Source organism: Euphorbia lathyris, chromosome 10 (assembly GCF_963576675.1).
Source record: "Euphorbia lathyris chromosome 10, ddEupLath1.1, whole genome shotgun sequence".
Classification (NCBI taxonomy): domain Eukaryota; kingdom Viridiplantae; phylum Streptophyta; class Magnoliopsida; order Malpighiales; family Euphorbiaceae; genus Euphorbia; species Euphorbia lathyris.
Genome location: NC_088919.1, coordinates 5,453,886 through 5,525,257, shown reverse-complemented (window position 1 = coordinate 5,525,257; position 71,372 = coordinate 5,453,886). Strand labels below are relative to the sequence as shown.

Genomic DNA, 71,372 nt, shown 5'->3' with positions numbered 1-71,372 from the left:
GGTTTCATATGACAAACGAATAATTATCAATTAGTTTAATTTTTTTATTGTCTAAGGATAAAATTGAACTTGCTTAATAATATTAAGGGTAACACAATTTCATATGTTAGGGGTAGATCTACACTTCTCCAAACACACATTAGGTGCAAAATTGGATTTTATCCTTTCTTATATCAACAAATTATTTTATTATAAAATTCTCAATTGCATTTTGATTTGTTTTTCATGGTCAAGTCAGATTGATTAGATTTATAGACATGTCTATGGGACGGGTTTAACGGGCATTAATATAGAGATTCATCTCAAGCTCAATCCAATCCACTTTTAATTTAGGTGGGTTTGGGCCAAGCTGGGTTTAGGCTTAAAACTCAAATCTCAAACTCAACCCATATAAATTCACCTAAAAAGATATACATAATTTTTAGAGTAATTAATTTATTAGTCTCTATATTTTGATAAAACACACTGTTTAGTCTCTATATTTTTAAAAACACATGGTAAGGTCCCTCAGCTTTTTCTCGATGAACTGTTTAGTCCTTATCGTTTTTCTCGGTGAACTGTTTAGTCCCTGTCGTTAGACTCTTATGAAGATTCTGTTAGTCAATTTGGATTAGCAGAAACATCTTTCGTCATCACTGAAGCAGTTGGCGGTAAACATGAGTTGAGAACATGGAGGAAATTAAACTCACCATTGAGAGTAAGAAGATTTTCACCTTCAATTCTAACAGGAAGCGTAAGCGAGAGAGTTTTGAGTCGATTCGACCTTCAATTCAAACAGGAAGAGTGAGCATGAGTAATTCGATTATGGGTTAGGGATTCAATCTTTTCTCCATTTTTTTGTGAGCGCGGGTTGTGAGAGAAAGACATAGATGTGTGAATTGCTTTTGATTGAAAAATAGTAAATGGTAATTTAGTCATTTCCGAATTCATAAATGGTAATAAATCTAACAAACAGACGGAAGGACTAAACAGTACGCTGAGAAAAAGGTTAGGGACCTTACCGTGTGTTTTTGAAAATATAGAGACTAAACAGTGTGTTTTGTCAAAATATAAGGACTAATAAATTAATTACCCTAATTTTTAATTATAAAAAATAAAATTTATACTTAAACATAAATATTTATTTCTAAATATAAAAATCTCCTAATTAATTTTAATAAGGCTACCAGTTCGTGCTATTTTTATCAATCTCAAGTCCGCCCAAAAAATAGACAGGCTTTAGTAAAGTCTGGGCCGGGCCTAAAATCAATTTTCATTATCCAAACCCGGCCCAAGGGGTACGGGCTTCGGCGGACTGAATAGGTACCCGGATTTGTGGACATGTCTAATTAGATCTAGACTTATATGGATAACAGTCACATGTCCTCAATTTTTTTTTTTTTTTTAATGAAATTGCATTTTATTGGATAAGAAAAGTGCTAATACATTAAGAAAAGTAAAAAATAAAAAATAAAACTTTATATAAGTACAAGTTCCATCTAATATATGATCCATGTAAGTAGATCTGTCCATAGACCGGATTCGACAAGGCTCGCACCGACCTACCGAGTTTTCATGTCCAAATGTTCAGTCCAAACCCAATCCAGTCTACTATTAATTTAGGCGACTCGGGACGGATTGGATTCGGGCTTAAAAATCAAATTCCAAACTCAACCCATATAAACTCATCTAAAAATATATACATAATTTTTAATTATAAAAATAAAATTTATATTTAAAATTAAATATTTAATATATAAATTAATAATTAATATTAATAGGCGGGTCGGCCCATGCTATTTTTATTAATCTCAATCCCGCCCAAAAAAAATGCGTGGGCTTTAATGGGCTTGGCCTATGATCAATTTTGATTGTCCAAGTTCGATCCAAGAAACATGAGCCCACGAACAAGTCTTCACGTAAGTAACAAAAAATTACAAAGAGTAAAACAAGTCATTAAAGATACAACTAACATAAACAACAGATAAAACATATATTTCTTAAAACTTTAAATTCGCAGAGAAGCACCTTAAACCAATCTTCATTATTTAAATCCTTTCGAACTTTTGGATCCGAATCATTTTTTTTTACAACTGCATAGATCTAATGATTTACAAATAAGATCTACTATTTTTGCTCTTACAGTAAGAAAATGGAGCAAGTCGTCTATTTTTTAACAGCAATACTATATTGGTTTGGAGAGATCGAGCGGTGAATTTAGGGAATTAAGATCGAATTATTTAATTTACCAACGACTTGGGGGTAAGAAATAATTCAATAACATTGTTAAAAAATAAAAATATAAATAGTTCAATAGCATAAAAGGCCCTTTGACGTTTTTCTGAAAGCTATGGAAACAAAAACCGTTTTTATTTTATGGGTGTTGCTATTTACCACCCCAAATTGCTAGTTACCGTCCCCTGTTGAACAATTTTGCACTCTCTCCCGATCAAAACTAAAATTATAAAAATAATTGATACGTAACAATCTGAGAACTTTGAAAATGAAAAATATACGTTTTTTTATTGAAGAAATTACGAAAAATTGCATGGCAATAGGCCAGGCAGTCACGGAAACCGCCTGGCCTATCGCCATGTATTTTTTCATAATTTCTTCAATATAAAACGTAAATTTTTCGAAATTGGTACCTCACCCAATGTTTCTGACTCGTAATCATCAAACCGCTTTGTCTATTGCCATGTATTTTTTTCATAATTTCTTCGATAAAAAAACGTAAATTTTTCGAAATTGATACCTCGTCCAATGTTTCTGACTCGTAATCATGCATTTCCGAAGTTCTCGGGTTGTCACGCATCAATTATTTTTATAATTTCAGTTTTGATTGGAAGAGAAAACCAATTAACAGTTTTTGAAAGAAAAATATGACAAGAGCAAAAATGTTAATACGAGGATAGTAACAAATGATTTGGGGGCGATAAATAGCAATCCATTATGTATTAAAAGCTATTTCTAGAAGTAGATGAAGATCATGAAAATGTCTTAGAACATTCTTTAGACTTGGTAGTTTAAATAGTTTGAACCCGTTGAACTTTTTTTTGCTCTTGATGAGAGCCTTCCCTTCCAAGTAAGGGTTTAGGGTTTTTCTTCTTGATTTTTCGCCGGCTAGGGTTTGCGCCTGCGATTGCTTTGATAATGGCGGGAGCGGAGGATCACCACAACATCGAAGAGGATGGATTCGAATTCCATGAGGATGGATTCCATCAGGGAGCGGATAACTTTGAACTATGCTTGGTCGGCTCTCTTATTACAGATAGGTCATATAATTTCAATGTCTTCAAGAACCGTATGGCAGGAATCTGGCGTCCAGGGAGAGGTTTGACGATATCGGATCTTGGAGGGAAGCTTATACTATTTAGGTTCTATCATCCACATGACCTCCACTGGGTGGTAGAAGGAAGTCCGTGGACGTTCGATAAGCACTTACTTGCACTGCAAACAATCGGACCAGGCATTGATCCTAGTAATGTTCCGCTGCACAATCAGTGGCGGATGTAGGGGGTCAAAGGGGGCATTTTCCCCCCCTTCATCCCATAAAAAAAAAATTTAAGTCCAAAAAAAAGGTTAAGTTGCAAAAATACCCCTAATGTTTTGGGTCAGGAGCAATTTTACCACTAACGTCTAAAATAGTATAATTTTATCCCTAATGTTGGAAACCAATAGCAGTTTTACCCCTAACGTTGATAAATTGGGTCAATTTGAGAAATAATTCATCAAACTGTCTTCTCGGTCATGAATCTTGTCATCTACACTTCACACCATGCGTTATTTTATCAGTAACAAATCACAAATATATATTGGGATGTGAAAAAAAATAAGAAAAAATATTAAAAATATACTGTCTTTTGTACGAATTAGACAAAAAAAATTTCAAAAAATTCACCGAATTTATAAATATTAATCTCCAATTTTATTATTAAATTACAAAAAACATTATATCCTTTTTTAGAATTGCTCTTGGCTACAAACATTAGGGGTAAAATTATACAATTTTAGATGTTAGTGGTAAAATTGCTCATAACCCAAAACGTTAGGGATATTTGATGCGTAGCAACACGAGAATCCCGGAAATGGATGATTACGAGTCGGAAACATTAAAATTTATGTTTTTTTATCAAAGAAATCATGAAAATAATGCATGATAATTGAACGATTTTGCATTTTTCGTCACCAAAAATTGAACAATTTTGCATTTTTTGTCTAAATTTTTTTTACGTAGAGTTTTGCCCCCCCTCCCTCAAATCCTGGATCCGCCACTATGCACAATGTCAACTTCTGGATCCAAGTGCACGGATTAACGCCTACCTTCCACACGGAAGCTGTCGGACAATCGCTGGGGAACTTTATCGATTCTTTTGTATCTCTGGATAATAGGAGGAAGGGTTTGGTGTAATCAACATATTTACGCATCCGTGTCTGTGTGGACATCAGGAAACCATTGAAAACGGGTAAGAAGGTTAGGAAAACAGGCAGGGAGTGGATGCTGGGAGCCTTTAAGTACGAGAAACTACCTGTCTTTTATTTCATCTGTGGCTTGATAGGTCACATCGATCGACATTGTATCAAATTTTTTGAACAACCTATGGGGGAGGTGGTAAGGATCTGGGATGCAAGCATAAGGGCCCCGAATAGACGAACTAATTTGTTGGGAGGGGAGTGATGGCTTAGAGAGGAGACGGAGGAGTCTGACTCGTGGGTTGCGAAGAAGAGCAACATGAGAACAGGTCCGTCGAATCTAATCTTTCTAATGAGGAATCTGGGAGTCACAGGGGGTGGAGGCCTCGACAACTCGAAGGCGGATGAAGAAGAGGAGACGGAAGATATAGAGGTAGAGCCGGAGGTGAGAAAGCGTCGTAGAGAGGACGGGGACGCAAGGAGATTGGTAGAAGAACCGGGAATGGTTCAGGAGGGTGTGAGCGCAATGATTTGAGATATTATAACAGTAGGAGAGGGGAAGGAACAAGAAGGCACACAGAATGGAACAGACTCATCAGAATAAAAAAACGGATAACAAGCAGTCCCGGAGAGCGGGGTCTGCCCACCATCATGAAAATCTTAAGTTGGAACTGGTGTGGATTGGGAAGCGCCAGTGCAGTTCCTGTTTTGTGTGAACTCGTGCGAGTTCATGCACCAGATATCATCTTCCTGTTTGAAACATTAGTAAATAAGACGCGTGTGGATTTTCTAAAAAACAAATTACAGTTTGATAGTTGTTTCAATGTTGATTGCATAGGACACAGTGGTGGTTTGTGTGTCTTTTGGAAAGAAGCTCAGACCTGTTAATTATTATCTTATTTGAACAATCACATCGACGTAGAGGTGGCTGATCAGAATAAGGGGAACTGGAGAATTACCGGATTCTATGGGATTCCTAAGAGGGCAAGACGAAGGGAGTCATGGGAGCTAATCCGCTCAATTGCCAACGCATCGACTCTACCATGGACAATTGTGGGAGACTTTAGCGACCTTCTGTCGCCCAACGAAAAGCAGGGTCTTCATAACCACCCAAACTGGTGCATCAGAGGCTTTAGAGAAGTTATAAATGATTGCGGATTATTCGAACTCTCGATGTTGGGATATCAGTTTACGTGGATCAGACATAGAGGAAAGGAGAATGAAGTAAAGGAGAAATTGGACAGGGCCTTTTCCAACTCTAATTGGCAACAGCTATTTCCGCAAGCAGTATCAGTGAATACCATGGCCCCTTTGTCGGATCATAGTCTGATTTTGATTCGAACTGAGCAGGAGCTATCGACCCGCCCCTCAAGAAGATTTGCGTTTGAAAACAAGTGGTTAAGGGAAGAGGCTCTAAAGGATAAAGTGGAGGAAGGCTGGAATGAGTCACGTTTTATGCCTTTTCTGGATAGGCTTACGAAGATTGCGGATACTTTGGAGGTCTGGGGAAAGGAGCTGATCAGAACGGAAAAAGAGGAAATTAAAACTTGCTCGGCACGGCTGGAGTAGTTAAGGGCAACGAGTTTCGAGGGGGAAATTACGGAGTTTGAATCGGTCAGGAGGAAACTAATTGACGGATTACTGAAAGCTGAGGATCACTGGAAACAAAGGGCCAAAATACAATGGCTAAAGGATGGAGACTCGAACACTAAACTATTTCACGTGGTGGCTAACAGGCGAAGGAAGAGAAACAAAATCATTAAGCTACAATGTGACGACGGGTCATGGGCCACTAACGCGGACGAGCTTTGCAACACAATGAAGGATTACTTCCTTAAGCTGTTTGCAGCAGACACAAATGAAGTAGAGGGGGTAATAGATTTAATCAAACCAAAAGTTACAAACAGGGACAATGACGCTCTGATGGCTCCGTTCACGCTAGGGGAATTCCGAGCCGCCCTGTTCGAGATGCACCCAGACAAAGCTCCTGGGCCCGACGGTTTCGGCCCTAGCTTCTTTCGACGTTTTTGGCCACTGCTGGGGATGGAAATCTTACGAGCAGGTCAGCTCTAGCTTGAGACAGGTACATTTCCTACTGGTATCAATGATTCAATTATTGCACTAATACCCAAATGTGACCAGCCTGTCACAATGAGAGACCTCAGACCGATCGCCCTCTGTAATGTTATCTATAAAATAATATCGAAGGTATTAGCCAGTCGCTTGATGAAGATATTGCCAAAATTAGTATCAGAGAATCAATCTGCTTTCATCAAGGGCATGTCAATACATGATAATGTGCTTATAGCCTTTGAGGTGATTCACAGCATGAGGAAAAATTCAAACCGTAAGAAATGGGAAGTGGCGCTCAAGATAGACATCAGTAAGGCCTACGACAGAGTCAATTGGGACTATCTAGAAGCTATATTAAGAAAATTGGGTTTTGTAGAGACATGGATCAAATATATCATGATGTGCGTTACCTCCGTGAGATACTCAATCAAGGTAAATGATAAACTGGTTGGTCCTTTCTCACCACAGCGAGGTTTGAGGCAGGGAAACCCCCTATCTCCGTATTTGTTTCTTTTGTGTGTCGAGGGCTTGTCAGCACTTATTAATGAGGCGGAGGCTAGAGGGCGGCTACATGGAGTAAGAGTGAGCAGAAGAGCGCCGCCGGTTTCACATCTCCTGTTTGCAGATGACTCTTTCCTGTTCTTCCATGCTAGTATCGAGGAAAGCAGGGAGATGAAGAGGGTACTTAAAGTCTATGAACAGGCATCTGGCCAGGCCGTCAACTTTTCAAAGTCCAGGATCTTGTGTAGTAATAATATCGACACCATGCTTGCGGAAGGGATCTCTAATATTTTGGGAGTGTTCTAACCAATCAACACTGGTCGGTATCTGGGGCTACCGTCGTTAGTTGGGAGAAAGAAGAAAGCCATATTCGCCCATTTAAAAGACAGGCTGTGGCAGAAATTACAAGCTTGGAGAGCCAAACCACTATCAAAAGCCGGTAGAGCAGTTTTAATCAAAGCAGCAGGTCAGGCATTGCCTATATACTTCATGAGTGTCTTTATGCTACCCATATCTACGGCTGAAGAACTTCAGAGGATGCTTAATTCATTTTGGTGGGGGAATAAGAGAGACGGCTCAAGAGGAATCAACTGGTTATCGTGGGACAAGTTATGTGTTCAAAGGGATGGAGGGGGCCTGGGTTTTAGGGATTTCATGGCCTTTAATTTAGCAATGCTGGGAAAACAAGGGTGGCGTTTACAGTCATCTCCTGATTCGCTGGTCAGTAAGATCTTCAAAGAAAAATACTATCCGGAGGGGGATTTTTTAAGTGCAAAACTGGGCCACTCACCCAGTTATATTTAGCACAACATTTGGGGTTCTCAGTTATTGCTAAATAAAGGTGGCAGGTGGAAAATCGGTAACGGAACAACAATTAACGTCTGGAAAGACCCTTGGATTCGTGATCCGCACATACAAAGAATCACAATGCCTATGACCGAGGGTCTAAAGGACCTAAGAGTCTGCGATTTGTTCATTCCGAACTCGGTGGATTGGGATGTTGAATTGCTTCAGGAAATCTTCTCAGAATCTGACATAGCAGCTATTATCAGTTCGGCGGCATGTAATGGGGGCGGACAAGACCAGCTCATTTGGAATGGAACCCGGAATGGGTGCTATTCGGTTAGAAGTGCTAACCGCTTGGCGACTGAGATCCTCACTGATAATAATGAATTGAGGGATGAGGGGAACTGGGAAGCAGTTTGGGAGGCAGAAATCCCGTTTAAAGCAAGATACTTTTGTTGGCGCTTAATTAGAAATTGTGCACCAACTCGGTTCCGTCTCAGACAAAGGGGAGTGGAAATGGAGACTTGCTGTGTAATGTGCAATTCTGACATGGAGAACATATGGCACCTATTCGTGCTTTGCCCAAAGGCGAAAGAAGTGTGGCAGGAGGTGGGGCTTACGGCTCAGATATCTAGAAATGGGGATGATAACCCGCGAAGTTCGTGGGCTGTAAAGCGGCAGATGTGACAGATAGGCAGCTGAAGGAGATCAAACAGAGAAACTATAATTCCCTAAGGGAATTTGTTGTCGCCTTTAACGATATCCTGGTGCGATTGCAGAACCCAGATATCGTGAGTATTCGCAACATCATGGCGGATGGAACCACAGATTGGAGCATGCGGGAAGAAATCATCCGTAACAAACCACGCACTGTAGCCGAGCTCATGAAGATAGCAAAGGAATTCATGGAAGTGGATGATGTCAATAGGGAACATAGGGCCCAAACTCGGCGAGAAAGAGATGCCGCTAGAACCACTTCGGACATTCGGCGTCAGACCCAGTCCAAAAGTAATTTTGTTCGAAGAGGCGATCGTCCCTTTCAAGGTGGAGGATATCACACACCACTAAACACGACTCGCCAAGAGGTGTTACTTTGGATCGAAAAGAGCCCCTTGAAGAAGGATGTGCGGTTCCCCGAGGTCAAAGGCCGAACCAGTTTGGGGCGCTATCCCAGTAAGTATTGCAGGTTCCACAGGTTGAATGGCCATGACACAGATGATTACTACGAACTGAAGAAGGAAATAGAAAAACTGATCGAGAGAGGCAAGCTGAGTCAATTTGTAAGAAAAGAAACAGCTGATGAGAAAACAATGCTCCCGCATGAGGGAGAAACACGGCCAGAAAAGAAGCAGAAGAAAGGGGTGATAAACGTGATAGCAGGCGGAATCTACGAGCCTCCAACAAAAAGAACTCGCCGTGAACGGCGAAAGAGCAACACACATAGGGGGGATGCCCTCAATTACTCATTTGCGAGAATCACGGAGCCACATGCGGATGCCCTGGTGATCACGATGGCCGTTGAAGGATGGGACGTCAAGCGGGTCCTTATCGACACAGGCAGTTCTTGCAACGTCATTACCCGGACAGCATTCAACAAGTTGGGAATCAACGACGAGTGGGTGGAACACACCTTCATGGATGTAATTGGTTTTGGGGGTCAATCCTCCCAAACAAGTGGACAGGTGGTGTTGGAGGCAGAAATGGGCGATAAGAATCTAAAATGGCGAGGTGATTTAGAATTCGCAATTGTTGATCTCCCACTGGCCTACAACATAATTCTGGGACGGCCATTCCTGTCGGAGACGGAGTCGCTCATCTCAATGAAGCATTTAACGTTACATTTTCCAACACACCAAGGGCGAGTCATAGTTGAAGGTGATCAACTTGTATCTCAACAGGCCTATACATTATCACTTGAACCAAAACCGGAAGAGGAGGATAAAGTCGAAGAGAAGCTGCCGGCGGAAGCATTGGGAGAAACGGAACTATTCGCCATCTCGAATGACAAGAACGTGCGAATAGCGGCTGGACTCTCAGAAGAAACAAAGAAAGCCATTACCGAGGTATTGATCCAATGTGAGTCGGCATTTGCCGCCCCAAATGAAGTGCTAAAAGGAATAAGCCCAGACGTAGCAACCCATCGGTTGAATGTAGACAAAGGGGCAACCCCAGTGCGGCAAAAGAAGAGGGGACATGCTCCTGAGCGGCAAAAGGCGATTGAAAAAGCAGTGGCGGACTTGCTAAGGTCGGATGCGATTCGAGAAGTCACCTATCCGGAATGGCTAGCCAATGTGGTGCTAGTCAAAAAGCCGAATGGAACGTACAGAATGTGCGTCGACTTCAAAGACTTGAACAAGGCATGTCCGAAAGATATGTATCCACTTCCTAACATTGATATATTGGTAGATGGAACTGCAGGATATGAAGCTTTATCATTCACCGACGTGAAATCCAGTTACCATCAGATACCCATGGAGAAGGCGGATGAAATCAAAACATCATTCATAACTCACCAGGCGACTTATTGCTTTAAGGTGATGCCCTTTGGATTGAAAAACGCGGGAGCAACATACCAGAGGATGATGAACAAAATATTTTCAGACAAATCCGGTGAGAACTTCTCGATCTATGTTGATGACATGATCATCAAAAGCAAGAAAATGCAAGACCACCCGCAGGATATCAAAGAAATCCTGGAAGTGCTAATCAAATATGGCCTCAAATTGAACCCAGAGAAATGCACATTCGGAGCAAGAGCGGGAAAGTTCCTGGGTTTCATTGTTAGCGGCAAGGGAGTTGAGGCGAATCCCGAGAAGGTTAAAGCAGTAATAGAGATGAAAACGCCGAGGAGCATAAGAGAAGTACAGAGACTAAATGGGCGGTTGGTGGCATTAGGGCGATTCATATCATGCTCAGCTAGGAGATGTCTACCTTTCTACAATGCCATCAAAAAATCCAAGTCCTTTGAATGGACGCCGGATTGTCAAGAAGCATTCGAGGGGATAAAGCGATTACTGTGTTATCCGCCCTTAATGAGTAGGCCGGAGGATGGAGAAGATTTATTTCTCTACGTATCCGTCACCAATATGGCGATATGTACTGTGATGGTGCGAGAAGAAGAAGGGCAACAATATCCAGTGTACTACGTGAGCAAAGTCCTGAAGGATGCAGAACTCCGGTATTCGAAGTTGGACAAAATGGCCCTCGCAGTGATAACCACGGCGGCTAGATTGAAACCATACTTTCAGGCGCATACTATCATTGTGAGAACTGGCATCCCAATGCGAAAGGTATTACAGAAACCTGACGCATCCGGCCGGTTGATGGAATGGTCAATTCGCTTGGGAGAATTCGATATTCGCTATGAAGGGAGACCAGCGCTAAAGAGCCAAGTGCTCGCTGACTTCGTGAACGAATTCACCTGGGATGATGATGAATGTCCAAAGGCACAAAAAGAAGAGTGGAGCATGTACACAGATGGGGCCTTATCTGCAGACGGAGCTGGGCTAGGAATCGTCATCAAAGGTCCGGAGGTTATCCGCCTGTACTATGCAGCAAAATTAACTTTCAAAACTACCAATAATGCCGCAGAATACGAGGCTATGATATGTGGATTGAGGTTGCTCAATGAACTCACCCCAGAAAGAGTGGTAATCTACAGCGATTCCAAACTCATGATAAACCAGATCACAAAAAATTATCTGGTGAAACAGGAGAAGCTAGTAAAATACCATCAGGTGGTCAGCCGATTGACACAAGAGTTAACGCACAAGGGAGTCGTTTGGGAGATGGTGCATGTTCCACGAGGCCAAAATGCAAAAGCTGACGAATTGGCAAAAGCAGCGGCAAGTAGAGAACCATGGAGTCAAAAAGCATGCAGCTTGGAAATAAAATCGGCACTAGCATTCGAGGTTGATCAGATTATTATCATCGAGGAACTGGAAGACGATGAAGATTGGCGGATGCCAATCCGTCAATATCTGGAGCAGTCGGCACGATACTCAATGCGGGATGGAACTTTGTATCGGAAATCGTACACATGTCCATGGTTGAAATGCGTTAGTCGCAATGAAGGAGACTATGTGCTGCGAGAACTACACGAAGGAATTTGTGGCGCGCACGAAGCTTCGGCGGCATTGGCAAGAAAGGTCAAACTGATGGGATACTACTGGCCCAAGGTGGTGGAAGATTCCCAGAAGATGGTTGCGGAATGTCACAACTGTCAAATCCATGCGAATGAAAAGCATGTTCCCGGAGCTGAACAAATCACTATAACGACGGCGTGGCCATTCGCAACATGGGGAATTGATATAGTGGGTCCATTCCCAGAAACAACAAAGAAAAGGAAGTATTTGATAGTCGCAGTGGACCACTTCAGCAAATGGGTAGAAGCGGAGGCAGTAACCGCACAAACACCTGAGCGAATGATCGAGTTCTTACGAGAGAACATTATCATGCGATTTGGGATCCCGCAGAAGCTTATAACCGACAATGGCACCCAGTTCAACTGTGCCAAGTTCAAAACATACTGCGAAAGCATGGGAATCAAGAATCATTTTTCTTCTGTAAACCATCCCCAATCAAATGGTATGACGGAGGTTACCAACAAGGCTATGGTTCAAGGCATCAAGAAGCGGCTAGGTGACAAAAAAACAGGTTAGGCGGATGAGATACCCCATATGTTGTGGGCATACAGAACCTCTGTAAAGGCAGCAACAGGCGAAACACCTTTCTCGCTAGTTTATGGAGCCGAAGCAGTCCTACCTGTTGAAATCAAGTCGCCCACAGACCGGACAATTTATTATTGCGACACACAAAATCCTATCAACATCAGAGATGCTTTGGATTCTGTGGAGGAACGAAGAGAAAAAGCTTACATACGAATGGCAATGTACCGCAATAGAATCAAGAAATACCATGACAGAAGAGTGCGAAAAGTAATGATCAACGAAAACGACTTGGTCTTGAAAAAAGCAGATAAAATACAGTCTAGAGATGGCAAAGGCAAGCTGGGCGTCAACTGGATCGGGCCATACAAAGTATCCAAGAAGATGGGACAGGCCACTTTCGAAATAGAAGAAATGAGTGGAAAGAAGCTCCCGCGCACCTGGAATCTAGAGAATCTACGCCTATATAGAAAGGCCGAGTAGTTCGAGGAAATGACGAGTACTCTTTTTCCTTTTATGAGTTTTTCCCACTGGGTTTTCTGATAAAAGGTTTTAATGAGGCTTCGATCCCGCACAACTGGTGTACATATGTAATAAACTTTTTCTCGTCATCAATAAAAGTTATTACATTCACTCAGTATGTTACAACAAAATGCGTATTCTTTACAAAAACACATAAATGTGTTGCCTCTTAAAGAAAGGCGGATGCATGATTACGCATCACTCGCAAAAAAACCTTAGGGTTAAAATAAAAAACACATAAATGTGTTGCCTGTTAAAGAAAGGCGGATGCTTGATTACGCATCACTTGCAAAAAACCTTAGGGTTAAAATCAAAAACACATAAATGTGTTGCCTGTTAAAGAAAGGCGGATTCATGATTACACATCACTCGCAAAACCTTATGATCAAAACTTATGATTATTTTCGAAAGAAGAATTATAAGTTAAGGCATAAAATTAAGCGAATAAACGAGTACTCAAAATTGCAAAAAGGGTCTGGCCACCCTAGCTATGAAGAAACACAAATATGGAGTCGGCAAAAGGACAAAGGGCACATATAAAGGGCAAAAAAAGTGACAATCACACACATATGAAAAGCAACAACCGAAAGAAAATATATATATCAGAGCGGTTTGTTACATGGTTTTTACATACAAAAGTCCAAATATAAGTTAAGCTATGCTACAGCTTCCTCTCCTTCGCCCCTAATGCCCTCCTGGACTGCGGCGACTCCCTCATCTCCTCTGGTAGGAGGATCTACTTCAAGCGAATCCTCAACCCTTGAATCGGTAACCGCTTCAGTAACCTCTTCGGCGAGAGGTACCTCTTGCACAGGTTGAGAAACAGCTTGGGGTGCCTCTCCTTCCGCGGGCTGAATAGGGATCTCGCAGCTAATCGGAGGATCCTGAAGACTCTTCCAATCTAAGAAGAGTACCTCATCCATATCAGCATCCTCGGCTTCCAGCTTATCCCACTCCCCAGTTAAATCCTTTTCAGGGATGGGAACTTTGGGGCGGTTAAGTACTAGACCCTGATGCCCGTGCTCATAAGCGGCATGAATCCGCTCCCCATACCAGTAGATGCGGGCGCCATCTTCAGCCAAAATCTCCTTAACCCTCTTCTTTTGGGCCTCCTTGAAAGCAGCTAGGTCGTCGAGGGCTTTTTGCAGTTCATCGGACTTGGCCTGAAGGGATTTAAGGGCCTCCTCCTTCTCGCCCACGGCCTTCTGACAGGTGCCCTCTAGGACCTTCACCTTCCCTTGGACATCATCATAAAGCGACTTCTGAGTCGCCAATTCCGTACCAAGACTTTCCAACTCCTTGGATCGCTCTGCATCCCTTCAGAGAATGCCCTCAGCGAAATTGATAATCTGCATATAACACGTCTCACAAATAAAAATGGGCGAATAGAAATATGCGGTTACAATGAACACAAGATATTTGAAAGCGAAGGACAAAGCAATAATATACCTCTACAGAACGCTTCTCGATCCCTTCCACAGCAGTAGGGAGCGGTACTTGCTCGCGCACACGGGAGGCAGAGGGAAGTCGCCCAAGGACATTGCATATGGAAGATACAATATCCTTGCAAGAGAAGTTCACGGCCAGGCCGAAAGTCCTAGTCCACCATCCGCTAATATCGGGGATTGGCTGCAAAAGCATAAAGAAAAATATCAAGAGAACGGCAGATAGCTCATGAGGAAAAAGTAGCAATACGAGAGGGAGTAGATCAAGATACCTCGTGAATGGGGGTACTGCTCTTTCCTTTAGACGAGGCGGATACAGGTGCGCCGCCAACAGTAAGGGACACAGAAGTGTTCTTCTTTTTAGAACGAGAAGACTCTGTATCCGCACTTATCTTCCGCTTCCTGGTTAAAGGAAGATCCTCGGAGGCAGAAGCGGGACCTTGTGAAGCGGAAGCCCTAACCGGGGAAGCCGCCCCAATAGAAGGAATCGTCCCTCCAGAAGGATCCGCCCCTACAACGGAAGCGGTTTCCGTCATCCGCTTCTTTCTTCTCGCCAGGGCTTTAGCCTCCCGATCTGCAGCGATTTGAGATAAAGGATCACCCCTGCAAAGGGTTAAAAGAAACCATCAACTTGGAAATAAAAAGTACATTTCATAAAAACGCGATAAGGAATATAGACAACGCGATCCCCCTCGCGGTACGCAATCGCTACTCGGCTCCTTAGCATATGAAAGGCCTGATCGTATGTCCATATAAAAGGAGGAGTACTCTTCAAGAACTTGATAACGGCGGATTCTTCCTTGCTGGGATACCCGAAGTTCAAACTCTTTACGTTGGGTCGGCTCCAGCAACGAAGGAAGTTCAGGTTTTCCTCATTAAACTTGATAAAAAAAGTAAGATCGATCCCACTCGCGGATCTTGTTCAGCTTCTCGTCAAAACCATAGTATCCGCTCTGGCGAATGAAAGTGAAATACCCCACCGAGCTTTTGAAATGGTGGAGCTTGGAGAAGATTTTGGGCGAAAAGGGAACCTCGAAACAATCCGCCAAGAATTTGTCCAGAGTCAAATCGGCCCAGCCGTTAGGATGCAATTGCCCGAGCGCGATTCCGTAACCGCCTAGGACGGAAGCAATCTCATCCGCCAGCGGATAAGTGAAGCCGCAGATAATCTGGGCCACGAAAATAGTGAAGTACCCCTTTGGGTAATCGCCCGGTCCCCTATCCTCCCCAGGAATGATAGTCTCGAGACCTCGGAGCCAGGGATAATGCTTCCGCAAATCATCGATTGTCTCTTGACAAACCAGACTTCCCGACCTGTCCTTCTTTGGTAACAAACGAGGGGTTGGGACAGGTGGCGGAATCAACTTTTTGGGATCAAAACCTAAACCCTCGTCGGTTGTATTCGCCAGATGAAGGAAGTCGGCGGGATGAGAATTACACCCAGGAGAGCTGGTTGAAGCTTCCTCAACCATCTCTTCGACCTCGTTAGAGACCTCGCGGACATAATCGTCGTCAAACGGCACGAAGTCGAGGTCTGACATGATCGATAAAAGGAAAACAGAAGCAAAAAGCCGAACAAGGAACAAATGTGAAAAGAAAAAACTTACATGAAAAAGACAACACAGTGAAGTGACGGGATTAAGAGGTCAACGCCGGAAAAGAAGTAACGGAATTAAAAGGTCGACGCCGGAGAAAACGAAAGAGGAGAAATGCACAAATTCAAAACTTTGAAATAATCGAACAAAGACGAAGCGTCCCCTATAAAAAGACCCTAAAAGGGCTCTTGCTAGACCAAGGGGGAGGCATGTGATAACCCGCGAAGCCCAAAACGGGTTATATTCATTTCGCAAGCCCAGCCCATATTAAAGCCCCATGGGCTAAGATTGGACGGGACCCGAATGAAGGAAGCGGGCGCAGCGAGTAAACCGCCCCGAATTCCTAAACGGAGCGTCAAGACTCCCACTCAGAACCACGTTCGTTGCCATGAAAGCCACGAAAGGGACATGGCCTAAAAAGGGGTAACCGCCCTCAGAACGTGGCCCACTAAGGAGTAACCGCCCTCGGCGGTTACCCAAAAAACACCTATAAAAGGCCTTAAGAATAAGGGGGGAGGTACGTTCACATTTTTTCCCACAAAGCTATTGCTAAATTATAGACTCATTTCTACAAAAACTGACTTGATCGTCGGAGAGTTTTCCCGGAGATCCTGTCTCCGGTTTTGTTTTGCAGGTAACTCCGGCAAAGAATATCTAAGCGGATCCAGCAAGTTATCAGGGGAGGATGCGGCTAATTTCGCGGATTTCTTCTTTAAAATGTGAAGGATCAGAGACAAGAGGCAATTAGAGCTGTTTATGATGATACTTTGGAATTGGTGGCATGCCCGGAATGAGAAATTTTGGCGACAACTGAATAAAACTCCATCGATGATTATACGTGACAGCAGGAGTGTTTTGGAGGAGTGGAAAATTACAAGAAAACGAAGAAATGAAGGAGGCGAGAATGGTACCTTGTCGGATTGCGAGAGGAAGTGGCACCGTCCACCGTCTGGTTCGTTGTCTTGCTGCTCCGATGCTAGTTTCTTCACCGTGCTTGGGGTAACGGGCAGCGGAGCGGTAATCCGGAATTTTGAGGGGGATTTTCTGCACGCCAGAATCGCAAGGACTGAAAGAGTGATGGCAACCAGAGAAGGGGAAGCTTGGGCTTTGCTAAGTGCTGTCAAATGGGTTAGCGATTTGAGGTTTAATAATGTGATATTTGAGACTGACTCGCTAGAAACCGTCAATGCCATCCATCTAGGAGGGAGGATTTTTCTGAGTTTGGAGACATTATAACACAATGTCGGTCCGCCTTGTTACTGAACAACATTTTTTCTATCCGCTTTATTAGAAGACAAGCAAACAGCTTTGCCCATGCCTTGGCTCGGGCGGCTAACCATTATTCTAGTCTTACCTATTTTTGATGTTTTTTGTACTGAATTTTTACCATTCCATGGCTCATTAATGAAATTTATCTAAAAAAAAAAAAAAAAAACTATTTCTAGAAAATAAACTTGGGATGGATTGGTAGTCAGCCTTTTGGGCTTGATTTGATTGGCTTGAAGCCCCATTTGAGTCGATCGGAGAAATTTTCCCCTTCACCCGCCACAAGAAAACAAACTCAAACTCAAACTCAAACTCGGTAATGACCAAAATTTGTAGTCTGTCGGCATCAAATTCATTCGGGTTTGAATGCTTCACAGCTCTTTGCATCAAATTCGACTCTTATTTTCACGGAACTGATAAACAGAAGGATTGTTCCAAAGGCCAGGTGAGCAGTGATTGATGATTCTTTTGAACTTTCTATTGCTACTTTTTGATAAATTCATTTTTCTCAGTTGAGTTGAATATTGAATCGGGAAGAAATGTATGTTTCCATGAAGCTTAATTTTAATTAGACTGTTTATAGCCATAATCTGACTGATTAATTGGAACTTCAAGGTTAAATTATTATTAATAAATATTTTATTTTGTCAACGTTTAAGCTTCCATTGACGATTGACCGTATCTTTTTCCATTGGAAATCATTCGTAGCTTTCACCTAATTCTACAAATCTCTTATTCTCCTCCTTTTCAGTATTCTCTGCCTCTTTCTTCTTCATTCATCCATTGGATCAGCTTAATTTTGCTGAGTATTCTACAAGCAGAAGGTGAAAGTCAACAAGGCCACAGATATTTCTAGGTGAAATCCTAAATCCTAAATCCTAATTTGATTGATTATCACTGGGAAGTTAATTATTAGTACTTAATCAGTTTATTTTCTTTCTCTTTTTCATTCTCTGCTTTTTTGTTCTAGATTTAGCCACTATATTGAAGGTTTGACACTGTATGTTGATTATTAGAAGTGGAAGCTGAACTAGAAATCAAACTTCTAGGTAAATTGATACTGTAATTTTGATTGATTTATTGGAAATTCATTTTCAATATGTAGTTGGTTAGTTTATAAGTATAACTTTTGACAGCCAGTTTTGCTGCCATCCGAATTTGCATCAAATGGAAAGACAGATTACAGATGAACATGGTGGCTTATCTATTGCAATTGCTTCTGCTACCAACAAATTGAAAAACAAGTTAAAGTTAATTTGGTTACGAATGGAGTTAAAATCAAATGATTTGGCATGTAGCTCAGATTGCATACCTCTACATAGGTACAAGTCTAAATTTCTACCAACAGAGGCAGAGGTATGTCTTTTGATCTGTAGCATCTTTCCTGATGATTATAGAATACAAGTAGAAGATTTGGTCATATATGGGATGGGCTTAGAGTTGTTTGAAGATGTTCATGATATGTTTGCAGCAAGATGTAGAGTCCATGACATCATTTCAATGATTAATGATAAAAGATACCTCCGTAAAAAAGTTGGGGGCATAATTAGGCTTGCTAATGAGAAAGATGAACCCTGCAATCAGTATGTAAAAATGCTAGATGGGGGACGTGATTTAGCAAGGTCGATTCCCTCAAGGATTCGATTGGTATTTCACAGAGAGATTATAATAGAAAAGTGGTCAAAGTCAGTTTCATATAAAGATTGCTATGGACTTTCACTTGTACTTAAAAAAGTCAATGAGCACCCTGTTGATTTGAAGTGGCCAAAGCTTACTCTGCTACAACTTCAATATAGAGAAGATTCACAAAGCATTCCAGTTGACTTCTTTGAAGGAATGAAAGAGCTTCGTGTTCTATCATTGGACGTCCCATCACTACCACAATCTCTTAATGTGCTGAGGAATCTTAGAACATTGCGTCTGAAAGCACTTAAGGTTGAAGATATGTCTTGGATCGGTGGTTTGATAAATTTGGAATTTCTTTCAATTTTTGTCTTACGTTTGACGGATATTCCTAGGGAGATGGGACAACTAGAGAATCTGAGGTTGCTCGACTTAAGGAAAATGAACATTGCATACATTCCAGCAGGTGTATTGTCAAGATTGTTCAAACTAGAAGAGTTGTATTTTCCATTAAGCTTCAAAGGGTGGGGATGTAAGCCAAAACAATATGATGAATATGATGAATGGGAATCAGGGATAGAAGATAATTCTGATGATGAAGAGAGAATCAATGCGAACATTAGTGGGATACATGATGGGGAGAGAATCAATGCAAGTCTGACTGAGATAGTATCTCTTTCACTAAATGCATTACAAATCAGTGTACCAAAAGCTTCAATTTTTCCTAAAAAGTCACCGGTATTCGAAAAAATTCGAGAGTTTAAAATTATTGTGCCAAATAATCTTAAATATCAACCATTTGGCAAAGGTTCAATAAATGAGCTGCAACTCACAGGTGAAGCAGGTGATATCAAAGAAAGTGGTATTTGTAATTTGATGAGTAGAACTCAGGACTTGAGTTTGATAAGAGTGAGAAATCTGAAGAATGTTATCTACCAGCTAGAACAGAATGACTTTTCGCAATTAAGGAAGATGATTATTTCTGAATGTGATGAACTTGAGTACGTAGTTGATACAAAAAAAATGCAAATCATGTCCGAAGGTGATTGTTTGTTTAGGAAGTTGGAGTGTCTCTATTTATCAATGTTACCTAATTTGAAAGAAATATGTCATGGAAGATGGACAACTTTTCCATGGTTGAGTCACATAAGCATAAGGTTCTGTCATAAATTGAAATATGTATTTCCTTTATCAATTGTTAGAGGATTGATGCTAAAAAGCATAGAGATACTTGATTGTAAAGAAATAGAGGAAATTATCTTTGACGATGAGGAGGACAACATCCCCTATAAACTTTGCTCTATTGAAAATCTAGATTTGCATTCACTTCCAATGCTGATTAGTTTTCTGGTACAGAAGGATAATATGATTAATGGAGTTCACGATGACATCAATGAATCCTTGACAACTAATAAGGTAAAAACACAAGATCTTTCACAGTCATTACTTGTTTATTCTTGTTAGCTTTTTCTACAAAAATAAAATATGAATCATTGACATTATTTGAATTGGAGTTGTGATTTTCTCATTGATAGATTGTATCAAATTATGCGAAGGGATCAATTAGTACATGTGATGGATATTCCAAGCCTTCTCCAACAAGTAAAAGCACATTAATATTCAATGAGAGTTGCAATGATGATGAGGAACTCATTTGTGCACCATCTACCTCAACAAGCGGAGCAAAACTACAAAAAAGTGATACCCAACAACTTAATTCCCACAAACAGGTATACCCAACAACTTACCCTCCCCGAACCCTCGCTTAGCGGGGACGTGTAATGCACCGGGCCGCCCTTCTTTTTTTATTGGAGAGTAAAATTAAATATAACTTGGGAATTAAAATCTCTTATATTAATTGAAAATCACTTAATGATTAAAAATTAAAGTGAATATAGTCTTTATTATTAATTTAAAAGGCTATGCAATACTATTATATGATTTAAGATCATTTAATAACTAAAAGATTTAAGATCTGATGGGAGAACTCTTTTTAAACAGAATAGTCTCATTGTGTGTGTGTTTCATTTTATTAATAATTTTCATTTTATGTTTCTTTTGTTTGGAAGGTTTCAGTTATAGAGAACAAGGATGTAATTGACCATATGAAGATGTACACTGCATTTACATCCAAATTGGCGGAAAAATGGTTGCGAAATTTGAAAAGACTCAAAATAGCTTTTTGTGATGCAGTAAAAGTTGTATTTTGGTTTGAAGAAAACTATGCTATTTCTAGAGCCTTTGATTCTTTGAAAGAGTTAGAGTTGTATGGTCTGCGAAACTTAGTTCATATATGGTTTCACATTCTACCAAAAATTACTGCCTTTCAGAACTTGCAACTTCTTGTTTTATCAGAATGTTCCAATTTATATCTTTTCTCGTCTCGAGTAGCCAAACTTTTGGTTCAACTACAAAAGTTATATATCAGTCGTTGTGAGAAGATGGAAGAAATAGTTGTAAAAGATGATGAAGATGAGATAAAAGACAAAATTGTATTCCCACAACTGAAGCTTTTGGAACTTCAACGTATACCCAACCTTATGATTTTCATGGTTGGGATTGATGAGATTGAGTTGCCTTCATTGGAATGTTTGAAACTTAATCAATGCAATAAGATGAAATCTTTCTCTTATGGATTGTTGAGGACGCCTAAACTGGAGAAATTAGAAATAAATGGAAGGTTATATTCATTAATGGGAGATATTAATACAACTATCATGAGGTAAACTTTCTTTTCTTATGCTTTTAATTGCATTTATGATACTTGATATCGCTTTCTTTCCAAATTCGTACTAGGGCTCTGTTTGTCAAATAGTTGTTAGCTGATTACCTATTTGGTTAGTTGATTAAACTTGTCTGTTAAAACTTAGCTGATTGCTAATAGTGGTTTCTATAAAATGACAAATAAGGACATGGTAAAGCCTTTATTTGTAGTTAAATAGTAGTAATTAGGGGTAAAAATGTCCTTCAAAAGGAATGGAGCAATAAGCTAATTGAACAAGCTCCTAAACCAACTTTTTCCAAATTAGCTTTTTGGACTCAATAAGAGCATTTCCAAGAGACTCTTAGTGCACACTCTACAAATAATATAAATAATTGACTCTTTAGAGATTTAAGAGTGACTAAAATATATCATCTCCAACAATACTCTTTATATCCACTCCTTATTTATATTTTATCATTAAAATTATTAATTATTGTTCTATCTACTAATAATGAAAGAGAGAGACTCTTCAATAATAAATTATTAATAAAAGGCCTAATACACAAATAACCCCTGAACTTGTCCAAATGTTGCAACTTCCCCCTCCAACTTTCAATTGTAACAACTTACCCCTTAAACTTGTCCAATTGTAAAACATAACCCCATATTGGGAATTTTTGTATCTCGTACTTGAAGCAACCGTAAAAATATTTCCCCGGATTCGTATCACGCCAAAGATCTGATTATCACACTCCACGAGCATTGCAGCTTTTGTATTTCACATGTTTCTTCAGTTGCAGTTGGGTTATATTTTACAATTGGACAAGTTTGAAGGGTAAGTTATTACAATTGAAAGTTTGGGGGGCAGTTGCAACATTTGGACAAGTTCAGGGGGGTTATTTGTGTATTAGGCCTTAATAAAAAATGAAGTTGCGAGACACTAAGAGGTGGAGAGAGATTCTCTATTAATAGAGAGGATGAAGTGGCTCTTAGTGATTTGAGGAGCCACTAAGAGGCTGTTGAAACTGATTTTTAACCCTCACTCAAATTAATTTTACCCCAAAAAACTATTTGTCAAACAGGGTCTAGATATGACTCAAAATAGATAATTTTACTACTGTAATTTTTTCTTCTTCTAAATTTATTATATCTTCATAGCCCAGTCATCAATATAGCACTTCAAATTCATATTGTATTATTGATTCTTTTGCTAGTTGTAAGGGGTATCTGCATTGTCAATGTTTCTCCTTTGCTGATTTGAAGATTGCTACAAAGAATTTTAGACCAGATGATTTGTTGGGTGAAGGAGGTTCTGGTAAATTTTATAAAGGCTGGATAGATGAAAATACTTTTGCACCCTTCGAAACCAGCATTGGAATTCCAGTTGCAATCAAGATATTGAACTCAGAAAGTCTGCAAATGGTCACAAAGTGGCGGGTATTCATTCTTACATCGGTTATATTATATAATTTTGTATAATTTACAACTAAATTTATAATGTAGAATGTCTATGATCCTTGACATTATGCTAATTGTATTCAGTTTTTAATTTGATAATGCAGTCGGAGGTTATCTTTCTTGGAACCCTGTCACATCCAAACTTGGTTAAACTTCTAGGATATTGTTTGGAGGATAGAAAATTACTTCTTGTGTATGAATTTATGCAGAGGGGAAGCTTGGAAAATAATCTGTTCACAGGTAAGGATTACTAAGAAAAGAGTTATTCACAGAGGTTAAGAAAAGAATTAATAGGCTTGGATTGGACAATAATTTTTTTAACAAGTTAAAAAAAACTTGAGAATATACATGGGCTCAGCTTAATCCTGGTAGCTTCTTTGATTATTGGATTGTTCTATGTTCAGATAATTCTTTGTCTTGGGACATGCGGATCAAGATAGCGATTGGAGCAGCTCGAGGTCTTGATTTTCTTCATAGAGAGAAAAAAATTATTCACAGATTTATCAAGCCTTCACATATTCTGCTTGATGGCGTAAGTTCTCGTTCTGAAGCTAAAAGAAAAGAAAATTAATTGGAGAAAGGTTCCAGAAATCTTACTGTGAATAGTACTTTTATAGTTCTGTATACCAATTATTCTTATTATTATTATTTCTGTTGTTTACAGAATTACAATGCAAAAATATCAAATTTTAGGTTGGCAATACCGGGGCCTTCAGATGGAGATTCATATGTGACAACCATGTTTTTCGGAACGTATGGTTATGCTGCTCCGGAGTATGTTGCAACAGGTAATAAGATATATATGTAGTAAAGCTTGAATCTTTGAATATATTTGTCAACAAAATTTGTGTCATTTTGTAATTAAGGTCAAAACTCACTAAATGACAAGATAGTGGATGCCAGGTTTAGGGCCCACTTATTTCAGCTATTCCTGTTTGCTGTTGTTGTTAGTTGATAGGTAGTAGATATTAGTTGTTGTTTCAGAATTTTACCAAACACTTTCTATCTCATCTTTAGTATTGAAAGGCAAAAAGCAGTTTGAATCTTTGAATATATTTGTCAACAACATTAATTTGTGTCATTTTGTAATTAAGGTCAAAGCTCTGATACTAAATGACAAGATAGTGGATGTCAGGATTAGGCCCCGTTTGTTTCAGCGGTTTCTTGTTTGCTGTTGTTATTAGCTATTTGCTGATAGGTAGTAGATATTAGTTGTTTTTTCTGCAAACATCAGTTGTTTTGTTTTGGAATTTTACCAAACACTTTCTATCTCCTGTTTAGTATTGAAAGGCAAAAAAAAGTTCCGAAAAATGGAAATAAATGGGCACTTAATTAACCTTTTCCATGCATAGCATGACAAGACACGAATTGGAGATGTAAAATGCTGCTATACTGTACCTGTATAGTTTAGAACATATATGTAGAGGCATATCATATGAATCAACTGACATAGTGTTTTGCCATCATAATCAGGTCATTTATATGTGAAAAGCGACGTATATAGCTTCGGCGTGGTGCTGCTGCAATTGATAACAGGATTAAGGTTGTTAGATCGAAAGCGTCCAAGGGGGCAGCAAAACCTGGTTGATTGGTTGAAGCCAATTCTCCCACTGAAGAGAATGTTGAGAACTATTATAGACGTAAGGATAGAAGGGCAATATTCATCGGAAGCTATGTTACTAGCAGTAGAACTTTGCTTAAAATGTTTAGAATCCGAGACTAAAAGCCGCCCGTCTATGAAAGAAGCTGTGGATACACTACAACAAATTGAAGTAATGAGGAAAAACAAGTAGAACAAATAGAAGCAGTTGAGGAAAAACTCAAAGGACGCCAGCAGGAGAATCGATAGAGAAGGTAAGACCATTTTTCCTCAATTACTTTGTAGCAGGAGAATCGATAGAGTTATAAATAGAGTAGATGATTGGAGAAGTTTTACTGAAACAACTCTATAGTTGAAGATAGTGTATGAAAAAATGAAGTTAAATGGAGTAGATGGTTGGAGATGGCCTAACTAAGTTTATTTTATCTGAAAAATTCAATGCTCAGGCGGAATTATTAACGGGATTGGGTTTTTTATTTCTTTGAACTGGTGATTAAATGAGGGTTATTTTTCTAGTTATTTGTTTTAGTTGGGACCAGGGATTTGTTACTCAAAGAATGTACTATCATTTTTCTAATTTGATTATGGATAGATAAAGAAAATGTCTTGCTTTCATTATGTTTTCATTATGTTTGAAGATATGGTTATCCTTTGAGAAAGTCATTATACAAATGGTAGTATTATCTTAGAGCATATCTAAACTATTAGTGCACTGTCTAAAAATAATATAAATAATTAACTTTTACAGATTTAAGAGTGATTAGGAAATATTATCTCCAACAATACTCTTTATATTCATTCCTTATTTATTATTTTATCATTAAAATTATTAATTATTGATAAATTAAAGATACTAAGAGGTGGAGAGATGCTCTCTGTTAATACAGAGGATGAAAAAACTCTTAGTGATTTGAGGGGTCACTGTTGGTTGATTTTTAACTATTCTCTTTAAATTTTAACTTAAATGTCAAACTAAGATACTGTTGGATGCTCGTAATCCTTCCTAGTAACTTGTATTGATTATGTTGGATTAGTTTTGAGGTATCTTACAATTGAACCCTTGTCTCTTTAGATTGCCATTGGAGCAGCTCAAGGACTCATGTATACTTTAATGGAGGCTTCGAGCTTGAGTTGGTTTATGTACGTGGTGCTTGAAATTGATGTACAATAACAATTCGAATTAAGGGTCAAAATGATTCTAAAGTTTACAGACATGATTAATTTAACTCAAAATCGAATTTTAGATATCAACTCTTGAAATTGACAATATTTGACATATTAGCCTCGGGTATTACAAGGTATTAAAACTGATTGTTTTGTGTTACAGCCGATTGTATTTTAGGACTAACTTATCAAATATTGTTACGATGACTGAGTTGATACTTAAAATTCAATTTGGTTCTATTAACTTTAAAGACCATTTTAATCTTGAATTCTCCATTTTTTGCATTTTTTGCATTTTTTCCGTATTTTTCATTTTCCTGTATTCTCCGTTTTTTGCATTTCTGTATTCTGTAATTTTGTTGTGTTCTACGTTTTTTTTTGTATTCAGTGTTTTTCGTGTTTTCTGTTTTTTTTACGTTTTTCGCGTTGTTCCATTTTCCATGTTTTTATTGTATTCTGCATTTTTCTGTATAATCTATTTCTCATGTATTTTGTTTTTCTCATGTATTCTACGTTTTTATTCTTTGTTTTTCACATTTTCTACGCTTTTCATATTTTTTGTTATTTATGTGGCTTTTGCATTTTTCTATGTTTTTTCGTATTCTGCATTTTCCTTGTTTTTTTTTTTTCGTTTTTCGTTTTTTGCGTTTTCTTTCAATTCTATGTTTTTCTGTATTCTCCGTGTTTGGCGCTTTTCACCCTTTTCTCCTTTTTTTATTTTAGTTTTTCGCATTTTTCTCTTTAAAGAATATGTATTTCTTCACTGGTGGAATATCTATTCCGTGTAATAGCTATTCCACGTAAACCAAGTACGTCCTAAATATTTTAGACATAATTGATATTTAAAAGGTCAGTTATGATAGTTAAATAACTATAAAATTAGTATTTTCAAAAAAAATTGATAACATATAACTAAAATTCTTCTTGTTTGAGAACATTACTTTAAATTCATACTATTTCATGGAAGAAAATCTGTTTGTCCCCGTTTCAATATTTCCTTATATGCCCTCTCACAGATAGTTATCCATTTTTTTATATATATTATTTATTCATTTTATTTACATTTATTAAAAAATAATGAAACAAAACTTAAAAACTAAGTCCAATATTTTAATCTATAAAATTCTCTCTTATTTCTAATTAAACAAATTTGCAAATTCTCTCTCTAATAAAATATACTTAAAAAATGTCACATAAGCTTAAACAATTTATTCTCAATCACATTAGCAGATGGATGGAGATGTTCTAATTCATATTTTAATTGCATTTATATAATATTTTATTTACTAATAAATCTGATTCCCGACTAATCCTTGAGAGTTTTGCCCACAAAACTAGCGCCTAACGTTTTTTACGACCTTGATGCTGCTGTACCATGTTTTCGACATACTAATAAAAGAAACATTTTATAATTATGGCCTATTTGGTTCATCTGTTGTTTGTTGCAATTAGCTGATTAATTACTAATGTTTGATAAAATTGTAATAATTGATGTTGTTAGTATGTAAAATGTCTAATATGGACATGTTTTAAACTAATCAATAAAAAATTATAAAAATAAAAAACATAATATACAAATTAATAATAATTTATTGAACCGAATAAAACATTGTTCTTTCGACAATAATATTATAGAGATAGAAATAACGTTAAAAGAAACGTGTTTTGTAAATATAAGAAAGATAATTTTGTCAAAATTAAATAAATACAAAAAATTGTTCATGAAAAGCTTAAAAAATAAGCTTTTTCATAAAAAGCTCCAAAAGTTATTTGTTTCCATAAAAAAAAATAAAAATAAAAAAATAAAAGCTAAAAGGTTTGTTTTATAAACCTAAACAAACACTATATTTTTACGATTTGGAGTGAAACGTTAAAAACTGCTTACAAACTCATGAAAACCCATCTGCCAAATGCACGGGATGGATAATTCAAACCAATTCAAACCAAACGAAGAATACCCCAAATGTCATCAAAATTATGGCTCTTAGAAGCCCTAAATTAGGAATTAATGTTTTTCTTGTTCATCCACATATTACGTTTATATCGAAAAAAAAATTAAATTAATATGTCAAAAATTGTGTCATATGTCAAGAATTAACCCAAATCGTACCATATACCGATGCCAAATAAACCTTTATTCCTAATTCAAACTAGGATTACTCCAAATGTCATCAAAATCATGGCTCTTCCACATGAGAGTTTCCTACAACATACCTGTTGCTTAACATCATTTCAAGCCACAGACTTTGGCACAGGCAACAAACAACAACGAAGTCGGTATCAAAGTCGCCATTTCTTGCAGACCGTAACATAATCTATATGAGCTGTACACTAGCTAATACTGTAAGAATGGCACTTCATTCACTAGATTCAAAACCAGAAAGCTCGGCAAGCTCCGACAGCTCTTTTTCTCCACTCAAAACCTGCAACAAATAACTGCTACAATGAGAAAACCCTTTAGAAATCCGCATTTCTACAACGACCAGCGTCTAAATCATGAATCATTAAGCAACTATCCAAATCCGGGTTTCGTTGCCGAGGTTATTGATGGCAAAAAAAAGGGTCTTTAAATGATGTCACTTGTAATCAAGAAATGGAGAAGGCTGCTGCTCCAATAGCCTTCCTTACCTGACCGTTAATCTCCCATGTCGGAAACCCTTCAATTTTAACATCTGCACATGCCTTGGCTATTTTGATTCCTTTCCTGTATCCATCAGGAAAGCATTCCACGTAGTTTAAGATTTTCGATGCTTCCTGTCCGAACATCTGTGTGACAAAAACGAATCAGATAGCATAAGAAATAACAGTTAGCTACAACGGCAAAATATGGAGTTCTCTGTTACTCTTACTGAATAAAATAGGATGACAAATTTTTGCCATTTGCCAGAACAAAATTCCATATTTTATACAGGGATAGTGCATAATTTAGTAGTGCCAAACTCTCATCAGGATTTGTTTGTTTCAACGAAATAAAAAAAGTTCCATTTGACTTTGCTAAAATGATAAGCTATAACTTAATACGGCCTGTTCAAGGCGGCTTAAATGCGGCTTTTATATAGACCTGTGTTGATAATGCCAAACATGGCACATAGCAGATACCAAAAGACAAAAAATGAAATTGACATATGATGAGGACATCTCACGTGAAGTGGTTCGGCTAGTAGAGAAAAGAAACTGGACCAGCGAGGGCAAGGCAGGTGAACCCAATGTATCCACTTAAGGATGGTCCGGTTATAAGGCAATTGGAGGAGCAAAGAGAACCGAACCACACAAAGCTCAGTTGATCTGGCTATAGAGGATATCTGGCTACTTCCAGAAGAAGCTGTTAGGTTTTATTGTAAATACTTTTCAGTAATTTTCCTTTTTCCTTTTTTCTTTTTTCTTTTTTCTTTGTCCTTGGGAGCCTTGTCCAAGCCCTATAAATAGGAATACTTTCTTCATAAGCAGGAGACAATTTATTTTATCAATCAAACAGTTCAAAAATCTGTGTTTCTTTCTTCACATTTGGGATTTTTCTCTGAAGAATTTATTTGCAAGATCTCTGTAGGTTTTCAAGTCAAAATGTTCATCCTTTCTTTCTCTCGACCTCTCTCGATCTGTATCAACATATTCTCAAGTTCATTTTCTCTAGATATTTAATGGCCGTAACCTAAGTAATCCTTCTTAACATTGATAGTACTAATTTTTACCATGTCCTTAACATCCATTTCAGTTTCTAAATAGGAATTTCATTTTCCGGGGCAAGAAAAATACGGCAGACATAAACATCTGTTGGTTTCTGGTCTTTACATTATAGTGACATTAATAATATCTGAAACAACTATTATATAACACATAAAAAAGATCAAGTACCTGTTTTTGTTCTAAACAATGTGAACACCAAAAAGCACCATACATCTTAGCACCAATAGAGTTCAGATGCTTTGCAAGAGAAACAGTAAAAGGACTGGATGGCGTTGTTACCTCATACTTTACAAACGGTAACTCGACTTCCGCCTGGCTGTTAATAAAGAAAATGTACGGAGAAAAGTCAACGACATAGTAATTACAGGGAAGACAGAATAAGCATCATACGACATCACTACTAGAATATGAACATATCAGCGAAGTGAAATACTGAAATATGCAAGTACTACATACAACTTCCTAAACCTGAAACTGCTGGTTTGCTTACACAAGATTATAACTCAGGAATTCAAATTCAAAGGACCTAGTGGCAGATGCAAAACCAATACTTACAGAATCAGGACACAACATCGAAAAACAAAGGGGTGTGATCAATGAGAAAGTTATAATCACCTTAAGGAGACGGGCGGAGAAGTACTATATGAAGTGCCCAAAGCAACAATCACCAAACTTGCTATACACAGCTGCAACCCCAATACTTTTTGGATCTCTTGAAATCCAAAATCCTATCAACAAAGATTTACAATATTTATGAGGCCAATCAAAGTAACATCCATAAGCATACACTTAATCAAGAAATGTAAAATGAAAGGCATACCTTTAAATTGATGAAAAATAAGCTGAATGATAAGACAGCTGAAAGCAAGCAGTATGAACAAGAAGCTCCAGGAAATTCTGTGCTAAGAATGTACAAAAAATATCCACTAGCAGCTGCCATAGATGTAGTGGTTGCAAGTAAAATGAAACGACCATTAGCCTCGTTAATTCCGAAAGGTAAATTCATTCTAGGCAACTGTATACTGAGTGCTGCAACTAATCCATAAGCAATTATTCCAATTGCAGGAAGAGGAACACCTGGCAAATGTCAAAATGACTATCATTGAAATCTTCTTTCAAACACATTACCTGCAATAATCCATATGCGATTTCCATTTCTTAATATGATCAGTCCATTTGATTCGAGTCTCTAAACCTAATTAAAGCAACATTTATCTATGGAGCGTTGAAGGAAACAAAAAGCAGTACCGAAAACGACAGCGTAATCACTGTTCAATATGTCCCCGCAGGTGCCGCCACCGATGGGGCAAAAGGCATCGGAATCTGTGAGCTTTAGGTAAGTCAAGTACGCAGTTTCCAGAAATCCTATACCCGCAAGAGCCGCGGACCAATTGTATGTAGAAATGTTGGAGAAGGACGGAGATGAAGAAGAGGTAGACGGCGTCGTTTCAGCATCTGATTCTGTACCTGAATTTCCTGATGGCATACACTTGAGTCTCCAACTCCAACAGAAACCCTTCTTTAAGAGAGACAGGAATTCAGAATAAGGAAAGAATAGGAGAAGGAATGAGAAGTTATGAAGTGAAATTACCTTGAATCGGGTAAGGGGTATAATAGAACGAGGAGGTGGAGAAGGAAGAAACGAAGTTGAAGTTCGATACAGGAGTGAAGGAGATGAGACGGCGATGAAGCTGCTCGCCATGGCTGGAATTCAACTCTGGTTCTTCACTCAATAAACATGTGGTGTGGCCAAGCTATAACAGTCCTCAAACTGTAGTAAACTTTCTTAATTTTTTTTTTTTTTTTGTTTGGTAAGATGCAAAAATGCTTCCAATGGTCACTGCAAGATCAATTCTACCTCTAATTTTTAAAATGGCATAATTTTACTTTTCATCGTTTAAAAGTCACTTATATTGTTAAATTAGGTCAATTTAAGAAATAATTCATCAAATTATCTTTTTCTATCTCAGTCGTCCGTTCTTAATTCGTAAATTTATTTTTTTTATTTCTCGATTAATCTCAATGTGAGTGATTCGTAACTGGAAATACGGTATCGTTGTGATTCGTTCTTCTGTTGCAATCTTCTCAACAAGTTCTTGCTCTACACAAGGTAAGCCTTAAACTTGTATCTGTTTTGGATTATTATGAGATAATCTCTTCATTGATATCAAAGCCACATATTCCGTGTTCTCTCATCAATAAATTTGCTAGTTTATTGAATAAAATTGAGATAATAGTTGTTGTGATTTTGTTATTGGTGAAAACTATTTTTTTGATGTGTTTTCGACATGTTTAGAAGTGTAAGGAGAATGCAATCACAAAAATAGACTGATTTCAACAGTTTAGAAATTTTTAAATTCAGATATGTATTGTTCAAATCTCAACAGGAGGTGTGTGGTTCACAAAACCCTACATTTTGTGCGTCGCATGGACAAACGAACCACATCATCATGACTGGAGATCACGAAAACCTTAGGATGAACAAAATTTAAGAGTCATATGATAATGGGAAGGCATCATGTGGCTTACACACATCACACTCGGGTAGATACGCCTTGCCACGCGTCGCACGACGTCTCTACCTAACTCACGTGCCCCATGTGACGAGCGTATCGTCGCATAGGGGTATTTTTCAAATCCCATTTTGCAATTTTTCTGATTTTTAGTGTATTTTATTTAATTTTTGGATAAACATAATATTTATTTTTTATTTTCTAAATATTCTAAAATCATTTAAAAAAATCCAAAATGTATTTTTAGATATCCAGAAATTATAAAAATTTCATAATATCAGAAATAATTTTTAGAAGTGTTTGTATTTTGATTGATAAAGGTGTTTATATGAATACTTTAACATTTTTCTCATTTCTTTTGATAGTAATGGCTATTGTAAAACACGATATCGTGGTTCCTCGAACTCTTGCAAATTTCGCTAAGATGCAAAACTTGAGAAAGGAGATCAAAAATTGCAAAATGACTCAATATGTTAGATGAGATGATGTCGAAGCAATTGTGCTTCATCTGGTTAAAATGTATAAATTGATGTGAGTGTATTTTTACGGTGTTTTTAGTTCAAGTGTAGAACCACAACCTTCTTTTCATTAAGTTGAAGAAATCCTTTTAGCATCAAAGTTTGGATGTTTTCTCATTGAAAGTTAGATTAACGGAAGGTTGAATTATAAAAGTCCAGGATCGTCTTTATTGATTGGTTGGGCAAATTACATGTTACAATTGCCATGAGCCATTCTGAAATGAAGCATTCAAGATAATAAATGCAAGTATATCAATGACAATAGCAAATAACAAGCTAAGGAACCTAATAGAGCATAATAGAAAAGGGATAAGAGGTCTAAGAATAGAAAGAAGTTAATCATCTCACGCGTGAAGTGCTTCAACTATCAGCTCGAATGACATTATGCAAAAGATTGGACAACCCTTAAGATACATTCAATTAACTCAAGAGTGAGTGAGACGTATGTATCTACTTAATTCTTTATCTTTGGAGTTTGAATGGTTTTCTGCAGCATATAATTGCATTATCACAGAGGTATAATACATGACATTGTCTGAAGCCACTAAAGAAACAATATGGCTGAAAATTTTGATTGGTGAACTTACAAACAAACAAGGAGTTTTATATGTTAATTGTGATAACGAAAGCGCTATACATTTGATAAAAGATCAAATGTTTCATGAAAGAACAAAACATTTTGACATACAATAATATATTTTTGTTCGGGGAGTTACAAGTGATGGGCAAATTTTGGTGAAGACGATTCATACTTCTAAGAATTCGGCTGACATGTTCACTAAACTTGTTATCTACCAGGTTCGAATTGTTTGACGATTTCATAGGACTTGGAGCATGATGCTTGTTGTCCAAAGAGGCACGAGGAGAGGAGAAGTAATCTGAAATTAATAGTTAAGGAGTAGATTGTTAATATTAATTATTAATTCATTATTAATTATTAATTAGTCTTGCGTGAAATGTTGATTTTTGAATAGTATGAGAAAACTTGGTTTTTGAATAGTGTGAGAAGGCATACTATTTTGATAAAATATGTCTTTGGAATAGTTGAAAGTACAAATAAGTTTTGCGTTTCCATTAATCTTTTAAGACCTATAAACATGCATACAATTTTGATTCAAAACACAAGTGGAGAGCAAAGTGAATTAGAGAGTTCGGAAACACTTGGGTATAGAACTTCTAAAAAATTATTGAGTTTGTGACCTTTCATAAATTTATCTTATAGATTGTTTTTTTTTATGCTCCAACAATCAAAGCTTCTCATCTCCTATAATAGTAAACACGAATTGACCGAACCACATAAATTTCTTGTATTGTTTATTTTTATTTCTTTTCAGTTATCCGATTAATTAGCGTAAATTTCTTGGGTTGAGTTTGAAAATCAATTTTCTTGGCCTCAAAATGAAAATATTCAAGAATTAAAATTGCTCAGAACAACATTTACTATGAAACCATAATTTTTATTTTCCAAAATAACATTTTTTGGAGCTCTCTCTCTCTAAAAATTCACTTTCTCTTTTCTAACCAAACAATACCTAAATAACCTCGAAACGACATTTTTTAAGAATTAAAGTTCCTTAAAATATCATTATCTCTTCGAATTTTTTATTTTTAAACTGTCAATAATCGTTTTGAGGTGTTGAATGGTCACCGGTGTTAAAAAGTGTAAAATTTAGTAGTCATACCATTAAAAATTGAAGTTCAATGACCACAATATTAAATGGATAAAGTTTAGTGGTCATGGATATAATTTAAGCAAAACCATCCATTAAAAAAAATCAGCATGGTTAATATTTAATATAAAGATAAGATCTAAATTTATTCTCAATAATTATTGTTGTGGAGTGCAAATTTAAATTTAATGTATAAAATAGTGAAAAGCAATATCAACTTTATCCTATTTGAGTTATAAAAAAAAACCTTTATCCTATTTGATAAAAAATTTGAATAGAATGATTTATCAATAAACATATTATTTAATTGTATTTTTTTTGAAATATTATTTAATTGTTTCTATAAAAAAAATATATATTATTTAATTGTTATATTAAATCTTTCAAATTGTTATATTGAATTTTTCAAACATCTATATCTAAAATGTTATCTTTTATTCAATTTCCTATTAAGTCTCAATTACTTGATCTTATTTAGCAACAATTACTTTTTTTTTTTTTTACTTTATTACTATTTTCTATAACTACTGTGCTGTAAAGAGATTTATATTCCAATCTAAACCATATTTTATATAATCCAAATTACTTACGAACCAAAAAGCTAGGTTTTCCTTATTATTAAGGGAAAATTATAAAACTAGGTCAAATGGGAGGCCCATTTACATATTTAACCCATTTACTCAACCTATTACATATCTAGACTCATTTTGTGTGACTTTCCAAAAATACCCCCAATATTTACGCGCGGCTCGCCCCATCCCGTCTGACTTCGCATATTCCATACTATGCGAAGTCTGCGAAGTAAATGTTTGGGTTTGCTTGATGAATTTAGTTCGCATATGCGAAGCCTGGATGTGTTTTGAAGCTAATTCGCGAAGTGGTATATAACAAAAAAGGGCAAACAACAACGGATTCTAACATTAAAATCATAACATTATCAAAATTTACAACAAGATTGCCACAATAACGACATTCAAATCATAACATTATCAAAATTTACAACAAGATTGCCACAATGAACTCTACTAACATTATCAAAATTTACAACAAGATTGCCACAATAACGACATTCAAATCATAACATTATCAAAATCTACTAACAAGATTGGCACCATGGGATGGACGTGTCCCATGGTGCACCCCGAGATTGACACAACTTCTCCTAACGAATCATTTCAGGAGTGAATGTGTCAATCTTGGGGAAGTTCATCCCTATACAGGAAGGAAAATCATCTTCCCTGCAGCTCAGTACGCCGTCTTCCAGAAAGGGATGTTACATATTCAACCATCTACAGAAAAAATTAACCGTGTTAGTTATGAAAAAGGACGATTTTGGATTCGCGAAATGAAAATTAGCAAAGCATGCGAATGTAAATGTGCAGGGGAAGAGGTGATTTTACTTCGCATAACGATTTTTTCGCGAAGTCTGCGAGGTCTGAAATGTGACTATCTACGTCGCATAACGGTTTTTTCGCGAAGTCTGCGAGGTCTGAAACGTAAGGATCTATTCGCAGGCTTCGCGAACTAATAGATTCGCGAGGTAGATCCATACGTTTCAGACTCTTTCTCTTCGCAGAACGTCGCGAAATCATCAATACACGAAGTAGATCATCACTTTCCAGGCTCGTTCTCTTCGCAAAGCTTAGCGAAACCATCGATTGCGAAGTGAATTCATGATAAAACGCAGAAAAAAAACAGATACTTACATTTTTCGCCCCTTTCACCCCCAAAAGTGACAATAACAATATGATAACATGGGAAGAACGAAGGAAATAACGTAGAAAAACCATTTCTTTGATGGTAACAAGAAGAAAGAAACCAAACAACGAACATGAAGATGAAAAACCATGGCTTCGTTTTCTAGGGTTCGGAAGTTGCAGAATCAAGAGATGAAAAGAGGAAAATGAGAAATTCATTGTGATTTTGACGAAATGGTGCAGATTTCGTGCAATTTAAAGGAAGAAAGGAAGATCAAAAGTCTTAAAATCATTAATGCAGGAGCAACTTTTCGCATAACCAAGGAGATAGGGGGAGCGGTGATTCGCGGAGATAGGGGGGAAGTAGGAAGGTTGGGGGTATTTTTGGAAAGTCACACAAAATGAGTCTAGATATGTAATAGGTTGAGTAAATTGGTTAAATATGTAAATGGCCTTCCCATTTGACCTAGTTTTGTAATTTTCCCTATTATTAATAAGGATTCAGGACTCGTCTAATCTAAAAAGTTTGATATTCCAATCTTAATTGTATGCAAAAAAACAAGAGTTTACTTCCAAAATTTTATGAGTAAAAATATCAAAATGGTCTAATATAGTCTGAAATATTAAATATTTACATTAACATATTTTTTACAAAGCGATTACTAAAAAACAACAAATATTTTTCATCAGAATTTATATTTTTAAAATAAAACAGAATTGTAAAATTAATTATGCAGCATCCTCAATAGCTTGGATGCATTCTAAAACGGTAGCCTAGCTTTCACTAATGCTTCATGAATTACCTAGTTGTTCTTGATGAGAGGCCCTAAAAATAATACCGGAAACAAATATTCAAAATGACCTGAACCGGCCCTTAATTTGTAACTCTTTGAAGAGTCCACCAAGCTTCCAAATCTAGTGATTATATTATTTCATTCCATCAATATTCCATGAATAAAGGAATAGTAAAATGGTAATGCCACAATTATGTACACCATGGACAGGTCCTGTACCATTTGGTAACCATTAGTTGCTAAATTTAATCATTCTTAAAGATTCTCATAAAATATATGTCGAAGGACAAACATTAAAAATAGCTAAAACAAATTTTTATTGACTATCAAACAAACTTACAACTAAGTTTATATTGATAATTCGGCTGGGAGAGCCTCTAATTAGAGATGGCAAAAGCAATGTTGAAAGATGGTTCACTTGCATGGTTCCAATAGCTTAATTGCCAAAATTTACCTTGTGATTGACAGCTTCAAGTTTATTCATTGCTGATAAAAAAATCTTTCACAAATATATCAGTTCAGCCCATTCAAATGAACTTCATTTCATGATCTCAACATGCTACACAATATATTTAAAAATCAAAACCTGATAATCTCAATAATATAAACAGGGTCTCTTTAATTGAAATAGGTAAAAGAAAGAAAAGAAAATTGAAAGAGGTAAAAAATGAAGGTATACACTATAAAATGAAATCAGTCCATATTTTTAGTCGTAACATAATTATGAACGAATAAATATCAGCTAATATGAAGTTCAAATGTTTCCTAAATATCAGTATCCCAAGGAAACAGCAAAACATGAAGAAGAATATATACAGCCCCATAAAATTTAAAAGTTAAAAGTTAATTCCAATCAGAGCAACAGTAAAGAAATATCTCTTCATAGATTCTGAAAATCAGCCATGAAGATTACCTAATCAATTTAAATGGCATCTGGCTGATAGAAAATATACACCTAAAGCAAAACAAAAAGTTTCCAAACATTTGTTAATTGACATCTGGCTGGATAAACTACAAAAGCAGAAAATATTGTTAAGTAAAAGCATGTTGAAACCTCTTTTCTGCTCATTTAAGTGTCACTCCAACTGCAATGTTCATGTCATTCAAAATGTCATTCTGCAAACTAATATGAGCTACATCCATGTGCCGTAATGAGAATAATCAAAGAATAGAGGTTTAAATCATTTGGGTAAATACGAACATATATATATATATATATATATATGGAAGTAACAATATGAAATAGAACCTTAATATTAAGTATGAAAAGAAACAAATTGCCTTCATAAGGTGCATCCATTACACAATTAACGCTCCAGGCTTATGAAAATGGGGCTAGCACTGCTGAAACAAATTAAAAGAGATATACTGAAACTAAATAAAAAGAATGAATAAGCTTAAAATCAAACTTAAATTCAACATTTATTCACAGATAATGCAAGGAAAGAAAATGGAAGTCAAAATTCCTATTATCAATGTTATCAAACAAAAGAAGACCACACAAATATGAGTTTCCAAGTATGATTTTCCAGCAATGATGAACCTGACTTTGGGGATCAAAGTGTATGGTCAATATGTGCATAAGGAAATCATCTTGAAGGCATCAAATCCAATCCTGGGCCTTTGTGTCCTTTGCTAGATCATATACTAAATCACATATACCAGCAAGAGCACCTTATTTCACTTTTGAATGCCTATGAGATTAATAATAACTTATGTATCCATGAAATTACCTAGAGGTGGCAAAATGACACACGACCTGATTACACGACACGAACACGACACGGATTTTTAGTGTTAGTGTTGAGCTTAATAGGTAATGGGTCATTTTTGGGTTGACACGAAACTGACACGCTAATTTTTGGGTTGGGTTAGTGTTGATATGTGAACCCGAAAACGACACGAAATGACACGGATATTGAAAATTATTGTTATATTCTCTCATATTTTTTTTATGTCACTTTATTAATAAAGATAATAAAATTATAATTATTAATTGCAAATATTAATTTGAATTTCCTAAATTGTTATAAACACATTACATAACCCTCTAACATGATATTATCGAACTTTTCGATAATTATTGTTAGCATACTAATCTAAAAATGATATAAAATGTTTAAAAACAGTACCAAATCTTCTTATATTTTTAAGAGTTATTATTAATATATACGCATAACAAAATTACATGTAACCCGAAAACACGACACGAAATCGACACTAACCCGAATAGGTTAACACGACTTTGACACGAAAGTTTTTGGGTTGGGTTTGGGTTTACTCTTTTTGACACGAACCCGAAATGACACGACACGAACACGATAATTGCCAGGTCTAAAATTACCATTAGAGATGATATAGCCACTTACCAGGAAGGAAGGCTCTTTGAGTGCAGTACCTATGGCGCCAGGTAAGGTCTTCATTTTCCTAAAGGAAGCAATAATTGAGTGGGAACTGCCAAAAAAAATGGGCGAATCATACATAAAACAGAATGCGGAAAAAGCCAACTTGGACCGAGAGTGTGACCCATAACACGATAAAGCAATAGAAAAGACAATTAAATCTTACACAGTCTGTTTTATGTATGTTTTGTAAACAATCATCTGTAAAAAAAAAAAAAAAACATTGCAGATGAGCTATGTTCAGACTTAAATAGAAAGGATCAAACCCTTCACAACTCCAAAATCTCTTTGGGAACCCAATTGATCGTGATATCCATATCGTAGTAAGGACTGTAAAGATCGTTGTACTGCAATCCTAAACACAAAACACAAAGATCAATCACATACAGATTTGACTCCACAAAATCAAAATTAGGATTTGAGAAATGCTAACCATATCTGCAGAGGCGGATATAGCTTATGTGCATTTTCGCGAGCCCGTAATTTTTTGGATCGGATCGATGAGTGATTGCAAAAGGGACGCCATTGTACTGTGATTCGGTCTCTTCCTCAATGAGCTTCGATAATTGTAGCTAGCTTCTCTGTTATGTATTTCAATTTCATTCGAATTGAAGAACCGTTAAGGTGGAAGAAATGGTGTTATGGGTCCCGCCCATATTTAAAGTCCATTTATTATTAATTTTGGCTTCTTTGAGAAGCTAGGTTAATATGTATTTAAGTGAATTAATTATCATTTATTGAGATAAGTGAAGAAAGAAGAAAAGTCACACACAAAAGAGATTTTCGGATTTGACCTTTCTCTCTTTAGGTCAGTTCACGTTTTTATCGATTCCCGGAGATTGAACCGTCGGATCGTCACGATTTTTGGACAGGAGCTTCTAGACATATTGTTCCTTGTTCTCACCGTTGGGATTGCCGTTCGGAGGTCGGGAAGGTCTGTTCGGAGTTGGGGCAGATTGTAGATTGATTTCTTCTCTTTCTTGGTATTTGTCTACTTCTTGAAATCTCTTATTGTTTCATGATTATTGGTGGCTTATAAACCTTTTGTAAGACTTTGTTGGGTTTGTTTTGCCCTCAATTTTATCATAATAAGAGAAGTAGGGTGGACTCCTCAAAGGTCCCGTGGTTTTTACTCTTCACACCGAAGAGGTTTTCCACGTATAAATCTTGTGTTGTTGATTGTGGTTTTGGATTTCCATTCTTGTGGTTATAGTTGCTATTTTTGTTTGGACTTGGGTTGTGCTTTGGTTGATTGTTTGTTAGATTGATCCTTGTGGTGTTGTTATTGGTATTCCGCGTATTTGATTGTTGTTATTGGTAACCCGTCTTTTGGGTCCTTCAATTGGTATCAGAGCAAGGTTAATTTTAAAGTTAGCTATGGAGTCTAATAGCAGTAATAGTTCCATGGTTAAATTGACATCAACCAATTATTCTATATGGAGACCTATGATGGAAGATTTGTTATTTTGCAAAGATTTGTATGACCCAATTGATGCAGAAACCAAAGAGGATGGTTGTTTGTCCAAACCAGTCAAACCAGAAACATTGGAAGATAGAGAATGGGAAAAGTTGAAAAGAAAGACTTTGGGGACTATCAGACAATGGGTTGATATTAGCATTTTCAACCATGTTTCTCAAGAGTCCGACCCATATGATTTGTGGAAGAAATTAGAAGGTCTTTATGAAAGAAAGACTGCTCATAATAAGGCTTCTTTGATTAAGAGGCTTGTTAATTTGAAGTTGAAAAGTGGGAAGTCAGTTTCTGAGCATCTTAGTGATTTTCAAGATATAATCAACAAACTTACCACTATGAAGATTATTCTTGATGATGAGTTGCATGCTTTATTTCTATTGAGTTCATTGCCGGATAGTTGGGAAACTCTTGTTGTGACTATTAGTAACTCTGCTCCGGATGGTGTACTTTCTTTGGATGTGATTAAAGAGAGTATGTTTAATGAAGAGATAAGAAGAAAGGAGATGGGAGTTGATAATTCACAAGCTCTTGTTGTTGAGAACAGAGGTAGAGGCAAGAGTAGAGGTCCAAAGAGGCGTGGTAACTCAAGAGGTAGGTCTAAGTCCAGAGATGGGAAAGAGCCTATGGTATGTCATCACTGCAACAAACCGGGTCACATAAAGAAATACTGCTACCGTTGGAAAAGAGAACAAGGCAAGAAGCAAGATTCTCAGAAGGAGGGAGATGACAAAAATACTGCAACTGTCACTTCTAAAAGTGATGATGGTGTTTCTTTGATTTGTGCAACTAGTGAGTGTCATCATGTTGATGGTTCAGGCACAGAGTGACTTGTTGATACAGGAGCTTCCTATCATTGTGTTCCTAGAAGGGAATACTTCTTGAACTACAAAGCAGGAGATTTTGGTAGTGTCAAGATGGGAAATCAGAGTTCGGCAAGCATTGTTGGCATGGGTGATATTCGGGTGAAGACAAGTGTTGGGTGCATGCTTATATTGAAGAATGTGCGCCATATTCCCGATATACGCCTTAACTTGTTGTCTGCAAATGTTCTTGATCTAGAAGGATTCAGACATACTTTTGGAGATGGCAAATGGAGATTGTCCAAGGGTTCATTGACAGTTGCTCGAGGTGATTTATGTTGTTCTTTGTATAAAACATACTTGAATGTATGTTCTGGTGAGCTAAATGCAGTTGAAGAAAAGAACTCTCCTAATTTGTGGCATAGAAGATTGGGACACATGACAGATAAAGGGTTAAAACTTTTGGCAGGTAAATCTCTTATTCCTGTTGATAAATCTGTTTCTTTTGACCCTTGTGATTATTGCTTAGCAGGAAAGCAACATAGAGCTTCCTTTTCTAAGAAGTCTATAAAGAAGGATGGAAAGTTGGATTTGATACACTCTGACGTTTGTGGTCCTTTAGAGGTGGAGTCTCTTGGTGGCAGTAAATATTTTGTCACTTTTATTGATGATGCTACTCGGAGAACTTGGGTTTACATGTTGAAGACAAAGAGTGAAGTGTTTGAAACTTTCAAGAAGTTTCATGTCATGGTAGAAAGGGAGACAGAAAGAAAATTGAAGTGTCTTCGATCTGACAATGGTGGTGAGTACACTTCTAAAGAATTTGAGAATTATTGTTCACACCATGGAATTAGACATGTAAAAACTGTGCCCGGCACCCCTCAACACAATGGTGTAGCAGAGAGAATGAACAGAACAATTGTGGAGAAAGTGAGATGTATGCTTAGAATGTCCAATCTTCCAAAGACATTTTGGGCTGAAGCTGTTAATACTTCAGTGTACTTGATCAATCGTTCACCATCAATTCCTCTTGGCCTTGAGATACCCGAGAGAGCATGGAAGGGTAGAGATCCTACTTATTCACATTTGAGAGTCTTTGGATGCAAGGCATACATGCATGTGCCGAAAGAACAGAGATCAAAGCTTGATTCTAAGACTAATCCTTGTGTATTCGTTGGCTATGGTGATGAGGAGTATGGTTTTAGACTCTATGATCCAGAGAAGAAGAAAGTGGTGAGAAGCAGAGATGTAGTATTCTTTGAGCACGAGATGGGCTCAGAACTTCTGAGTACAAGGTACACTTCTACTCCAGATTTGTCTTTTGATATTACTGATACTTCTTCTGTTTCTACTCCTATTCCTGTTGAGCAGCCAATAAATGAGAATGTTGAACCAACACTTGATGGTGTTGAGGAGGTACAACCAAATGAAGATGGTGATGCACCAGAATTTGATAATGATGGTGATGGTGTACCAGAATTTGATGATGCTCCACATGATGATCAGAATGATGTAGAGGATGTTCATGAGCAGGGGGAGCAGCCAGCTCCTTTAGTGGAAGAAGCACTGATTCGAAGGTCAACTAGAGAAAGAAAACCTTCTACAAAATATCCAAGCTCAGAGTTTATTCTTGTCACTGATGAGGGGGAGCCAGAGAACTTTGAAGAAGTGTTGTCTAGTAAAGACAAAAATCTTTGGCTTGATGCTATGAAGGAAGAGATGGATTCCTTGAAAAAGAATGAAACATATGTGCTTGTGAAGCCTCCTAAAGGCAAGAAGGTCTTGAAAAACAGATGGGTTTTCAAGAACAAGAAAGATGGTGACAAGATAGTGAAGCGCAAAGCCAGATTGGTGGTAAAGGGTTGCAATCAGAAGAAGGGCATTGATTTTGATGAGATCTTCTCTCCTGTTGTCAAGATGACATCTATAAGAACTGTTTTGGGTTTAGCTGCAAGTCTTAATTTGGAGTTGGAGCAGCTTGATGTGAAAACTGCTTTCTTACATGGTGATTTGCATGAGGAGATATATATGGAGCAACCTGAAGGGTTTGAAGAGAAGGGAAAAGAAAAGCTTGTTTGTAAGCTGAAGAAGAGTCTTTATGGGCTCAAACAGGCACCAAGGCAATGGTATCGGAAGTTTGATTCTTTTATGACAAACAATGGTTATAACAGAACTTCAGCAGATCCTTGTGTGTATTTTAGAAATTTCCCTGGAGGTAACTTTATTATCCTTCTTTTATATGTGGATGATATGTTGATAGTTGGACAAGATGCAGGGATGATTTCCAACTTGAAGAAGGATTTGTCCAAGTCATTTGACATGAAAGACTTGGGTCCAGCTAAGCAGATCTTAGGCATGGAGATAGTTCATGATAGAAAAGCTGGAAAGTTGTGGCTATCACAAGAAAAGTATATTGAACGTGTGCTTGAAAGGTTTAATATGAAGAATGCCAAGCCTATTAATACACCTTTAGCAGCTCACTTCAAGTTGTGTAATAGAGCTTGTCCTAAGTCAGATGAAGAAAAAGCGAGTATGTCTTATGTTCCTTATTCATCTGCTGTTGGTTCTTTGATGTATGCTATGGTTTGTACTAGACCAGATATTGCACAGGCTGTTGGTTTGGTGAGTAGATACTTATCCAATCCGGGTAAGGTTCATTGGGAAACTGTTAAGTGGATTTTCAGATATTTGCGTGGTACTTCCAAATTGAGTTTGTGTTATGGAGGTGGCAAACCGATTCTTGAGGGATATACAGATGCAGACATGGCTGGTGATCTTGATAATAGAAAGTCTACCTCAGGTTATGTGTTTACATTTTCAGGGGGAGCCATTTCATGGCAATCCAAGCTACAAAAGTGTGTAGCATTGTCCACTACTGAGGCAGAGTATATAGCAGTTGTGGAAGCGTGTAAAGAGATGATTTGGTTGAAGAGGTTCCTTCAAGAGTTGGGTTTGAAGCAATGTGAGTATGTGACATTCTGTGACATTCAGAGTGCTATGGACTTGAGCAAGAATGCCATGTATCATGCTCGTACCAAGCACATTGATATCAGATATCATTGGTTGCGGAATGTGATTGAAGAGAAAGAATTGCTGTTAAAGAAAGTCCACACAGATAAAAATGCAGCAGACATGTTAACCAAGGTGGTTCCTGGAAGCAAGCTTGAGCTTTGTAATAAGCTTTCCGGGATGAGATTCAAACGTTGAAGAATTTGAGTTTTTCTTCTCTCCGTGATGGGCTGGAGGGGGAGATTGTTATGGGTCCCGCCCATATTTAAAGTCCATTTATTATTAATTTTGGCTTCTTTGAGAAGCTAGGTTAATATGTATTTAAGTGAACTAATTATCATTTATTGAGATAAGTGAAGAAAGAAGAAAAGTCACACACAAAAGAGATTTTCGGATTTGACCTTTCTCTCTTTAGGTCAGTTCACGTTTTTGTCGATTCCCGGAGAATGAACCGTCGGATCATCACGATTTTTGGACAGGAGCTTCTAGACATATTGTTCCTTGTTCTCACCGTTGGGATTGCCGTTCGGAGGTCGGAAAGGTCTGTTCGGAGTTGGGGCAAATTATAGATTGATTTCTTCTCTTTCTTGGTATTTGTCTACTTCTTGAAATCTCTTATTGTTTCATGATTATTGGTGGGTTATAAACCTTTTGTAAGACTTTGTTGGGTTTGTTTTGCCCTCAATTTTATCATAATAAGAGAAGTAGGGTGGACTCCTCAAAGGTCCCGTGGTTTTTACTCTTCACACCGAAGAGGTTTTCCACGTATAAATCTTATGTTGTTGATTGTGGTTTTGGATTTCCATTCTTGTGGTTATAGTTGCTATTTTTGTTTGGAATTGGGTTGTGCTTTGGTTGATTGTTTGTTAGATTGATCCTTGTGGTGTTGTTATTGGTATTCCGCGTATTTGATTGTTGTTATTGGTAACCCGTCTTTTGGGTCATTCAAATGGAATAGCCAACAAATTGATTGCGAGAAAATAGACAGCAGATTGTTGAATTTGAATTGAAAAACATGGATAATAGATTATTTAATAATTTAAAAAATATTTCCACTTGAGCAAAAGTTATATTATTTTAACACATCAGCTACAGAAATTCTAAAATTTTGACAAGTGTACGTTAGTCTCTACATTTTATATAGATAATAGATAATAGATAATAGATAGATAATAGATGTAAATATAATAAGGACTGGATTGGATTTAGACAAAATAATTTAAAATAAAATCCAATTAAATCCGACCTGACCCTAATCTCACCCAGCATATGAACAACTTTACCTTATACTAGCAAGGATCAATCGAAATTATACTCAAGTTGTCATTCCAAGTGTTTCCTAACATCCATCCAAATAGGTCCTACAAGTATTTCTAGTGAAAAACTACAAATGCATTAGACTTGATAATTACATGCTTTATTTGTGTTAATCCAAATTTTCAATTAGTGAACCAAATTAATTGAGAAATCTTTCTTAGACGCTATTCATGATGGTCCCAATTTCTAACTTGTCACAAAAGAAATTTAAAAGGGTGGATACGGTTGAATTAATCAGTCCATTAATAAATTTTTTGAAACTAACTATATCAATCAATTTTAAGATATTTAATTCTAAACCAGTCTATATATCGATTAATCGATTAACTGTAATTTTTGATTAAGTTGTTCAGTTAACGATTTTTAACCTTTATCTACTAAAAATGACGATTAACTATATTTTTTTCCCAAACATAAATATAATAGTTACCCAAAACAATACTTAACCATAATTTTTTTATTCAAAATTAAATATTTAAACAAAAATAATTACTCAATAAATATTATCTAACAAGATAAATTCATATAAAATAATTAAAATTTAGATTTAAACATAATGATATTTTTCCATAAAAAATATTATAATATATAATTTATTAATTTGTATAATATAAATATTAATTTGCATTTTATATATTTATATATATAATAATATAAACAATTCGGTTAACTTAAATTATATGTTTTTATTCAAGAATTTTCATATACATTTTAATGAGCGGGTGAATTTGTTCATTAATCGTTAGATACAAGCTTATTAAATCTAAGCATTAGGATGCTTTGAATCTCCACCTTAAGATTCTAATAAGCCTAAACCGAGACTCTTAACCATATCCGGAAATCGATTTTCTGCTTTGGTTTTTCGATTTTTGATTTGGATAACCGGTTTTATCAGTTTTTTTATCCACTTGTAGGAGAGCCCACCACCACCACTAACGGAGGTCCACCGCCATGTCCCACGGTGGTTCAATCTTCAACGGCCAAAGTTGCCACGTGTACAAAGAATCACCAGGCATTGAGAAATGTGCAAATCAGCTTATCCATCTGCAAGAAAATGCACAAATATGTCTGCTTGCTTGATTGTTTATCATTTGGATTTATACAAACAGCAAATGTTGACGTGTCAGCCATGCTTCTTCTCGATGACTCAATCCTCTCTTTCCCACCGTAACCTCCGTTACAACCATCGCCATCTTCCTCCCCCTCCTTCCTTCACCTTTACACTTATATATACACCGTCAAAAAACCCTAAAATCAACTAAACTTTTTCATACCCCGGAGAGAAAATGGCTGCCAAATCTATTGTTTCCTCTACTTTCTTCACTAGATTTTCTCCACTTATCCCTCCTTCTGATCTCAATCACAGGTAATTACTGATTTCTTCGATTCTCTATTTCTTTTTAATGGTGATTTGTGATTAGGGTTTTGTTTGAGTTGCAGGAATCTATTGGTGTTGCCTTGGGCTATTAATTCGAAGAAATGGAGCTCTGGTGTGAATCAGAAAGGTTTCAGATTCTGGTAGGGTTAATTTTAGGGGTTTTAGCAAATGGGTATCCATTATTTCAGATGTGTTTTCTAATTTTTGATACTTGTGTTTGATAGCACAAAGGCTGGGCAGAAAGGAAATCTGGAGGCAGTTGGAGTTCCAACTTCTGTGCCAGTAAGAGTTGCTCATGAACTTCTTCTTGCTGGTCACCGGTTTTTGGATGTTAGGTATGGACTTCTATTGAGTAAAACTTAATCGGGGTTTCATTAGTTTACTCTATTTTTGGGGGTTAAAATGTGCAATTTTGTTGTTAATTATGGTAACATTGCAGGACTGCTGAGGAATTCAGTGCTGGTCATACTTTAGGGGCAATCAATGTTCCATATCTGTATAGAGCTGGATTAGGTACTTTCTATTTCTATACCCTGTTTTGTTCATCTACTCAGAAGAGATTTCAGTTTTCAATTGCTTTGTTCTTCTATTGCTGGATTTTATTTAGCTGTTTAACTTGAGTTTGATCTTCAATCTATTTTGGAAGCAATGCATTTGTTTCTAAAAATTGTCAAAGTATAAATACAATACAACCTATGTTGCACGGAGACGGAACAGACACAAGGGAACTTTATTTCTAAGAAAATTTAGCTAGGAAACCGTAATGAAAACGGAAAGAGATAGAAACGGACTCGAAACTCTTCATCAATAGATTACACCCCTAAACTTGTAATGTTTTGCCAATCTGTTTGGTATCATGTACTTATACTTGGAACGTATCACATGTCAACTTGTAATTTTTTTCTGTTTGTCACTTTGAACTCGTCAATTTTGGGCCTCTTAAGACCCTGATTTAGCAAACTTTGAATAAAATCCATGTTGCTTGTGTAATCAAATTTGAAGTGAAGGGTGCCATAGGTCCAAAATTGACAAGTTCAGGGTGCCTAATGGCAAAATGATACAAGTTTTAGTATGTTATAACTTTAAGTACAAGCAGTGAAGGATCCAAGATTCATTGATAGGGGATGCTTGTGGTGGTCTCTTGTGATTTATGGGTTTTTTTACATAAAAATTTAAAGCCTCGTATACAGTTTCTATAGAATTTTTGGTGTTCAGCAACCAGTGGGTGCTCAAGCCCCCCGTAGCTCCTTCCTGATCCATCCCTGTGTATAAGCACAGGGTGCTGAACGGAAAAACGTTAAGTTTAGGTTCTTTTATATGCTTAATTATGTATTAAGCCAAAACAAATCTTGTGGAAATGAATCAATCCAGAATTAAATGTCAAATCAATTAGACTTTGGTCCTAAACAAGATCTTATTTTTGCAGTTTTTCACTGGAACTTTCTTTACTTACTATTCAAATTACTGCTCTTTTTGTCCATCCTTTACTCTTGCTTATATGAATTTGTGTTTCTTGGTATAGGAATGGCAAAGAACCCCAAATTTGTTGAGGAAGTATCTTCATATTTTGGAAAATATGATGAAATACTTGTTGTATGTCTCTGAACCTATGTTCTTATTCGTCCTTCTAAGCATCAAAAGTGTATTTGGTGGTTTTTAATTTTACTTTTTACTCTTTTTTTTCAGGGTTGCCAAATCGGGAAAAGGTCTATGATGGCTGCAACTGAACTTTTAGCTGCTGTAAGTAGATCAGATCATTCTATAGATGAAAAGCTTGAGCTTGGTTTTATTTTATATTCACTTAATAGACACAAACATCTTCATTATTTGGTTGAATGTCAAACTTCAAATGCTTCTTTTGTGGCATTTGCTTTAAAGGCACAATAGGAATAGGTAGGTTGCTTAAATTATACCTTCATGTTGCTTTGAAAATTGCAGAGAAAGTAAAAGTTAGAATGATCAAAACAGTTTTACATAGTAGACAAGCAATCGATCTAAACTAACAATGTGATGTGGTAGGCTATCTATAACTAACTTCCTAACAAGTTTGACGAATCATTCCCAATAGTGTTTTCGAGGGTGGGTAGCAAAGTTCTCCGGTTTACATTCTAGAATCACATTTGTCTTGTATTTTGGGCATGTAATCTGACAAATGAAACAACTGATAGAGTACTAAATTGGTTGGTTTGACTGGAAGGAGCCTCTACTCGACCGAGTTAGGTCTCAATTACTAGTGCACAAAGAAGACATTAATTGGAATGGGATAGGGGCTTTCTAAATGGTGCTTGATCAACCTTAAACTGATTAATCAAATCCATCTACGAAAATAAAAGTCAATTCTATTTTTCAACATGGACATATGCATGGATGTTAACGGCGCACTAAGGCGCTAAGGGGTCTTGGAGCCTAGGCTCAAGGCGCAACTTAAGGCACGCACCTGAGGAATGCTATATGTTAATGTTGCTTGTTCTTTTGTGTGTTTGTCAAAGTTTCTGTTTGAGTGGAGGAGACTCGTCTTTACGTGACTGCTCTTAATCCTTCTCTATTCTTTCTATATTTAGTTACGTCTCTTGATATTCTTATTTAGATCAAGGGTCAAGATTAATCTTATTTAAATTAGATTAGTCATTGAGATTAATCAACCATATTATTTACACAAAACAGTTAAAAAAAATGTTAGTGAAAACAGTATATACCAAAACGCGCCTTGATTCAGGCTCTGAGGCCCAGGCGAGAGCTTTTTAAACAACAGCGCCTGGCTTTGTGCAATCAAGGCTCACTACCTTGAGCCTTGAGTCAGGCGCGCCTTTAAGTAAAGGTTAGTATTAATACTTGTGACCTGTCTAGTGTTTTATGATCGTTTCAAATGCGACTCGTATATGCCTTTTCTTTGGGTTGTTGAAAATGAGCTTGAACTACTCGGAAATGGCATTTCGATTGTTTCAAATGCGAATTTGAGCATCCCTTTGTATGTTGAAAATGATGCAAGAACCTCAAACAAAATTTTTGAACTACAATCAGATTAATGGCATCAATGTTTATAATTGAAATTGATTGACACTAAGTTGAAAATGTTTTGCAGGGATATACAGGAATTACTGATGTTGCTGGTGGATATGCTGCTTGGACACAAAATGGGCTACCAACAGAAAATTGATGCAATGGCTACAACAACTCAACATATAAATTTGAGTTTTTAGTTAATAAATTTGCATTTGAAGAGCAGAAAATGATCCAGCTTTAGTTTCATAGGAGACAGTCAGTACTATCGATCATTTGATGGTATTGAAGCTTATTATTATTGTAGTGTTGTAAATTTTCATGAAATATAAAATCTCAACTCTGTACAGAACAACTCTTCTTCTCCTTAGTAGCTGTTGATATAACCCATCTTCACTTTGAGTAAGCAACTCAGTTGAGAGCTCTGTGATAGTTTAGGTAGGCTTGAGCATGGGTCTTGGAGAATCTTGGAATGAATGTCTGAATCAAATGATCTAGAATTGGATTAAACCGTTTTAGAATCAAACCGTTTTGTACTGTTGACTTAATTATGTATAATTCTGGAGATTTTCAAATTCTTAATATTACGGAACAATTTGATTTTATTTTTTAAAAATAAAAACGCACTTTTCAAGTAAAAATTTCATTAAGTTGAATTTGTACTTTTTTTAATCCTAATTATTTACTTTTAGAATATAATTTTGACGTTTTATATTGGGATCCATAAATTAATTTTAAAAAGAATGACTTTTGCTTAATAAACTATTCTGACTTCAAAATAGAACCACGTTTTAGCTTTTAAATTTGTTCTTTTTATATATCTTTTATGTTATCAATGCACTTTTATACTAATTAAGCTATAAAAGTTATCAATGCACTTTTATATTAATGTAAATAATACTAATTAAGCTATAAAATTTAAGAAGATGGAGAAATTTTGTATAGAAAGTGAAAATTTAGGAGAGAGGCATACTCGCTCAATATCACGTAGATATTGTCCGCTTTGGTCTAAATCTAACATATTGGACAACACGGCTTTAAAACGCGTCTCCATGTCCCAATCACTCTATCTCCATTTCCGACGTAGGATTCAATTTATTTCTACCCTCATCGTCATCCCTTAGGGCCACTCTTTGCTCATGTCTTTTATCCCGGCGCCATTCACTCCGGACCGGGTCGTTACAGGCCCACCAGCTTCCGTCTGGTTCATTCCAGAAACACACATTGTACGTGGAGAGTATGCTCTGATACCAATTGTAACATCCTGGTCCAATACCATGTAGATATTGTCCGCTTTGGCCCAAATCCAACACCTTGGACCGCACGGCTTTAAAACGCTTCTCCATGTATTGGATTTTCATCTTACTAATAAGTCTCAATCATTCCATCTCCATTTCCAACGTGGGATTCAGTTTATTCCTGCCCTCATCGCCATCCCTTAGGGCCGCTCCTTACTCAAGCTTTCTACCCCGGCACCACCCACTCCGGACCGGATCGTTACAGGTATTACGGATAAATTAGTCATTTTAATAGTGTAATTAATGTTGCATTAAAACTTTAAACGACTTATAAAAAAAAACGAAGGGAGTAGATTTTTTGGGTCGGGATATTTGTGAGACTCTGGGTATTAGTAGCACATCAGATTTGAGTAAGTATTTGGGAGTTTTTATTCTTCATGACTCCGTTAGTAAAAAAAAAACATCTTAAAAGTAACGTAGTTGCAACATTATTAGTAGTCAACTTTCATCGCTAACCGGCTACCACCTAAATGACACATGGATACCACCTAGATGACATGTGTAAGGTAGGTGGTAGTCACATGCCATTTCGATCAGCTAGGTGATAAACACGTATCTTTTCGATCAACGTTGAAAGTTGATTATTGATTATTGTTGAAGTAGAAACCAAGTCATATTTTCGGTATCTTTTTTGCTTTTGAAGTCGCCGAAATGAATTTATTGAAACATAATTCAGAGTTGAATGATTTTATTGAGACAATTTAAAATTGAATGACTATTTTGAGATAACAATGGAAGTTCAGTGATCATTAGTGTTTTTAACCCATCTATTGAGATGATAGAAGTAAAAAAAAAAGTACCTGTAGCTGTTGTACAATCACAGCGAGATCATAGGATTGATTTACTCTACAAAGTTGCAAAAAGTATTTTTGATTCACATGTCATTCATTGGCTTGCTTGATTCCTCATCATAATAAAGGAAGCTTGATTGATTTTCTTTTCTTATGAAAGGAGGCATGATTGATTTTTATTACCAGAAAGAAAGAACAAATTGACGCATACTATTACTTTTATCAAATATGAATTAAGTCGATTTTGCAGAAATAAAATTTCTATAAACTGAAACTTTGACTTCATGAGTCAATATGCTAGTTTATTTTAGTATAATCTATCTTTCTCAAATTATTTATATTTGGAATAAAGTATAAACTTAGTGTGAGCAAATTTAGCATTCTCATAACATTAGTATTTGTATTTGGAATAAAGTACAAATAGCAAATTTAGCCCAATAATTATTAAGCAAGAGTAAATTTAACCTAATAATTAAGCAAGAGCAAATTTAGGCAAGAGCAAATTTAGCATTTAGCATTCTCGTAACATTATAATCTTAAAATCTAATTCAAAATCTAACATTTGACATATGATACAGTTTCGCGTGCCTATTGCAGATATTGTGAGGTGTGACTCTTGGATGGCTTAACTTTCGGGGAAGAAGCAAGAGCCACACGGTGTCAAGTAGTTAGCCCCGTGAAGTTTTATTACTAATAAAATATGAGTTTTAGTTCTTCCACCCTTCAACCTCCCCTAAAGTTCTACCATCTGATAAGATTTGAAATTGCACTTCTATTAATTAAAAAAAAAAAACTCGTCTTTCATTAATAAGATTTAAAATTACACCTGATAAACAGTACACTTAATATTACATTATTTTGTACGTAAAAACTAAATTGGTTCTTTCTCAATAATTATAAAACTAAATTTATAACTTATCTTTTTATATTTTAAAAGGTAAGAATTGTTAAGCCCCTCTCAATGCAAGGCGATTCCTTACATGCTATCTATTATGTAAGTTCAGTAGCGACCCTGAATTACCAAATGAATTTTTTTTTTTGACACCACCAAATGAATTTAGTTATTCACCATTAGATTTAGACTCATTAAAATAATAGGATGGAAATTCAAAACATCCTAAAACTTAGTTTTAATGAACCTAAATCTAACAGTAAATCATTCAGGGTCCAGATAAACGTTAAAATGTTACTAAATGTGAGTTTATATTGATGTTTCTACTTAAAATTATTACAATTTCTGGAAATTGTTAAGCCGTGGAATGCTTCTACCTCACACACTGAAATTCAATCCAGCCACGTTTTCAGTTTCTGACAACCATTTTACAAAGTAAACAAACCCCAACATGTCCCCCACATCTCCAAATCTTTACGCGTCCTCTTGCAGAGGTTCCTTTTTTTTAGTAGACCTTAAAAATCTCCCCCAGGGCAAGGGAAAACACAAGATAAAAAATCAGAGAGATGGCTAGAATTAAAACATCTCGAAAATGGTTCGACATTTTCCGAAGAAAATTCCAAAGGTCATCGTCTCATAGAAGAAACAACACCATTGATCTTCACTCCAATGCTTGCTCTGGTTCAAATGAAGCTGAGGCAAACACAAGTTATGAGGAACTCATCAGTGAAATATCATCATTGAAGATCGAGCTCACCGAAGAAGATATAGCTGTCATGAAAATCCAGGCAACTTTCAGGGGTCATCTTGTATGTCAAAAAACTAATCTCTTGCTGTATTATTTTGGTACGTTTCTTGAACATCACAACACTCATCTTTCTTTTTGGTTTTCTGTAACTGTCAATAGGCACGACGGGCATTTCGAGCTCTTAGAAGCCTGGTGAAGCTGCAAGCACTAGTAAGAGGAGCATATGTAAGGAAACAAACACGCATAGCGCTGCACTGCATGCAGGCACTTGTCCGGTTGCAGGTACGGATTAGAGCAAGGCAGCTTCTTGGTAAATGCAGTGATGACTGATCAGTGAAATCCCATCTATTACTGCTACATAACTGAGAAAGGTATCTAACATCCCCATATATCAGTGTAACAATCATGTGGTTTCTCAATTGTAATATGTGCCCCCTACCCTACCCTTCTCTTCGACATTACCGATGCATATTTTCTTACATTATTACTCGAACATCTGCCCATGTTCTGCATTTCTTTCAAATATAAGAGTTCTCGGCGTTATAGTATTACCTAATACCCACAAACCCTGTATCAAGTCTCCAAATGTTCAAATCAGTCTCCAAATAAGATTATCATAAGAAAACTGAGCAACAGTTTAACAAGCGAAAATAGATATAGGAACATAAGAAAATATCCAATGGAAAAAGGGAGGGCACGCAAAACCTATAAACTTATATTGAAGATATGGATGACAAAAGAAAAAATAAACCAACACTGTAGAACTGTTAACTTAAAAGCATTGTACAATTAAAATGTATGGATGATGAAAAATTGCCTGCACATGGATGCATTATTAACAGCTAATGCCTTCTCCCTACTTAGTGGTGACCTCTTATCAGTGCTGAGAAAAAGCCACTGGATGATTTATCCTTGCGTCTATCTTCCCTTTCGTATGGAACCTGTTTATTTAATTAATTTTAGGATCTTATGATGAGAACAAAATATTATTGAATGCAATTTCGTACCTCTTTGGCTATCTGCTGAAGAATATCTATAATCTCAGAGAAGTTGGGTCTTTGAGTTGGATCTTGCCGCCAGCATTTCTCAAGCAATTCTGTAAGTTTGGGATGAGTATTCTTGGGGATTGTAGGCCGTAGACCCTGTACGAATGTTAATGAAAAAATAAGTTGATGGAAATTGAGAAAAATGTTTCAGTTTCATGCTGCTGCATGAGAACACATCTATGATCTATACCTTTTGCACCACTCCAACTGCTGCTTGCAATGGGGTTAGGTATGCGTAAGGAAGCTGCAGTTTCAGACGAAATAGAACAATCAAGAAAAGAAAATTGTGGAATCATGACTAGAAAGATCAATTGATGCAAAAACTGTATTAAAAATGACAAATAGAGATAGCTTGTAAGAGAAGGAATTTGTTAAAGAATGCAAAACTTACTTCTCCCGTTAGAAGTTCCCATAGTACTATTGCAAAGCTGAAAACATCTGCCTTGTGATCGTATGGCTTGTGTTCAATCACCTTAATATGATAAAAGAAACAGTACACAAGTGCTAAGCATGACAAAAGACAGAGATGAAAGATTTGAAATTAATTTCCATTAGTTGGTAACGTCGATTTTTAAGGTTTTTTCTTTCAAGTATTTAATATTCATACTATTTATTTTGATTCTTCTATTTAGTTGTATTTGGTTCTACATCACAAGGATGAAAATATATTAATATAATGGAAAAACCACTATTTCTGCATGTTATAAAGCAAAGACTTCATCATGACATCAGATGTCCTATTTATGCCTTAAAGTGCTCTGTCCTGGACAGAAGATATGAAGAAACTAGAATTTGTGTTCAAGGAAATGAATACCTCAGGAGCCATCCAGCGATATGTTCCAGTTTCAGCTGTCATCACTCCTGATTGAGTTTGCACTCTGGCAACCCCAAAATCAGCTACCTTAACAACCTGTGTAGGAAGGATATATGATTTTAGAACAATCTATAGTTGAACTTTTTCCCTCTTGTTTTCTACAAGATCAGTTGATATTATTGTAGAATTGATCTCCAACAAGCCTCTATGTTGCCTGTGTCATTCAAATCATACAAAATTTTGCACAAAGAGAAACCAAATTAACTGAATTACCAAACATAAATTGTTTGTTGCTATGGTAATTAGGTTTTTCTATGTATTCAGTTCACTTTGGACCTATACACAAGTAATTCAGTAAATTCAATTCAGCTTATAATACCCTGTAAAGCTTGCTTAACCAAACAAATGCTTGCCCCAGATTAAGTAACATTCACAGACTTCCGTTTTAAATTGGAAAATGACACCCATCAAACCCCTTTGAAACTACAGTGCATTGGCATGGAAATTGCCTTTCTAGCAGAGAACAAGTTCACAAGAAGACAATTGTTTCTTCCCTCCTAAAAACTGATTATCAAAGCAATACACCACCTTTAATTATCAGAACTACTTGTGTATATCATTAGCTCCAAGGATGAATAGCATAAAGAAAGCCCACCACTAAATTCATTGACATCATGTAAAGAACGGGATAATCATCAATAGCAAGTCATAAGTTTCTTGCAAACATGACATGGTAAAAACAACAATTTGTCAATAAAAAAAAAGCCACTAGAGTTTCCTAAACCAGGAGAGATCAGATGAATTGTCGATAGTGGTTTGCACAAATTGGTAGGATGAGACAAAAAATTGTGCATATAAAACCATACATAAAAAAAGAGGAGAAAAATAGCATACATGATACAAATAACTGGAAAATATGAAAGATCGTATTAAAAATTGAGAATAATAAAGCCAAAAAGGAGTGGTTGTAAATCCAATTCGGATGATGACAAATATTTTGGAAGGGGATCAACATATAAATAAATAAGAAAACAATTCATAAGGGGAAAAAAGAGAGTCAAGCAATCTTACTTCATTTTCATCCATCAGAAGATTGGCAGTTTTCAAGTCCCTATGAATTATATTATTTTGGTGAAGGTAACTCATTCCCCTTGACACATCAGTTGCCACTTTGATTAAGGAAGGAAGCTTAAACATACCCTTGTGTTTATGTAGAAAATCATATATACTTCCTCTAGCCATGAACTCTGAAAATTGAATAATTTAGCATTAAAACATAAGCATTGTGGAGAATTAAAAGGGCAAGTCAGCCTACAAACGTGAATCTAAATTCTTGATTGGAGCTCAATATGAATAGGATTTTTGGGTTCTTTGATATCATAATGTAGACAGTAAAATTCTTCCCATTAGCAACATGATCCATATCATTAGCAAAGAGGGATTGAAGAGTAGAGGCAGATCATCAGATTGGATCCAAGAACCTAACTACTTTTACTCTATGAAGCACCGATACGGGTACGCATACGGGTCCAACAAACGGCATTTCTAAAAAATATGAGATACGGTTACGGCAGGGATACGGAAAATTTTATATATAATTAATAATATATATATCATTTGTAATGAAAAATTTAAAAGATACATAAATATATAAACCACAAATCACATTCATAAGTCATTATAAAACCACAAATAACATCTATAATATTAACTAATAAGTCATATAATCCTTATATTTTTAAAGTTTTTTAATTTGTTAAAGGGTGGTGGGTTGATATTACTTTATTTAATTTGTTATATAATCCTTATATTTTTAAAGTTTTTCTAAAAAAAAAAAACCCTACAATTTAACTAATTAATTATGAAAGTATCCCCTAATTAAAAAAGAAAAAGAAAAAAAGGGATGCTTCCTAGCCGTAAACCACCGTATCCCTGCCATCGGAGTATTGGATAGGCGTACATTGACCTCTTAGAAGTATCGGTGCTTCATAGCTTTTACTGCTAGAAATCCCATTAATCATACAATATACATATAAATGAGACTGAAAAATTACCAGTCACAATGCACAAGTTTGGAGGCCGGGTGCATGCACCTATGAATTGAACAACATTCTTATGCCGAATTTTCCTGCAAAATAGAAAGTTGTTGCAGAAGAAAACAAAGACCAATCAGAAAAAAAAAAGTAAGCAGACATAAATATTCTCATGTAATGAAAAGTAAGACACGAGTAGAACATTGCCTACAACAGAAACTTCAATATGCATCTGAAGTCAACCACAATTTCAAAATGCTTTTTTTTTTTTTTTTTTGCCTTGCCTTATGTCCCTAAAGTATTAAAGAATAACAAAGTAAATGTCTTTACAGACGAAAGAGAACTCTCGACCACATGTTACATAATAACAAACCTCATTATATAAACTTCTTGGGAGAACTCCCTAAGCATTTCTGCACTGACACGCTCAGGCTTGAGGACCTTAATGGCAACTTCTTGACTACAATATGTACCTTTGTACCTGAAGATTTTGAAGGTACTCTGTCTGAGAACTTGCACAATGGAAAAAGATAGTGTTTAGAATACAAAACTTACAGATCACCATAAGATCCAGATGCAACTTTGTTTCCAAATTTTAACTGACTGGAATCAATTTCCCAGACATCCGTTCCATCATTAGGTATTTCTATGCAATCCTGAAAAGATGCAGCCCTTGTGTCGTTCTGCTTATTCATAGCAGAAACAGAAGGATGTCTTGAACAACTCTGCTCCTGCAGAAATTACATTTCATCAAAGTTATATCATGTATTGCAGCTTCCGGTTTATCTACCAAATGGAAACATTAATGTCTGTGTAAAAACATTAATGTCTGTGTAAAACTGGATCCTAATGCAATAAAATCAGGTTTAACGTATTTAGGCATTCCAAAGTTTAAAAATTCAGAGCATACAACTAGCAATCTAACAAGTCATAGTTATCAGTAGTTATACCATAATGAAATTAGTTTAAGTAATGAATATGTGGAATTCGATTCTAACTTCCATGACCCAGAACAAGTTGCTGCTGCTTATAGGAAGCATTAAATTTAGATTTTAATAGCTGCAGCTTTATGAATCAATTACAACTTACCATTCCACATATAATAGCTAAAGAGAAGGAAAAACGAAAGTTATCTTGAGAAATTTAGAAGACCTCAAAGATCAAGGTGTAGAAACAATGAAAAACTACCTCATCAAGCACAATACTAGCTGTTCATTATGTTCTAGGTCCTTAAGAGATGGTTTACTTGAATCTAGTTGGGGTTTCCCGTTTTGATCTTTGTTTTTCACGAGGCTGTTTGAATTCATAATTGCCTAATATAAACACGATTTAACATAAAGGTTCTCTTAGAACTATAAAAAAAAAAAAAAAAAGGGCGGCCCGGTCGCATTACGCGTCCCCGCTGAGCGAGGGTCCGGGGAGGGGTCCCACCACAAGGGTGTATTGGGGGCAAGCCTTCCCTTGCCAAATTAATTGGCAAGAGGCCGCTCCTAAGACTCGAACCCGTGACCTCTGGTCACACGGCAACAACGTTTTACCGTTGCGCCAAGGCTCGCCCTCATTCTCTTAGAACTATATGTCAAAAAAAAAAAAAAAAGGTAAATCCATAGGTTATTCAGTTAAGAGGTTTCATTATCAATTAAGCAATAAAAACATAACATATGCAAGCAATATATTTGTGGAGAAATAAAGAAACTGTAAAACTACCTTGAACGTCAAAATTTCCTTTTTCAAAGCATTTTTAAGCTCCTCGGTTTCCTGAAGTTCTCCACATTATGAGCAAGAAAGGTGTTAGTCTTAGAATTATTGTCGTACTACAGGGAAAATAATAAAACTCAAACTTGTCTACATAAGTTCAAAAAGCAAATAGTTTAACAAACGAGGGAACACATTTTCAAAAGATTATGAAGAACTGTCAAACAGCCATGTAAAGCATAATAAATTCTAAATGTTCTTGAAACAAATTAGAGTTATTTCATGAATTGTCATTCTCCATTTCTCTTATTTGAAATCAAACAATTAGAGGCTCAACTTATATAATGATTTGGAAACACTAATTGGGAAAAGGAACATTATTTTACTGAGAGGAGAGGCTGCAAATTGGGACTCTTAGATGGGATATGAAGGATATAAAATCCTAGCTCATGATATTAGCATAACATATACATGAGCAAATGGAGGAATACAAACAGTCAGAGTAGAACAGAAAAGCAAAAAGTAAATATAAGTTGCCACAAGTGTTCAAACGAAGGACTGTAGTAGAGAAAAATCCAGTGATGGAAGTGTTAACTTATCACTAAATATAAAGAAGTTATTAATTAAGGTTGTTATCTCAAGTCATTACTTTGATCGTCTTCATACCCGTAGGATTAGCAAAATTCTCTTTATGAAAAAATCAATGACAGTGAGGGTGAATGCAACCATTATACATCTGAACCGTTCTAATTGTAAGTTCAACTTGAGTATTACGGCTAAGAGAGAACAAACAAAAACCAGTATACTAAAGAAATAATGAGAACCAGAAAACATATCACAAGAAAAGAAAAAAATCATAATAATGTAATGACAGGTTAATCACCATGATGGTAAAAATTAGGTGTTTACAAGTATCTGAAAACATTCCTTTTTCTTTCAACAAATAAAAGGATAAATAAACAAAAAAAGTGATGGAAAACAATATAAGCAAACGAACTTATGGCCTTACCTCTCGTGGCCAACCATCAACAACAAAGACATCCAAAGAAAACCCATCAACAGTAGAAAAAGCATGAGCTTCTTGAATGTTCAAACCAATCTCCGCAAGAAGGAAAGTCAACTGGAAAATCATTGGAACAAATTATTTTAATTATCTACTGAATAAACTGAAAAAGATTAATGTATATCTTAAAGAACTTCTTGGAAAGATGGATGCAGTATCTACAATAAATCTTTAAAATCTGCAAACTCGCAAACAATTTATCCATCAAAATACTTCTTCCAATGTTGTACAAAGGTAGGGATTAAAATTTATCTACTTCAATATAAGATAAACCAAATCTGAAATCACTTCATTTTTATCCAAGAACCATGCATGAAATATCACCAGACCAGCATATATAGAACTAAGCAAGTGTACTAGAATTAACTACCAACCTCACTAAGGAGTTTCGGCCTGTCAATTGTTGAAAAAGTGATCTCGTGCATAGGCCTACAAGATTGTCATATTCACAATAACAGGATTGATATAGGTTAAAGCCAATACAACAGCTGCTAATAAAAAATCTCTGAATTTTGAACAGCAAACTTATGAATTTAAATACAGAGGCCTCGGAAAAATCATAACTCCAAAATTATTGGTCAGTGGTCACAGAGTTGAATAAAACTAAAATGCACAGATAAAAGAAATCAAGTTGACTTTGCTGGAGTATAAAACATAAGAAAGTAAGTTTGACAGCACCATGTAATTTAATCAAATGTTTGATTATACATAATCAAAAGTGAACATGAAGAAACGTTCCACTTTTTAACAAGTTGACCAAACCAAAGACACTTTCTCAACGAGCACGTCACACAAAAGCTCTCAATTTCTTACCGAGAAATGTGTGAGATCGAATTTGCAGCACTATCTCCATCATCAACATGAAATCTATTGGTCTGTAATGCAACTGCTTCAAGATTAGGAGATGAGCCAAATGTAGGGGGTGGATGGATACTGCATAGAGAGACAGAAAACAGCAAAAATAGATTAAAAGCACATGCACCCAAATTTTGAAAGAAAACAAGAAGGATAACAAAAGATAAGATAATTGTATCCTTGACATTGCTGAAAGAAAATGAAGAAAATAACTAGGCAAATAAAAAATGGATTACATACCTCTGTCTGGTTGAAAAATAAGAACTCTGTGCATCTTCTTTCATTGCAGAATCTGAACTATTAGAATCAATAGACATCCCATTGAAGATAGGATACACCTAGTAAGAGAAAAGCAAAAACCAAGAAGCCATAAATTGCACGTCATTGATTCCAAGTTTTATTTAAACAAAACAAGCTACACAACAGCAATATTTCAGAACCTTATTGATGTTATGCAAAAAAGGATAATTGTTAGATCAGACAAATGACTTTACCAAACATGACTAATTTTAACTGAAACTCATCCAAGGGAGTAGCAGTTGAAGGTGGTATACAATTTCTCTCATGAGTCATGACCACAATATCTGAGATGATACTTATCTGGCCAGATCTTTTAATATGATGGAGGCATTTCATTCTTAAAGTAAAAATTCCAGTCCATTAGCTAGAATCCTAAAAGTGGTACTCTAACGGGAGAAGAATGTCTTCATAGTTTATAATGTAATATTTTTATTTTTTTAAAATTCCTACTGAAATGAACACTTTCAACACACTTAAACAACAGATCACTCTTGCTGAAGAGCAAGCTCATAAGCAGTAACCAACTATTCCTTTAGGATAAAAAGAGGTTTAAAAGGCTACCCTAATTGGGAGAAAAGTAGCAAGATATCAACCAAACTATAGTTCTCCACTTCAAATGTAGTTGCAGAGAAGCCTAATAAAAAGAATTAAAAAAAATTGGCATGAAATGAACCCAAGAACATGAGCTATTGGGTTGAGAGGCTAAGTAACTAAACCCACTCTGAAATACTGGACACTGAAATCATAAAACTCATGTTCTATATTAAACATTGAAGTTAGTTATTTCCAGAAGTGTTCCAGAGCAATATTGACTATTTTCCCACGCACAATGTCTGAGAAAAACAGTAAAGCATGTGGTCAGAACATTAACATAAATCGTTTGTCCAATTTAAACCAGATGTATTCACCTGTACAGGACGAACTTCAAATGCAGGTCGATTAGCAGGATCTTCTGCCAACTGAAGAAGCCTCTTATGAGTTAGCACATCTTCTGCCCTCTCCACATTCACATCCAATGCATATCTATTCATTTAACAAAAAATAAAAACAGTTCAAAAGCAGAGGATGAACACACAATTCAATCTGGATAATTAAGATTGAACTATATTCATGCTCCCTCAAAGAATTACATCACACTCCCTAGTAAAGACCTAAAGCATGTTACTGGATTTCATTGAATCTAACATAATTTTAAACAACAAAGGAAATTAGTGGAGATAAAATAATATCTAAAATAACTAGGATTTTGGATTCTTCTTCCTCATTTGATTCCAATCTAGAAACGCAAGAAATAAATCAGAATTCACAGGTACAAAGAGGAACAAAAATGAAAAAGTGAAAACTAGGAATCTCCTGATGAGCATGAGTAGGAAATCTTACACCAAATAGTAATATTCCAAGTAAAATATTCTCTAACTCACGTTTCGTTATGTTTCAGAAGCCAAACAAGAAAATCCTTAAAAAAGAGAAGTCCAAAAAGAAAACCTAGCAGGTAGTCGATTGAAATGAAGCCAGAGCTGATCATCGAAGCCAGGAAGATTCGCATCCCCAATATTTAACTCCTGGATTCGCCTAAGCACCTCGTTATACACCTCAAGCTTTTGCGTATGATGCCGAGGATTCGACTGTGAATACGACTCTACTGCTCTACTTCCACAACTCTCAACGTCTTCCTCAATCGCCATTGTTTAAAATAATACAATTAAACAACACCTCACCTCACTCAGTCAGAAAAGAAAAACCTTATCAGGAAAAAGGTAAGAGATGTCAATAAAATAACGGCGGATCGCACATACCGGCGTGATGGTTGCGGTGGTGGTGGTTAATGAATTTAGTAAATTGAAAGAGGGAAAGGGGAAGAGAGCAAGAAAGAGCGAAGCTCAACAACAAAAAGCCGAGTGATGCTTTTTTCCTTTAATTTCCTTTTTTTTTTATTAGTATTATTTTATTTTCTCAGTTGCTTTGGCTCTTCTCGCTCTTGCGCTAAGAGTTCCACGTCAGCACCAGGTGGTGGGGCCACCAAAAGGGTCCACGTATTTATCATAACGGCCTTAAATTGGATAAACTCCCGCATGAAAAATGCATACTTGAAATGAACATAGTAATTTATCCAAGACAATTTTTAATAAAAACTAGCCCAATAATATTATTTAATTAATTTTATGATCGGTAATTTAAAATAATATTTTAATTTTTTATTTTATATTGTTTTTTAATGATTTTTTTTTATTTTTAGTAATAATGATTTTTCCTTTATTACTATTTTAATTTTTTTTTATAAAATGTCATATATTATAGAGGAATAAATAAAACTCCACACTGTCAATAATCATTGCAACAGAACAAAAATTAGAAGAAATGAAACTCCACATTCATATAAGCAATAATCATCACAAGATCCATAAAGAAAAGAAAAAGAAACTATTAAAAGCAATAAAAACTATAAAAGGTACGAATAACATAATCAAAATATAAATCATATCATTCCTATAAGCTGAATCCTATTAAAAACTCGTTGCAATTCACCATTCATCATTTAGGCTCTTTCAGATATTCGGATCTCATTTTTTTTCTTTTTTGCAACCACACAGAACCATAGATCTACGGACAAGATGAATCTTTTCCGCTCTTGTTAATACCGAAAAAATATAAATGAAAAAAGTATAGCTAATAGATGTAGATTTGACGGAAAAAGAACTTCGATACGGTATGTAGATTTCAAACCAACAAGAAAATGTAAATATAAAGCTAAAAAATAAAACTAAAACATAGATGAGAGGCAAAAGAAGAAAGACATGTCCGCTAAGGAAACCTAGTTAGAAAAAGGAAATAGAGAAAAATAGAGAAAGGGGTGCAAACGAGCCTTGGTAGTTCGCAAACTATTCGAACTCGGCTCGGTGAAAGCTCGATCAAAGCTCGATTTGATAGGGCTCGACTCGAGTTCGGGATCAGCTCGAGCACTAACAAGCTGAGTCCGAGCTTCCTGAGATTCGACTCAAAAACTCGCGAGCAGGATCGATTATTTTTAATTACTATATAGATTTTATTGTATATATATAATATACATTTCATTGGTTATTATTAGTTTTCATTACAATTCACACTCAAATAAGAGTTAACCCATACAAAAATGACACAAAAAAATTAGACATTTAAGTTTTTAGATAAACAATTAGGTTTTTATAAGGAACAAAATACATTACAAACTTTAATATATATTTCATTGTTTGAAAATTTTCTCCGAGTTTGTGTTTTCTGACCACAAGTACCATCTACTCTTCTGGAATCTCGACAATAACATCATTGCTTTTTTTATAAATATTTTAAACTCATATGGAGTATATTATAAGGCTTTTTTGTTTTCTATGTATGATGAATTTGGTTAAAACTCGTTAAAAGCTCAATAAAAGCTCGGTTCGGTCAAAGCTCAGTCAGATTCGGTCAAAGCTCGGTCAGATTCGGTCAAAACTCGCCAAAGCTTGATTCGAGAGAGCTCGACTCGAGATACTAACGAGCCATTATCGAGCCTACTAAGGGTTCGGCTCAACTCGACTCGTTTACCCCCTTAGTCACATCAGACACTTGATAAGAATGGATAACACTGAGGAGGAGAGCGGTGGATCTTCATCGGAAAATGGCACTGTGAGAGCGAGAAACAAAAGGCTGAAGTTGCAGGGGGAAGAAGATAGAATCAGTTCTTTGCCAGATTCCCTAATTCAGTATATTTTTTCCTTTTTGCCCTTAACCAAACAAGCTATTCGCATTGGAGTTCTGTCAAAACGGTGGCAGAATCAATGGAGCCGAGTTTTGATTCTCATTTTCAATTCTACTAGTAAGAATGATACAAATTTCTCTCAATTCATCGACAGAACCCTAACTCTGCATGATTGCTCGAAGATACAGAAATTCCATATTCAATATGATTGGTACTTAGAGAGTGACGCTCAATTAACTTCAAAGATCTGTTTTGCAATAAGAAAAGATGTGGAGAAACTAATCTTGCATCTCTATCCTCAAGATGAGGATGGGGAGATTCCCTATGTGTTACTGAAATTCATTTACAACAATGCTTCGTTTGTTAAATTAGAGTTGTTCAAGTATGACTTTATACGTGATTGGAGGATAAATTGGCCACATCTCAAAGAATTGAAGTTGGAATGTTCTTCTATTTTTGATTTAGCTATAAAAAAAAGTTGTATTTGGCAGTCCGCTACTTGAATTATTTGAATTAACTAGATGTGTTGGGTTTACTAATGTCGTTATTGCTTTCAAATCTTTGAAAAAATTGATCTTTGTAGATGTTGAATCTGCCTTTGACACAAAGCACCTTGAAATTTCATGTCCAAATCTTGAGGAATAATATATAAAGATATCGGAGAATTCATATATTGGATGGTCTGACTTGTCTGATTAAATGATTGAAAATGTTTTATCCAATAGTCTCTTACTTCATACGTTGGAATTACCAGTCTTTGGATTACCAAGACTTTGTTGTTCTAATCGGCTGGTTATTGCTTCAAAATATTTGAAAAAATTTGTTTTGAGAGCAACGCATAATACTTTGGATTTTGAAATTTCATGTCCATAACTTGAGGAATTGAGTTTGTATCGATTTGTGTCGTTTGTATTTACCGATTTTGAAGATTTAGATTCTAAGTCTCGATGGGAGCGGTGTTTGGCAATGAAGATTCTCGGGAAGCTTCAACATATAAAGTTGCTTGAAATTGGGAGCCGGGTTATCAAGGTAACTTATAAAGTTTTTTCTTCTTGTTGTCCGCGGCGGTAGCAGCGACATGTGGGGGAGGTTGAGGAGGTAGTTGTGGGAGAAAGAAGAAGGAGAGAATAGGGAGTTTCTCTCTCTAAACCTTCGAAACACCATTCACCAAACCATTTTTTTTGATAGAGTATAAATGGGGAAATAATGGGTTTGGAGAATTGATTGTGCTTACACATCCTTTGCATATTAAGTTTTTACAGGTGAAAATGACAGCATTCTGAATGGTTTCAAATATAGTAGCGTTGATGGTGATCTTATTGGTATAATTGAAGATTGTTGGCTATTGAAATCTCACACTATTTCAATACCTTGGCATTTAACAAAAGGTGTGAAAGAGGAATCTTCATCTTGATATGTTTAAGATATAGAAATTGACCTTTTTTCTCTATCTATCTATCTTTTTTTTTTGTCAATAATAGTTTTGGCATCGGGTGATGGTTAGCAGAATAAATTCCTTACAAGCGGGGAAGGAGGTCCTCATTAAGTCCATTGTTAGGCGAATTCCGCAAGTGCATGGTTCCGCTTGTAGTAATAATAAGATATCGTTCCCACAGAGAACGCTGATTAACTACTATAACGGATTTAATTTATAAATTCGTTTTCTCTTGGTTATAGAGAATAAATAATTAGATTTGTAAATAGTTTTTTTAAAAGAATCATAATAATACTTAAATTATATTTCCTAAGTTTCTATTCCGTGCATAGCCTGGGATACACAGTGGCGGAGCCAGGACCGAAACTTTGGAGGGGCTTGACCGTGTTAGAATTTTTTTCACAAATCACTTCATTTTTTATACCAACCTACTGACTATAACTAGAGTTCTGACCAATATTGTCTATGGCAAATGAGATTGTTCGAGATAGCATTCTCGACTCAACACCTTACAAAGCTAGTTTAAATAGAGATAAGGTACTAGAATATGTCTATGGTTTTTGGGGAAGTATCAATTTAAACTCCACGTACAAAATAACACCAATATATGCTTAACGTTTAAAAAAGGTACCAATTTAGGCTTCGATAATGGAACGGGACATGTCATTGATATTACTCCGTTAAGTTGTGTCAATCGTACCTGGAGGGAGAAATAAGAACTTAACGGAGTAATAGAAATGACGTGTCTAATCCGTTCTCGAGGCCTAAATTGATACATTTTTTAAACGTTAATGTTATTTTATACATGGAGCCTAAATTGATACTTCCTAAAAACAATAGACTTATTTTAATAGCTTATCCTATTTAAATATGCTCTCAAACCTTTTAAATGCAATCGGAACAAAAATCTCTTTCTTCCATATTAAACCATCGCACTTGGATGAGGTTAAAAGAGGCTAAATAATTAACTTGCATAAATTTAGTACGAAGAAGTAGGAAAATTTAAAGGTTAAATGGAGATTAATCGAAGGTTGTCCTTATTGTATGTTGTTAGGTTGAAAATCGAGAGTTTATAGATTGAAACAAATTGAATTTTATGAGTGGGGTAGAATTTGGTAAAAAGTAAAAGTAAATCTCAAATCAGAGTACAACAACCAATAAATATCTATATTTATGCCCATAAAAAGGGAGGTAATAAAAAACATTTCATAAAAAAAGTAATAAAAAAACAGAATTAAAAGGAAAACCAGTTGAAGCGGCGCTTGGGAATTGCTGCTACTGTGGGAAAGAAAAACGCCTTCTTTGAGAAAGGAAAAAGCCAACAGTAATAAAAGTAGCAGTTGAAATGGAGGGCAAATATGTCTTTTTTCATTTTTTTTAATTAGGGATGAATGAAACGACGTAGTTTAGTTCATCCCTAACCTAAAAAAAAATAGAACAGAAAGATTGGAGCCCATCTTTCTGCAAGAACGCCATGGTTGGGGGGGCTCCCAGCCATGGCGATTTCAAGTTTTACCAGGGGCGGAGTATCCCTACTATGGGTTTTCCGGCGGCCGGAGGGTCCGCTGACCCTCCCCGCCCCCTCTGGCTCCGCCCCTGGGGATACATACAAATTTTTATAAGTTTAAACCTAAAAACACTTTTCAAACTTGCTGCAGTTGTATCATATAGGAGTATTTAATCCAATCTCTCGATCCAAGATTAAATAACTTAGATATTTTTAGATAGATAATCCTAATTCCTCGACCTATCGTAGTGAATTAGAATTAAGAATTAAAAACGAATCAAGTGGATTATGTGATACAATTATCCTTTTATGAACTGAATCTTTTCTAACTTTATAAAATGATAATTATTCCTATGTCTTGCTTAAATGGATTTCCCTAGAATATTCATAAAAGCAGTAATAGAATCTGATGATGAACATAGAATAATTTGCATTAGATTGAATTGTGATTTTGATAAACAAGTGTTTGACAGAGTTAATGATATGTCAATAGTAAAGAATACAAAGAATAAAGACTGTAACAGATGAGAGTATAGGGGTTGTGAATCCATTTAATGTCTCTATAAGGTTGCAATGCCTATGGGCGTCTTCTTCTTTTGTATCTTGTATCTTGTATCTCGAGGAAGTGTATCTTTCGATCTTGCTACCTTCGATGCTTGAAGTAAAAGCTTAGAAACTATAGAATCTTGATATCTTCAGCTTATCTCTATAGAGTATCAATCTGTATTTTATCTTCTTGCTTGTTGTATTGTATTGAATATTGTCTTTCTTGAATGGAGAGAGGAGTATCCTTCTTATAGTGGATGAAGGATTATGTCTTTTCAAGATGATAACTCTTCAAGTGTTGTTATGGAGAGTCACAACCCATGGTGAAGAAGAATGATGATTCAGGTTGAAAGAGATATATTTGTACTGAAGAATCATGTCTTTTTACAGTGAAGATGTCGGTCACGAATGGGACAGGAGTGTCACGTTCGTGACTTTGTTTTGCCATGCAAAGTTGGCAAAGTTGTCTATCACGATCGCGACATGGGTCACGATCGCGACAGATGGATTTCTGTCAATGCCTAAGTTTAAGGCATGTCACGTTCAGGACAGGTATGTCACGAACGTGACAGATGATTTTGCCGTAATTTTGGCTCTTTTCTTCTGTCTTTGGTCCGTTCCTTGCTGATATTCCTTCATATTGAGCTTTTATGTATTTCAAACCTATCTCTGTACAAATCATGAACAAACAAATAAAATCTTTCCAAAACATATCCTAAACTAAGCTTGCATTAATATAAAAATGAATATGCATGCATAAATACATAAATTAAGGACTTATCATCCGTGATCTAGGATATCCCTTCTTTCTACATGAGTTCCTTCCTCCTACCTAAATATTTTTGTGGTGATTTAAGAAAATTATGAACTCCTTTATGTGGGGTATAAAACAGGATGGTCCTCGTCGGATTCATTGGGCCTCGTGGGAAGAGAATGGTCGCCTTAGTTTTTGTCACCTTTATTTCTTTAATCTTGCTATACTCGGTAAACATGTGTGGAATTTCATTTTACGAACCCTAATTCCCTATCTAGTAGACTTCTCAAAGATAAATATTTCCTTAAGGGGAGCTTTTAACTACGTATTTAGGTTCCAACCCAAACCAAACTTAGAGAGGCATTTGGAATGGTATTCTTTCTTTAAAAGCTGGTATCATTGGTGTATTAGTCGAGGTGGATCTATTAAGGTTTCAGGTGATGCTTGGCTCCCTAGTCATGATTGCTTGATTCATAACCCAACCCTGGTTGGTTCAGAATCTTAGAAAGTGCACAATCTCTTTATTCCGAGCTCAAGAATATGGAACTTGTCCCTATTGCAAAACATGTTCACTTCTATTGTGGTTGAAGATATTTTTATGCTTCCAGAAGGATCTTTGTCCTTGCCCGACCGCTTTCGATGGTATTTCAATCCTCGAGGTGTGTATACAATTCCTTCAGTTTATAGAATTACAGTTGACCATCACTTGTTTGCGGAGTCAAACTTAGATATAAGGGTCCTTTAGATGGGCTTCTAGAGCTTCTCCATTCCTCCTTGGTTCAATCTTTTTCTCTGAAAAGTTTTGGCTAATTGTTTGCCTATATATGTTTGGACATTGAAAATTTGTTGTGCTACATGTAATGCAGTCGGTGAACATGCAACTCACCTCTTCATGGGCTGTCCTTTTGCTCTTAATTGTTGGAACTTGACCAACAGTCACTTTTCCTTGATAGAGTTATACTTATATACGAAGTATAACTGATAGAGTTATACTTGTATAATAAGTACTCACAGTATAAGAGTTATATTATTTAGGAAGTCTTAGACACCACGATTGTATAGGCTGAATACTTTGTGTATAAATACTCATGTACTTGTGTTGATTAATATTATCAAGAGATATTTGCCCTCGAATCTTACATGGTATCAGAGCTTCATTAGGGTTTCAATATCTAAATATATTATTTCTTCCTCCTGGAATAATTTTAATTCGCAGAACTCTTGGTCTAGTCAGACATAATTTGCTTCAGTGGATCAAAGGAATTCTCATCCTCAGATGAACATGGCTTCTACTTCTGATGGAAAACAATGGGTCATGGGCACAGGAGCTACACATCATCTAACCTCGGATTTGGACAATCTCCAAATTCATTCTGAATATCAAGGTCCTAAGCAAGTCACATTTTAGGTAATGGTTCTCAAATTCCTATTAAATCTGTCAGATCCTTTGTTTGTCAACTCAATGGTAAATCACTTAATTTTTGTGATGTTCTTTTTGTTCCACCTGCCTCTAAAAATCTTATATATGTTTGTTCTCCAACAGCATCTAATCAAATTTCTGTTGATTTTTTTGCTGACAATTTTCTTATTAAGGATTTGGAAATGAAGGCCCTACTCCTCAATGGGCGAAGTAAAGATGGACTTTACTATCTACCAGTGACCTCATCCTATCCAGTTTAAATTAATTTTGCAGCTCTTTCTACCCGACATGCTCATTGGGGTCACACAGCTACACCAGTCGTTAAGAAACTAGTTTCTGATAATGTTATTATTATTGTTGTTTTGAATAATAAGACTCAAATTTTTTGTGATGCTTGTTGTTTAAGCA

General features: G+C 36.2%; 4 protein-coding genes across 8 annotated transcripts; 2 read left to right on the top strand and 2 right to left on the bottom strand.

Annotated features, from left to right (window-relative positions):
- The first annotated feature begins 17,509 nt into the window (after positions 1 to 17,509).
- On the top strand, positions 17,510 to 26,065 carry LOC136209507 (uncharacterized). Of its 2 annotated transcripts, XR_010677569.1 has the most exons (12): positions 17,510 to 17,692; positions 17,999 to 18,103; positions 18,218 to 18,296; positions 18,384 to 20,286; positions 20,406 to 20,600; positions 20,940 to 21,592; positions 22,789 to 23,011; positions 23,137 to 23,272; positions 23,437 to 23,564; positions 23,697 to 23,820; positions 24,506 to 24,886; positions 25,705 to 26,065. XR_010677569.1 is itself a non-coding variant. In XM_066000985.1 (11 exons), the coding sequence occupies exons 4-11, from the start codon at positions 18,415 to 18,417 to the stop codon at positions 24,823 to 24,825; spliced, it is 3,651 nt and encodes a 1,216-aa protein (XP_065857057.1). In that variant the 5' UTR covers positions 17,510 to 17,692; positions 17,999 to 18,103; positions 18,218 to 18,296; positions 18,384 to 18,414; the 3' UTR covers positions 24,826 to 25,247. The 2 variants fall into 2 exon arrangements, 1 of the variants encoding a protein (XP_065857057.1); XM_066000985.1 differs by lacking the exon at positions 25,705 to 26,065 and having other exon boundaries at positions 24,506 to 25,247.
- A 1,851-nt stretch (positions 26,066 to 27,916) lies between these two features.
- On the bottom strand, positions 27,917 to 31,702 carry LOC136209802 (thiol-disulfide oxidoreductase LTO1). 2 transcript variants are annotated; one of them, XM_066001392.1, is made up of 8 exons: positions 31,507 to 31,702; positions 31,072 to 31,282; positions 30,729 to 30,996; positions 30,301 to 30,557; positions 30,096 to 30,208; positions 29,649 to 29,796; positions 28,425 to 28,562; positions 27,917 to 28,219 (listed from the first exon to the last, which is right to left on the bottom strand). In XM_066001392.1, exons 2-8 carry the CDS (start codon positions 31,180 to 31,182, stop codon positions 28,154 to 28,156), a joined length of 1,101 nt encoding a protein of 366 aa, XP_065857464.1. In that variant the 5' UTR covers positions 31,183 to 31,282; positions 31,507 to 31,702; the 3' UTR covers positions 27,917 to 28,153. The 2 variants fall into 2 exon arrangements, with proteins under 2 accessions (XP_065857464.1, XP_065857463.1); XM_066001391.1 differs by having other exon boundaries at positions 30,729 to 30,999; positions 31,507 to 31,701.
- A 15,070-nt stretch (positions 31,703 to 46,772) lies between these two features.
- On the top strand, positions 46,773 to 50,407 carry LOC136209322 (thiosulfate sulfurtransferase 16, chloroplastic-like). Its single transcript, XM_066000762.1, has 7 exons — positions 46,773 to 47,040; positions 47,115 to 47,192; positions 47,277 to 47,387; positions 47,492 to 47,565; positions 48,575 to 48,645; positions 48,739 to 48,792; positions 50,135 to 50,407. The coding sequence occupies exons 1-7, from the start codon at positions 46,961 to 46,963 to the stop codon at positions 50,207 to 50,209; spliced, it is 543 nt and encodes a 180-aa protein (XP_065856834.1). The 5' UTR covers positions 46,773 to 46,960; the 3' UTR covers positions 50,210 to 50,407.
- A 2,906-nt stretch (positions 50,408 to 53,313) lies between these two features.
- On the bottom strand, positions 53,314 to 63,508 carry LOC136208509 (serine/threonine-protein kinase STY17). 3 transcript variants are annotated; one of them, XM_065999422.1, is made up of 17 exons: positions 63,073 to 63,508; positions 62,496 to 62,610; positions 61,528 to 61,625; positions 61,246 to 61,365; positions 60,807 to 60,861; positions 60,379 to 60,489; positions 59,382 to 59,432; positions 58,230 to 58,405; positions 58,048 to 58,155; positions 57,696 to 57,769; positions 56,713 to 56,888; positions 55,642 to 55,737; positions 55,219 to 55,299; positions 55,018 to 55,071; positions 54,789 to 54,923; positions 54,599 to 54,722; positions 53,314 to 54,349 (listed from the first exon to the last, which is right to left on the bottom strand). In XM_065999422.1, exons 1-16 carry the CDS (start codon positions 63,270 to 63,272, stop codon positions 54,642 to 54,644), a joined length of 1,731 nt encoding a protein of 576 aa, XP_065855494.1. In that variant the 5' UTR covers positions 63,273 to 63,508; the 3' UTR covers positions 53,314 to 54,349; positions 54,599 to 54,641. The 3 variants fall into 3 exon arrangements, with proteins under 3 accessions (XP_065855494.1, XP_065855495.1, XP_065855493.1); XM_065999423.1 differs by having other exon boundaries at positions 53,314 to 54,333; XM_065999421.1 differs by lacking the exon at positions 53,314 to 54,349 and having other exon boundaries at positions 54,475 to 54,722.
- Between the last annotated feature and the right edge of the window lie 7,864 nt (positions 63,509 to 71,372).

What these genes read in the sequence shown, in the direction of transcription:
- LOC136209507 (XM_066000985.1), top strand. Translation starts at nt 18,415, where the DNA reads ATGGAAAGACAGATTACAGATGAACATGGTGGCTTATCTATTGCAATT. An exon ending in ATTAATACAACTATCATGAG is followed by an intron (nt 21,593 to 22,788) that starts GTAAACTTTCTT and finishes TTCTTTTGCTAG; the next exon opens with TTGTAAGGGGTATCTGCATT. An exon ending in CACATATTCTGCTTGATGGC is followed by an intron (nt 23,565 to 23,696) that starts GTAAGTTCTCGT and finishes TGTTGTTTACAG; the next exon opens with AATTACAATGCAAAAATATC.
- LOC136209802 (XM_066001391.1), bottom strand. Translation starts at nt 31,182, where the DNA reads ATGGCGAGCAGCTTCATCGCCGTCTCATCTCCTTCACTCCTGTATCGA. An exon ending in TACCCCTTACCCGATTCAAG is followed by an intron (nt 31,000 to 31,071) that starts GTAATTTCACTT and finishes TCTCTCTTAAAG; the next exon opens with AAGGGTTTCTGTTGGAGTTG. An exon ending in CATGGGAGATTAACGGTCAG is followed by an intron (nt 28,220 to 28,424) that starts GTAAGGAAGGCT and finishes TATTTGTTGCAG; the next exon opens with GTTTTGAGTGGAGAAAAAGA.
- LOC136209322 (XM_066000762.1), top strand. Translation starts at nt 46,961, where the DNA reads ATGGCTGCCAAATCTATTGTTTCCTCTACTTTCTTCACTAGATTTTCT. An exon ending in TCTGTATAGAGCTGGATTAG is followed by an intron (nt 47,566 to 48,574) that starts GTACTTTCTATT and finishes TTCTTGGTATAG; the next exon opens with GAATGGCAAAGAACCCCAAA. An exon ending in CAACTGAACTTTTAGCTGCT is followed by an intron (nt 48,793 to 50,134) that starts GTAAGTAGATCA and finishes AATGTTTTGCAG; the next exon opens with GGATATACAGGAATTACTGA.
- LOC136208509 (XM_065999422.1), bottom strand. Translation starts at nt 63,272, where the DNA reads ATGGCGATTGAGGAAGACGTTGAGAGTTGTGGAAGTAGAGCAGTAGAG. An exon ending in TCGATCTCACACATTTCTCG is followed by an intron (nt 60,862 to 61,245) that starts GTAAGAAATTGA and finishes ACAATCTTGTAG; the next exon opens with GCCTATGCACGAGATCACTT. An exon ending in ATCGCTGGATGGCTCCTGAG is followed by an intron (nt 55,300 to 55,641) that starts GTATTCATTTCC and finishes TATCATATTAAG; the next exon opens with GTGATTGAACACAAGCCATA.